The sequence below is a fragment of the Scyliorhinus torazame genome, chromosome 4 (genome assembly GCF_047496885.1).
Source record: "Scyliorhinus torazame isolate Kashiwa2021f chromosome 4, sScyTor2.1, whole genome shotgun sequence".
NCBI classification, from domain to species: domain Eukaryota; kingdom Metazoa; phylum Chordata; class Chondrichthyes; order Carcharhiniformes; family Scyliorhinidae; genus Scyliorhinus; species Scyliorhinus torazame.
Window position 1 is genome coordinate 50,916,447 of NC_092710.1, and position 71,895 is coordinate 50,988,341.

The 71,895-nt window shown below is 44.8% G+C and overlaps 10 non-coding genes across 10 annotated transcripts; 6 read left to right on the forward strand and 4 right to left on the reverse strand.

Moving 5' to 3' along the window:
- Positions 1 to 22,968: 22,968 nt before the first annotated feature.
- trnat-agu (transfer RNA threonine (anticodon AGU)) lies at positions 22,969 to 23,042 on the reverse strand. Its single transcript has one exon. It is a non-coding gene; the product is annotated as a tRNA-Thr (tRNA).
- A 3,250-nt stretch (positions 23,043 to 26,292) lies between these two features.
- trnat-agu (transfer RNA threonine (anticodon AGU)) lies at positions 26,293 to 26,366 on the reverse strand. Its single transcript has one exon. It is a non-coding gene; the product is annotated as a tRNA-Thr (tRNA).
- A 3,254-nt stretch (positions 26,367 to 29,620) lies between these two features.
- On the reverse strand, positions 29,621 to 29,694 carry trnat-agu (transfer RNA threonine (anticodon AGU)). Its single transcript has one exon. It is a non-coding gene; the product is annotated as a tRNA-Thr (tRNA).
- A 1,593-nt stretch (positions 29,695 to 31,287) lies between these two features.
- Positions 31,288 to 31,361, reverse strand: trnat-agu (transfer RNA threonine (anticodon AGU)). The gene has a single exon. It is a non-coding gene; the product is annotated as a tRNA-Thr (tRNA).
- A 5,101-nt stretch (positions 31,362 to 36,462) lies between these two features.
- Positions 36,463 to 36,535, forward strand: trnak-uuu (transfer RNA lysine (anticodon UUU)). The gene has a single exon. It is a non-coding gene; the product is annotated as a tRNA-Lys (tRNA).
- A 4,964-nt stretch (positions 36,536 to 41,499) lies between these two features.
- trnak-uuu (transfer RNA lysine (anticodon UUU)) lies at positions 41,500 to 41,572 on the forward strand. The gene has a single exon. It is a non-coding gene; the product is annotated as a tRNA-Lys (tRNA).
- A 451-nt stretch (positions 41,573 to 42,023) lies between these two features.
- Positions 42,024 to 42,097, forward strand: trnat-cgu (transfer RNA threonine (anticodon CGU)). The gene has a single exon. It is a non-coding gene; the product is annotated as a tRNA-Thr (tRNA).
- Positions 42,098 to 51,457: 9,360 nt separating this feature from the next.
- On the forward strand, positions 51,458 to 51,529 carry trnak-uuu (transfer RNA lysine (anticodon UUU)). The gene has a single exon. It is a non-coding gene; the product is annotated as a tRNA-Lys (tRNA).
- A 1,599-nt stretch (positions 51,530 to 53,128) lies between these two features.
- Positions 53,129 to 53,201, forward strand: trnak-uuu (transfer RNA lysine (anticodon UUU)). The gene has a single exon. It is a non-coding gene; the product is annotated as a tRNA-Lys (tRNA).
- A 451-nt stretch (positions 53,202 to 53,652) lies between these two features.
- trnat-ugu (transfer RNA threonine (anticodon UGU)) lies at positions 53,653 to 53,726 on the forward strand. Its single transcript has one exon. It is a non-coding gene; the product is annotated as a tRNA-Thr (tRNA).
- Positions 53,727 to 71,895: the final 18,169 nt, after the last annotated feature.

The following is a 71,895-nucleotide window of genomic DNA, read 5'->3' on the forward strand; positions in this document are numbered from 1 at the left end:
TGACTACGCACAAGGCCACCATTCAAGGTTGAATCCCAATGCCCATTGTCTGCAGGGGTGAAGGTCAGACATGTAGCATGGTGCATACCTCTGTGCTCAACCAGATCCAAAGGGATACACGGTGGTTCCGGCCTGCATTGAAGACCCTGCCCCCGCATGTCCCCCTCTCCCATCCTGCCGCTCGCAGTCCCACACCGTTAATGATGTGGAAACATCGTTTACTGTACATGCGGAGGAGAACGCATTGATGCTGCTGTCGAGGTGCCGGACATTACAAATTGGTGCACGCCCGGCACCCACCATGATTTTGGCTTCACGACCAATTCTCCCCCCAATCTCCTTTCCCGATTTCCCAGTCGGCCTGGGGAGAATCCCGCCAATGATGAGGATAAAGGGAAGTGAGATTAGCTGAACTGATCTTCCAGAGAGTGTGAAAGAGAAACATGTGCCAAATGGCCAACAGCAGCTGTGTGTTACCCATCGATAATCTGCCTTGGACTCGAAGATTTCTCCAATTGAATTTCAACTGGTGAAAGAGAGCAGCCATCTGCGAGAGTGTAAAGGAACTGCCCAAACTGGGCACGCTGACGTTAGCATTACTGAATGGTAAATAAAGACAAAGGCCACGCAACAATCACAGATTTGTCCAGAGCAAGATAGACGGAGGGTTTCAAAGCTGGCATAGGGCAGGCATTAAAAGGATGGGGGACCTGTTCATAGACGGGACCTTTCCCAGCCTGAAAGCGCTGGAGGAGAAATTCAGTTTGCCCCCTGGAAATGCTTTCAGATACCTTCAGGTACGCGCATTTCTAAAAAAACAGGTGGTGTCATTTCCGCTGCTACCCCCACACAGGATACAGGTTAGGGCGGTCTCCGGCACCTGGGTAGGGGAGGGGAAGTTGTCGGACATCAACCAGGAATTTCAGGAGGCGGAGGAAGCCCCAGTGGAGGAACTTAACGGTAAATAGGAGAAGAAGCTAGGTGGGGAGCTAGATGCGGGCCTGTGGACAGATGCCCTAAACAGGGTTAATTCTTCATTATCATGTGCCAGGCTTAGCTTAATCCAGTTTAAGGTGGTCCACCGGGCACACATGACGGCAACCAGGATGAGCAAGCTCTTTGGGGTTGAGGATGTGAGGTGTGCGGGAAGCCCTGCAGATCATGTCCATATCTTCTGGGCATGGCCGGCTCTTGAGGGTTTCTGGCAGGGTTTTGCTCTGGCAATGTCCAAGATCTTAAACACGCGGGTGGTGCCGAGTCCAGTGATAGCGATCTTTGGTGTGTCAGACGTTCCGGGAGTTCAGGAAGCGAAACAGGCCGTCGTATTGGCCCTTGCCTCCCTGGTAGCCCAGAGACGGATCCTTTTAATGTGGGAGGACTCGAAGCCCCCGAGTGTAGAGACCTGGGTTAGTGACATGGCTGGCTGTCTCAGTCTCGAGAAAATAAAGTTTGCCTTGAGAGGGTTCTCTCGGAGGAGGCAGCCATTCCTCGACTTTCTAGGAGAGCAGTAATGTTCAGCAGCAGCGGCATCGCGGGGGGGGGGGGAGGAGAATTGTTATGTTGTATTGTTCTTTTCTTTGTATATATGATTAACTTTTACTTCATTTTGTTATGTTAATGGTTGCGCACGGTTATGCAAAAATTATGTATTTGACAAAAATTTTGAATAAAAATAATGTAAAAAATAATAAAGACAAAGGCCATTGGGTGAAATGATATGAAATCTAAATATGGGAATCATGCTGTTTACAGGAACGATTCTAATACTGGTTAATACAGCTTCCAATTGTTTTTTATTACATGTGATGGGACTTGTACACTCTTGTGGTAAGGAGGTGGATGGAGTACAATTGCATCACAGAGTTTCGACAAGGGAATTCATTCAGCTGTCGAAACTTGTTTGTGGGAAATTACAAAAAAACAACTTGAACCTTTTTCTAACCTCAGCTTCCCTGGAGAGATCCTGGAGAGTATAAAATGAATGCAGTTTAATTGAGAGACATTGGTTGCTTATCAACGGAAGAGATTCACTCCACACAGAAAATGCATCGACCAATTCAGATGGTCAGGAAAATATACTACTTGATACTTGCCATAATTGGTGTTCCAGGTAAGGGTTTATAACAAATGAAGTTCTGAAATTATGCACATGCGCTGGTTTCCGGAATTCACCTTCTCATGGCTGCTTTAGTCACAGAAAATCTTTCATCACGAAGGATTAAGAACATTATTGTTTAATTCAAGGACACTGGTTGTTGCTGTTCCTGGAAATCACAGCATTTTAAAAAGTGCCTGGAAAACGGCTTACAAGCTGTTTCTTGGTTTTGGTCTGCGTGCTGAATGCAGAAATTGTTACATAATATATTTTATGTTCGTGGCAGTAATGTGGCTAACTAATCTATGTTAAGGTGTCCAGTCTCTGTATCAGCTAAAGCTGTGCTTCTGTGTTGTAAAAGGCGTGGCCATTATTGATGACAACCACTTGATTATTTAAAATTCAAGCAACCAATGGAAATGTGTTTTGATTGCTGGAGATTCACTGGAGTACAGATAATTTTACAAGGAGTGGTGGTCAGTCCTAGCTAAACAGGTCATGGAACCTAGTGGGCTACAGATTATATAATCAATGGGAGAAGCCAGATCTGTGTGCAGTTTTTCAGTCTGCCAGAAGGTTTGAGTGGAATAGCAGGCTTGCCAAATGCAGTCTGGCTGGGCACAAGAGTCTGATAAGACAGAAGGATTTTCAGACTTCCTGAAAGGGAACTCTCTCCAATGGTCTGCACAAATAAGCAGGGAAAGCGTTGTGTTAACTTTACTTCTAAGTGGCATTTGAACCACCTTGGGTTGCTTAGTTGGAATATATATGGCGATGGTGTAAGGCATCAGTTTGAGATTTCCCTTATGTTTAAGAGCTCTTTAACTGATAATTGTAAAACTATCTTCTTTGCTCTAAATGTGGGTAATTCTGTTCTTAAATTAAAGTTTGTTTGAAATAAAGGATACTTATTAATCAGAGTGATCACTCAGTTTAAGGGGGAATTTACTGGTAAGATTACTCTTTCAGTGAGGACGGGTTTCCTGGGTGTGGAAGAGGTTACTCTAGTTGTTTTGCAAAGAGTGGTTAAAACAAAACTTTTGGCTTTGGCGGTCAAACTGCAATTGACTTTACCTGAAGGGGTGCAGACGTTGGAGATAATTAAAGCGATAGCTCAGCATTTAAATTCACCAAAGGCATCATTCGGAATCACTAGAACTAGCTAAAATTTAATTACGAGTGAAACATTTTGAAATGGAGGAAAAGCTTGAGCTCCTCAAAAGAAAATTGAAATGAGGAAACTTGTTGTGGAAATGGAAAGATGAGCAAGGGATGAAAAGGAAAGAGGCAAACGAAGAAGAAAAGGTAAAGGAAAGAGCAGCAACGGTAGAGGGAAAAGACAAGCAGAGAGATTTTGAACTTCGGAAAATGAATCTGCAAATAGATTACAAACTGAAAAGTTTGCAGTTAAATGCGGACATTGAGGCTGTTGTATTATATTACTTCACCTGGTAGCATGTTATATTACTTGAAGTAATGTGTGTTACACATTTGTTTATGCCGAGAAGTTCTTAACTTTGATGATGATGAATACTCAAAGTCATCTCGTGATAGCGAATAATTTATTGAGCAACTAATCAATTAACTTGTGAGTTTGATTCTTCAATACGTTTATCAATACTTTTACTAGCAGTTAAATTAAACAAGATAGGATTGGATTAACTATGAATATTATACTTGTTCTCTGAGCTACCTCTACGCTTCTGTTCTCTAGTCACAACACACCCAAAGAGAACGGGGAAACAGATTGAGCCTGTATTTATACCCCCTATTAGTGTTGCCCTCTAGTGATCAGTTGACTGTACTGACTAACCATTAACCCTTTATGTATATACATATACAGAGATCACTACAGAGGCAAGTTCAGAGGAAGGCAGGACCCCTCTTTGTCAAAAGCCTCAAGTGAAAATGTTTGAATATATTCATGAACTTCCTACGGTTGACGAGAAAGATGTCGAAAAACGTCTTTTGTCTCGTTGTGAAATTAGCCAAATACCATGTGGGTATTGTTGGTTCAAACAAAATTGTTAGATGGAGCGAGTGAAGTGTTTGCATTGTTAGCAGAGGAGTTATCTAGGGATTATGATGAGGTGATAAAAGCCAATTAAATGCATATGGACTAGTGCCAGATTCCTATGGATGAAAGTTTCGAAATCTATGGAAGGAATCATGTCAGACGTATATGGAATTTGAAAGAATTAAACAAAATAATTTTGATATGTGGTTAAGAGAATTAAAAATTGACCGAACGCATGAAACCCATGGGGACATAGTTATTTGTTGACCAATGTGAAGATTCACTTCCTATAGTAGTGAGAACTGCTGTGAAAGAGCAAAGGGTTAAAATTACTCGACTGGCAGCAGAGCACTGTCAATTAGTTCATAAATCAAGGTTTGTAGTTCAACATCAATTTTAAACTGTGAAGGATATGAGCTGGGGAAATGAGAAGACTGCAGGTAGTGAAGGCAAAGCAAGTCTCGGAGATATTGATGACTTTTCAGCTCAGGTCAGAAAGGAATCGTCTGGGTGTGGAAGAGATTGAAGAAAAGTTCAATGTTTTCATTGTAATAAGTTTGGATCCACCAAGTCACGGTGTTGATGTCTTAAGATAAAAACTAGGTAGATAAACAGGATAAACTAACAGGGTTTATTAAAATGGGAAAAAAATGTGGTTACCTCTCAAGAGGTGCACAATACTGCACACTGGCTCAGAGGGTGCATGTGGAAGGTGTCTGGTTTGTTTAAATATTTTAGATGTGGGGTAGGGTTTACACATGTCGACAAGGCGGGTATGTAAAGAGATTAAGACCTTCAGGCATACAGGAGGAAGCCAATCTTTAATGGGTGAGAGACAGAGGTATGTAGTTCAGATTAAAATTGCCCGATAAAGTGGTAAAATGTGGGATCACAAGGAAGTGTGTCGTATTCCATTATGTAAAACTGGTGAAGTGGCTGCAGGGTAATTATCTTTTACAGGCAGGTCCAGTCCTTTGTGGGTAATTATATAGCGAGTGATGCCTACTGTGGTTGAAAGGCAGTGGAAAGTGAAGCGACTGAGGTGTTTCAAGAATCATATCCGAGTGGTGTTACGAGATTGTGTGGGAATAAAATCACAAAGTCACAGGTTGAGACATGAGGCGGAGAAAACAAGGAGTACGGATAGCGAAATTGAGGTTCATTTATCAGGTCCAGCCCTTAACCAGATGACTGATAAAGAACAAGAGCAAGTGGAGGGTGGAGTTCAGCTGTGGAATTCTCTGTCAGCGGATCCTCCGGCCCGCCGGTAGCACACCCACACCCGCACGTTTGCTGACGGCGAGGGTCGGCCCACAATCGGGTACTCCATTGGCCAGCTACGGGAATGGGGAATCCTGCTGCCGACGGGGGTGCGACGTGCAGGACTGGTGGACCGCAAAATTCCGCATATCTTTAGTTCCAGAAAATTAGGAGAATTACAACAGAGGAATTCAGAGATAAAGTTGATCAGAAAGCATACACAGAGATAGAATCTGAGTAGCCAGGAGTGTTATTACACAATAAATAATGTATTAATAAGGAAGTGAAGCCCTTTAAATGCTCAGGTTGTTGATAAAAGGTCAGAGCTTGATCACATGGTATTAACAGTGCATTATAGAAATGAAGTTCTGTGGGTAGCACATGAGATTCCTGTAGGGGGTCATTTAAGAGTAAGGACAACTCCAGCAAATATACAAAAACATTTTCATTGGCCTGTCCTGCAGCGGGATGTAGTTGAACTTTGCCATACATGTCATACTTGATTGGTATTGGAAAATCTTAAACAACAATCAAGCCAGCTACCTTAATACCCATTCTTGCATTTGAGGAAACATTTGTTGAGGCCTCAATTGTTAAGACGTTAAAAATAAATCAATGTTTGTTGACAATAATGGGTGTGTTTGCTAGATTTCCGGAAGCAATTCTGTTGCAAAATATTACAGCAAAAAAGATTGTAGAGGACTTAACTTTGTTTTTGCCACAAACGGGCTACCAAAAGATATCTCGTCGGATCAGGGATCCAATTTTATGGCAACATTATTCAGGGAAGTTATTAATAGCTGAGGAATAAAGTGCATCATCCAGCATCAGAAGGAGCTTTAGAAAGGTGGCATTTGAAAAGTGGAATCAGACTTTAAAGACAACATCCATATTGACTGTGTTGACATCTTTATTTCTCTGTGAACCACAAGCTGTTTCCTGTATTGACTGAATGACCGCACAACTGGAGTATTAGTTCAAAGACAGTTTTCTGAATAACACAAGACTTACATCTATATGCAATGATACACGCGACTACGCACTAAATTAGACCTAATCCCAAAGATGACCTTTACTTCACTTCGGGGTGACTGGCTCTGTGCGAGAGATCAGGCCTTTATCTGTGTCCACGTGGGTCGGTTGGAAGTCTTCAGGTTCATCTCGGCTGGACTCGTCCTTCTGGTAGCGATCACGGGTCCTTGAAGTTGGCTAGTTGATATGTTGCAATTGGTCACACACAGGCTGGTTCAAAAGAGGCCGATCTTTCGGTTTGCAGTTCTTCTTATCCCCCTGGGCTTTTGCCCCCTTTGGGCGGTCCTAACTGCAGATCCAGTAGATCGATAGGGTTTCGATCACACTCTTTGACCCTAGTCATTTAGGGGCGGATACCTCGGTGGCTGGGCAGGTCCTAGCTACCATTGTCATAGGCACATCGGCCTTTCCAAATAACAGGAAGTGGCGCCGGTTAGTCTGCTACCGTTGTAACACCTTGATTCAAACTTGAGTGTGCTGGGGGACATGGTGATTGACTCTTAGTGGATATAAGTTTCAGTCAGGCCTGGCTTCTTTGCACAATACACAGAGGCTGTGTACCTGTCTGTGTCCAAGCTGACCACAATTCCCATGATCCTTTGCAGGTGGCCATTTTAGATAGCTACCGATACAAAGATTGTTCAGATACAAAAGGAGATTGCAAGCACCCTTAAGAATATCATTGAAGTCAATTACAACGATTGGAGATCAACTATTGTGATGGTACCAAAACCAGATGGAACAAAATGATTGTGTGTTGCACAAGCAAAGAGTAATATCAAAGTTTATTTACTAAACGTATACTGACAAGTACCTTTAACAGACAGGGTGATAGAGATTCTGGCTTTTGTATCACCAAATGGCCTGCATCAGTTTAAAGTGGTGCCATTTGGAATGAATAATGCGTGAGCAACATTGTGAAGACTAACTGGACTACACAATTGTGCAGTGTACACTGCAGGTTTGGTGGTGTTCAGGTCTCTGCGAAAGGAGCTTTTGGAACATCTGAAGGATTTGCTCGATTGTCCACAGTGGAATGATTTGGTGGCAAACCTGATTCAACGTCTGTTTACCAAAATGAAACCACATTATTTAGCCACATTGTTGCTCATGGTCAGATTAACGCATGGAATGAGAAACTTAAAACCAATTGGGCACTTCACAATGCCATCGATGAGAAGAGAACTTCTGAGATTTCTGGGCACGTGTTCCTTTTGGCAGAAACCCCACGCCACATTTCACCACGATGGTTGTTCCACTGTGTTCCGCCACCCTGGGCTAGTGCGCGGTCAATTCCAGCCTCACTTTACCCTGAGTCGCAGCACAATTTAAATTGACAATTAATTCTTCGAAAATATCCGCGGGCTCTGGACTGTCGCTGACAAAAGACGACAGTCATCAGGTTTGTAAATGTAAACACATTTTGAAAAATTAATAACAGTAACTATAATTAACTATGCAGTAGATGAACGTGGTTAACTATTATCTAATTACTAATCCACCTCTTTATCTCACCCCCACTCTCTGTACACACAAACGCAAGACTGACAAACAAACACAGAGGGGAAAAAGGTGTAAATACAATGATGGAAGTAAAAGGATAAGGGTCTTTGTTTCAAATGGTTGTATTATAGTTCAGCTTTTTCATACGTTAGCCTTCTCGTACACCTTTCTCCAGTCTAGGCCTTCAGATTGCGGTTTGTGTTTTCAGTCCATAATGGTTTTCACTACAGATTCATCCAAGTCTAAAGAACCTCTCCACAGGTACAGACATCTTCATTAGGCAGCATTAATGGAGGAAGAGAGAGAGAGAGAGAGCGTGAAAGAGAAAGATACACATTCACAGCTGCTCAACTCAGCATCCAAGCTCCGAATGTCCTGATTATCTGAAACAATTCCACTCAGGTAGGACCCATCATTGCCTGTCACCGGGCAGAATATGGCCCTTTGCCAATTCATTGGCTACCAGCCAACCAATTGAACCGCCTACCTCCGATCTCTCGGGTGCCACAAAGTCTGAGTTCTGCTGTTCAAAAACTCCACAGTTCATTATTTTACAACGTTTGAGTTCCTTGCTTGCTCTTTCGCCTTAAAGGTATATGTTCAGAAAATATCCATGATCAAAATGATAACCACCAAGTAAAAGGAATGGGAAATAAAGGAATCACCACAAAAGACACCTTACAACTGACTGACCTTGGCAGACAGAACTAGAAATTCCTTTGGATGGCTGACCGTTTGGAGGTACTGACAAACTGAAAACTATGCCAGCTGTCGCATCAGTTTGAATCACACCGAATTACCACAAGCAATTTCAGGTGGCCATTGATGCCAGTGATGTGGGCCTTGGTGCTGTTATGTTACAAGAAAATGAAGAAGCTATGGAAAGACTTGTTTGCTCCCCCACCCCCCAAAAGCCAAATACTCGTCAAAGGATGTATTCGACCATTGAGAAGGAGGCGTTGGGTTTGGCATTGGCTTTGCAACCTTTTGGCATTGATGTTGCTACAAATTCATCAGCGATAATTGTTTGCACAAACCATAATCCATTGAAGTATTTGCTGAAATTTAAAAATTGAAACAAAATACTAATTCGATGGAATTTATTGCTGCAACAATTTAACTTGAAAGGTATACATGTGGCAGGAAGAGAGAATGTGAATGCCGATATTTTATCATCATTTGAGATGAAAGAAGAATGGAACGTCAAAATTGGGAAAGACAGACTTAAATGTACTATACTGCTGTTTAAATGTTCATGCATAAATATGAGGGGATATGTATCATATAGAGCAATGTGAGTGCATAGTAATGAGTAGTGTTTAAAGTTGAAAATGTTATGCAAAATGAAGCCATATTTTCATATTGCTAGTTCATTCTGTTAAGGGGTTAAGTGTGAGGAATGTACAGAATTGGTATATTTCTATTGCATTTCATATCTGTTGCAGGAATGCTCTTCAAAGCCTGGTTAAGGTAATATCTGTTGCAGTCATATTATTAAAGAACCTTGATTATGATATCCAGACTGTGTTTCTGTTAAAACTTATTTTAAGATGAGTAAAACATTAGGTAAACACTGTTTCTATCTATTTATGTCTTTTCATACAGAAAGCTAATGAAACATTGTTATTGTTTCTGGAAATCCCCTGGGTAATAGATCATTTATGAGAGATTGTATTTTGTGCTAGCTGATTAAGTGACGGGACATTATAGTGGGATACAAATGATGAAATTAGTGGGAGGAGCCTTGTATTGCTGTCGTTTTGCAGTGTGTAATCAGCTTTTATGTTGAACAGCAGTTATGCAAATTCTGCCAGGGCCTATTAAGACACAGTGTATTGAATCTGCTGTTGAAAAAGTCTCTCTTTCTCCAAAAGGTCTACACCGAGATAAGCAAGTAACCTATTTTGTCAACTTTACGTAGAAATGATATTTGAACTGTATTGGGTTGCTTCATTGGAATGAGTGGGTTAGGTGCAGACAGTAAGTACACGTTTTTTATTTTATTTAAGACCTGTTAACAAAGTTATTTATTTGATGCTAATCTTGTTAATTCTGTGTTTAAATTAACATGTGTTTTAACATAGAATATACTTATTGGTCAGAGTTATCATTCCTGGGGTGAAGTACCCTTCATTACTGTTTTACAAATAGAAAAAGAGCTCTGGGTTCCCGTCTGGTATTCAAAGAAAATTTGGGGCCTGTCCGTTTCCCCAATAGTATTAGTTTTAAAAGACATTTTGTAAGAGCTGACTGAAAGTTCAGAAATCTGCTGATAAAAGGTGTCTTTTTGGACAGACGCAGCATTTGTGTGAAATTGTTGGGAAGCGGCATATTCATTCGCATAGAGTCCTGTTGATCAGTTGAATGCAATGATTTCAACATAGGCTAGGATGATTTTTTAAACCGGCAGTTGCAAGTTTGGCTTTAAAAAATAAACAATCTCTTCATATTGCTAGTTAGGGGGAAGGTCTGATGTATGTAGAACTTGTTATATATTACATATAATAATTATATTTGTGGCAGTAATGTTTTAATAGCCTGGATAAGGTATATATTTGTTGCAGTAATATTATTAAATAATCTATGTTGTGATAGCCAGACTGTATGTCTGATAAAGCTGTAATTAAGAGTGGCAAATGGTGGGGAAATGCTTGATCCCGACCATTCTCTTCTTTTTACAGATAAATGAGCTTTTAACTTGTGTTCCGATTGCTGGAGATTCCCCGGAGTGTCGGTAATTCATGGGGCAGTGGTGCTAAGTCCAAGCTAAGCAGGCCATGGAACTTAGTGGGATACAAGGATATAATGAATGCAGGCTAGGTATATCTGTAGTTTTGCTGTCTGCGAGAAATTTTAAGTTGAACAGCACTTTTGCCAAATGTGGTCAGCTTGGGAGGAGAATTCTGACAAGACCGATGAATTTTCAGTTTGTTCCTGAAAGGGAATCTCTCTCCAAAGGTCTGAACAAATAAGCAAGTAAACATGTTCTGCTAACTTTATTTATCAGTAGAATTTTAACCTTATTGTGTTACTTTGTTGGAATGGAGAAATCGTGGAGGTATGAGGCGTGAGTTGAAGTTTTTCCTTGTGTTCAAACACTGTTTACCCAATAATTGCTGTTATTTTCCTTGATGTTAATGCGGTTACTTCTTTGTTTAAATTTGCCATTCTCATCCCGTACCAATGCAATGTTGTGTTCTGGACCGGGATCTTGACATCTGGAAGAAAGGAGAAGGATCAACTGGGTGCTTGAAGATATCAACTCTTTGCATTTCAGAGCGTGCCCACAGCGGCACATAATTAGAAGCTGAGTGTCTGAAGATTATTCTCATGTCCGCCTGAAAACCAGTGCAAGAGTCATGGTTGGATTTATTGAGCTATGACCCAATTGTAAGCCACACATATTATCTGGCTAATGCTTCCTGCCTGGTCTCAGGAATAGGCAATATTTTCTGTAATTCCACTCTCTTTTCCTTTTTATGTTTTACAGTGAATTTGGTGTCAATTTTGATTATTTCCCGTGGAAAGTGCGGCCTCTCCACCTGCACCACACGCTACTTGGTGGCTATGGCAACAGCGGATCTTCTGGTCATTATCACTGAGGTCATACTAAACCGAATTTGAATATTTCCCATTGATTTTCCGAAGTATCACCCCTGTGTGTAGTGTTCGCTACGTCCTGCTCTGTATAGCCACAGACTGTTCTGTCTGGTTCACCGTCACTTTCACTTTTGATCGATTTGTCGCATTTGTTGTCAGAAGCTGAAATCTAAATATTGCACCAAGAGAACTGCAGCTGTGGTCCAAGCAATTATCGGCATTCTGTTCACATTCAAAAACATCCTCATCTACTTTCGATTTAAACCTAGAAGGATTATCGACAATGTACCATGGCAATGTTCAAATAAGCGGAGCTATTTTACTGACCCTGTTTGGATTGGATTCAGAAAATTTGCAACGGTTTTAACGCCACTGATACCATTCGGTTTAATTTTGCTACTGAACGTACTGACAGACACATTTTGGTGACCAGTCGGGTCCGTAAGCAACTGAGAGGTCAGAGCGTGGGGGATAATCACAGTGACCCGGAGATGGAGAGCAGAAGGAAGTCGATGATTTTACTCTTCTCCATATCCGGCAGCTTCATCCTCCTGTGGTTTGTTTATGTTTTGTATTTCTTTGATGTAAATGACCTCTTAGATGCAGATTCATTTTACATCTTTGAAAATGTTGCCTATATGCTGCGGAACTTAAGTCACTGCACAAACACCCTGATTTATGTCCTGACTCAGTCTAACTTCAGAGAACAATTGAAGAGCATGCTGAAATACCCAGTTATATCAATTATTAAATTAATTAATAAACAACACATCTGAGACCAATCAGATGGTGAGGCAGTGCTGAAATGCAAGAGGATGAAGCAGGATGCTCGGAAAGGAAAGGCCAGGAGGAGTGGGGAAAACAAAATAACTGTTAGGGATGGGCAAGGGTGAATATGAATGTTCACATATTAGGAATATTACTGTGACAATGCATTATTATTATTTATTTATCAATATATTCATTTAGTCAATAAACGCTTTATTAAATCTGAGTCCCGAGCTTTCTTAACGCCTAGCTGGGTAATTGGGAAGGTGGGGAATGGGAAGATGGGGAATGTGGTATATGGGAGTTTGTGGAAGGTGGGTGATGGGGAAGAGCGGGTTTGGGAAAGGTGGTGTGTGGAGTGGGAAGGTTGACTAGGTGATGTGGAAGATGGGCTTAATGAACATGCGGGATGGGGCAGGTGGGACTGGAATTTGTGGGAAATGGGAAGGTGAGAGGGTGGAGAATGTGGAGGATGGGAAATGTAGTGGATGCGGATTGTGGAGGATTGAAAATGTGGGTTGGGGCAAGTTGAGGAATGGTTAAGTTGGGGGATGGGAAAATGGGCAATGGGAAAGTTGGGTGACGAGGAAGGGGGTGGGGTTGGGAATGTGTTGTTGGTGCAGGTGGGTGTGAAATTGGTGCCATGGGGTGGAGTGGGGTATTGGCATGGTGAGGGTGGGAAAGTTAGGGGATGGGGAGGTGTAGCCATCTGGGATGGCCACTTCCAGAACACAAAATGGACACACACAAAGAATGTAGGGGAATGTGGACATTGCTGGACAGCAAGCATGCACAGTGCCTGAATGTATATTTGGGAAGCAGTTACCAGACGGAATTGAAACTTTGGGTCGATTAGCATATTGATGGCCCGTCTCCGAGAAACAAAGGACTAACACTCAGGTAGTTGATATAGTTCCACAGTTACAGTACACAGATACAGTGCACAGATATGTACACAGATACATAGTTACAGGGGCTGGTTTAGCAGACTGGGCTAAATCATTGTCTTTTAAAGCAGACCAAGGCAGACAAGCAGCACGGTTCAATTCCCGTACCAGTCTCCCTGAAAAGGCGCCGGAATGTGGCGACTAGGGGCTTTTCACAGTAACTTCATTTGAAGCCTACTTGTGACAATAAGCGATTTTCATTTTCATTTTTCAGACATCCCGGCACCAGAAAGACACAAACAAAGCCAGGCCAACGGCCACCTAGGACAGGCCCAGCCATCAGGGCACCCACCCCTTTCACGCCCAGCCATCAGGGCACCCACCCCTTTCACGCCCAGCCATCAGGGCACCCACCCCTTTCTTGGACAAGATCGATAACAATGATCGAGAAGCGGCCCAACTAATTGGGGCCAAGTTTAAGGCCAGCCTAAATGCGCAAAGCCCCTCCAAGTATAAGAAGGAACCCCCACGAGAGAATTGCTCCCTTGGATTCGGCTCTCAAAGCGGAGACACCCATCCACCAGCATCACCAGAAGCAAGTAAGTTCAAGGTCAGCGCTCGCTACCAGACGGACGACCTTAGCTGTTCTCCTGTATCTGTTCGAACCCAACAGCCTCAGATCCGAACAACGGCCATTGTTCCTCTGGCTGAGTGGGCGCCCGAAGTTAAGTATAGGCGTTAGCGTTAGAGATAGTTTAGTTTGTAGTACTGTTGTGCATGAGTAGATCTTACTGTGTGTGTAAATAAATAGTATTGACATTGAACTAACTAACTGGTGTACTGGCTCTTTGATCAGTATTCGGGTTTGAACCTTGTGGCGGTATCGAGAGATACCTGACGACTCTAAATGTAAACATAATAATGATTAAGGAAGGCGGCCATATTGACCGCCATATTTATAACCAGATCAACAGAGGTTGGGATGGCGAAGGTGTCCAATGTGGAACATTCATGATTGGGAAGGTGGCGACAGGAGAAGGTATGGAATGTGGTACATCAGGGATGGGGAATGTTGGGAATGAGGAATGTGGAATACACAGAAGGTGGGGGGTGGGGAAGATGGGGATGGTGAATTTGCCGGATGTGAAAGGTGGGGTGTGGTCAAGCCTAGACTCTGGCAGAGCGGTGTGGAGGTTGGTCGTCACCACCAGGACCCATTTTCCTTGTGGGGTGGCTGTGGGAGGACGGGGTGGGGAGGTCTTAGGGAGGGGAGCCGAGATCCTTGGCCATGTCAGTCGGGAATGCATTCTCATTGCTCACTTCGAAGTCTCATATTGTATCGTTTGAATTTCCTTCATTGGTAATTCAGCCTCTCCAGCTGGTGTTTGTTGTGGCAGAGAGTGAACGCAAGTAAGCTCATCCAGTAAAGTAGCAAATTATGCAGATCGCAACGTTTCAGGGTGTAAATAGATCTGTCAACGCCACATCTTCATGGAAAACGCCCCATCCTTTATACCGCCCAAATCGTTCTTGCTGACATGCAGCAACATATATCGTCCAATAAAAAGGCAAATTACTGCAGATGTGAAATCTGAAAAAAAACAGGAAATGATGGAAAATCTCAGTGGGTCTGGCAGCATCTGTGAAGAGAGAACCGAGCTAACGTTTCGAGTTTGGGTCACTCTTCATCAGAGTAAATCATTTAATCATTCAATCTTTGCTCACAGGCATCGCTGACAAACATTCAAAATGTTCCTACTGGATTTCCTGAGGTCAATCCTGTCGTGCATTCAAAGGAAAATACTGCACATGTTGTGAATCTGCATGAGAAACTAATAATGATTGGATTAAAGCTCAGAAAATTAGAGGATGTCAGTGGAGCCAGACACAGGGTTAATGTTTCAAATCCGTGTGATCCTTATTCAGAGCTGAAGCGAGGAGTACATACAATGGAGTAAATGAGGACTGATGTGACCATCAATTCACACGAGACGATTAGTAGAAGTGAACAGCGGTTTTAATAAGCTAGATCGGTGCCTGCCTGCGACTGCTCTGTACTGAGGGCCGCCACAGGCTGCAGATTTATATACCACCCCCGAGGGGGCAGAACCACAGGCGGAGCCCACAAGGCCATCAACATAATACAATACAGAACAGTGGTGAATTGGAGTAGCAATACGTTCACCACATTCACCCGCTGTTTGAAGTCCAACGGGGGTGAAGTGGGCTCACAATCGAGTCTGTCCGGCGCCTTGATTGTTCTCTGTGATCGGCTCAGCTCCGGCTTTGCTGCGGGCACGGGTGTTGAACTCGTCGCTGCAGACACGGGTGTTGGGCTCTTTGACTCAGGGAGTGTGTCGCCTGGAGCTTCATCACGGTGGGTCGGCGATGGGGGTAGGGGGTGTGTAGGCCGTGTAGGGGCGGGGGCGGTGTTCGGCGTAGGGGGAGCGTAGGTGATGGTCGCTGGGGAACCGGCGGGTGCCAGATCCCGGAGGGAGACTGTATCTTGTCGGCCGTTGCGGTGCGCCATGTAGGCGTACTGAGGGTTGGCATGTAGATGGTGGACCTTCTCGACCAGTGAGTCGGACTTATGGCTCCTCACGTGCTTCCGGAGGAGGACAGGCCCCGGTGTTGTCAGCCAGGACGGAAGCGAGACCCCGGAGGTGGATTTCCTGGGGAAGACAAACAGACGGTCATGAGGGGTCTCGTTCGTGGCTGTGCAGAGGAGCGACTGAATGGAGCGGAGCGTGTCGGGGTGGATCTCCTGCCAGCGGGAAACTTGGAGACTCCTAGACCGTAGGGCCAGAAGGACAGCCTTCCATACCGTCACGTTCTCCCTCTCCACCTGTCCGTTTCCCCGGGGGTTGTAGCTGGTAGTCCTGCTCGAGGCAATGCCCTTACCGAGCAGGTACTGACGCAGCTCATCGCTCATAAACGAGGAGCACCGGTCTCTGTGGACGTAAGTGGGGAAACCGAACAGGGTGAAGATGCTGTGCCTTAATGACAGTGGCCGAGGTCATGTCGGGACATGCGATGGCAAAGGGGAAACAGGAGTACTCGTCAACGACGTTGAGAAAATAAACGTTGCGGTCAGTGGAGGGGAGGGGCCCTTTGAAATCGACGCTGAGGCGCTCAAAGGGGCGGGATGCCTTCACCAGGTGGACCTTATCTGGCCGACAGAAGTGCGGCTTGCACTCAGCGCAGACTTGGCAGTCCCTGGTCATGGCCCTGACCTCCTCGGTGGAGTAGGGCAGGTTGCGGGCCTTGATGAAGTGGAGAAGCCGGGTGACAGAGGTCATTGTGGATGGCCCGAAGTCGGTCATCTTGTGCACTGTGCATGTGCTGTGGGACAGGGCATCTGGGGGCTCGTTGAGCTTCCCCAGACGATACACAATATCGTAATTCTAGGTGGAGAATACGATTCCCCACCACAAGATTTTATCATTCTTGATCTTGCCCCGCTGTGTGTTGTTGAACATAAAGGCTACCGACCGTTGGTCGGTGACGAGGGTGAACCTCCAATGCCGCACAGCTTCCACAATGGCTTGAGCTTCCTTTTCGACAGAGGAGTGTCGAATCTCGGAGGCATTGAGGGTACGGGAAAAGAAGGCCCCGGGCCTGCCTGCCTGGTTAAGGTTAGCGGCCAGGACAACATCTGACGCATCGCTCTCCACCTGCAAGGGGGTGGACTCGTCCACTGCATGCATCGCGGCCTTGAAGCGGCTGAAGGCCAGGCGGGCCTCAGTCGTCAGGGGAAAGATGGTGGCTTTGATAAGTGGAAGGGCTTTGTCCGCATAGTTGGGGACCCACGTGGCATAATATGAAAAGAACCCCAGGCATCTTTTCAGGGCCTTGGGGCAGTGGGGAAGGGGGAGTTGCAGGAGGGGGCGCATGCGGTCGGGGTCGGGCCCTCGGACTCCGTTTTCCATGACATAGCCGAGGATGGCTGGAGGATGGGTGCGGAAAACGCATTTCTCCTTGTTGTAGGTGAGAGTGAGGGCTTGGGCAGTTTGAAGGAACTTCTGAAGGTTAGCGTCGTGGTCCTGCTGATCATGGCTGCAGATGGTGATGTTATCCAAGTACGGGAACGTGGCCCGCAGCCAGTACTGGTCAACCATTTGGTCCAACATTCTTTGGAAGACCGAGACCCCATTAGGTGATGCCGAAGGGGACCCTGAGGAAGTGGAAGAAGCGGCCGTCTACCTCAAAGGCAGTGTAGTGGGGGTCTTCCGGGCGGATCGGAAGCTGGTGGTATGCGGACTTCAGATCTACCGTGGAGAAAACCCAATAGTGTGCAATCTGATTAACCATGACCGCTATGCGGGGAAGGCGATACGCATCGAGTTGCGTGTACCGATTTATGGTCTGGCTGTAGTCTACAACCATCCGGTTCTTTTCCCCGGTCCTGACGACCACCAGGGGACTATAACTGGCCTCGATGATATCCTCCCTCAAGAGCCGCTGGATCTCTGACTTGATAAAAGTCCTGTCCTGGGCACTGTACACTGTCCTGGTGGCGACGGGTTTACAGTCGGGTCGCAAAGAGCGAGGGAGGGGCGAGCTTAAGGGTCGCGAGGCTACATACGGTGGGAGGGGGTAGGGGTCCGCCAAACTTCAGGGTCAGGCTTCTGAGGTAGCACTGGAAATCCAGTCCTAACAGGAGAGGAGCGCAGAGATGGGGGAGGACATATAGTTTAAAATTAGCGTACTCGCCGCCCTGTATCGTGAGGTTCGTGACACAGTACCCCTGGATCTGCACTGAATGTGATCCGGAAGCAAGGGAGATTGTTTGGGATGCGGGGGAAATCTGGAGGGAACAGCGCCTTACCGTGTCCGGATGGATAAAGCTCTCCATGCTCCCAGAGTCAAACAGAAAGGGCGTTTCGTGCCCATTGACCCAAACGGTCATCATGGAGTTCTTGAGGTGCTTGGGCCGTGACTGGTCGAGAGTGACAGCGCCAAGCTGCGGGTAGCTGGCGTGGTCGGTGGTAGCGGGGTGGTCCCAAGATGGCAGCTAAAATGGCGGCCCCCGTCGGTCGCACGTGTCGGGCGGCGTTGAAGATGGCGGTCAAATGGCGGCCCCCGTCGGTCGTACGTGTCGGGTGGCGTTGAAGATATCGGCCAAGATGGCGGCCCCATGAGTCGCACGTGTCGGGTAGTGTTAAAAATGGCGGCCCCCACGGATAGCACGAGGCGGATGACACATCAGAAGGGGGCGGTACCGGCAGGAACACAGCCACGCTGCGGGGTCTGCGGACCTGTGAGTCGGGCCTGCGATTTTGAAACTTTGGGTCGGGCCAAACAGACTTTGGCAAAATGTCCTTTCTTGCCGCAGTCGCTGCAGGTCGTGTTCCGAGCTGGGCAACGCTGCCTGGGATGCTGGTTCTGGCCGCAGAAATAGGAAGGCGCCACCCCCCAGGTTGGGCGGGCAGCCGCGCGGCACAGGCCTGGGCCACCCTCGGGACTAATCGAAGACGCAACCAAGGAACCTGGGACACCCTCGGGCCGGGTGATGGTCACGCCTCCGCTGCCCATGAGGAAATCGCGTGGTCGGAGGGGAAAGCATTTAGGCTATGGAAGGCTTCCTCTAATTAGGTGGATAGTTTTACCGTCTCGTCTAGGCCGAGGGCGCCCTTTTCGAGCAGGCGCTGTCTGACATAGTTGGAGCAGACTCCAGCCACATAGGTGTCCCGGATGGCGAGTTCCATGTGCTGCGAGGCCGTGACGTCCTTGCAGTTAAAATTTCGAGTGAGTACCCTCAGGTCGCGTAGATATTCCTCCAGCGTTTCCCCAGGGCGTTGACAACGTACGGTGAGGAGATGCCGCGCGAACGCTTCATTCACCGGCCTCACGTAATGTCTTTTCAGGATCGCGACCGTGTCTGCGTATGTGGTCGCGTCTTCGATTTGTACCGAGATTCTGTGGCTCACCCGGGCGTGGAGGAGACTCAGCTAATGTGCCTCAGTGACGGCGGGCGAGGAGGAGGCGGCGAGGTAGGCCTCAAAGCAGCGGAGACAGTGTGAAAAGATTCCTTTGGCTTCAGTTGCCTGTGGGTCGAGTTCCAGTCGATCAGGTGTGAGGGTGGCTTCCATTGCGATATCTTAGCTTATTAAATTGATGCGATCATCAATTCACACGAGACGATTAGTAGTGCCTGCCTGCGACTGCTCTGTACTGAGTGCCGCCTACAAGCTGCAGATTTATATACCACCCCTGAGGGGGCGGAGCCCACAAGGGCATCAACATAATACAATACAATGCAGTGGTGAATTGTAGTAGCAATACGTTCACCACAAGGACAAAGTAAGTTGCGTGAAAAATGGGAGCTAAGGAAGGTTTGAATAAAGTTTGACATAAAGCAAACTTCAAGGTCGGTGCCACAGAGATTTTGCCAACAATTTCTGCATTCATCATTAAATTGGGAGCATTGCTTCACAGGCTACTTGCTTGGACCTAAAGGCATGAAAGCACTGCTTAAATTTGAAGTCAGGATCTCCTGTTTACAAGACAGGCGCTTTAACCATCTAAGCCACAGCACCAATCTGCAAGACAACTTTGCAAGTGTAGAACAGATTTCAATTGTTTTGATTAAACATCGGTATTGTTGATTTCTCCTGCTGACTTTGAGAGTGCAAACTAAAATATTCATCGTCACTGGGCTTTTGAAACTGTAAAGATTGCTGTTATTTCTGAAAGTTATTAGATTATAGCATTCTGCAGGGACTAGTAAACAAACAGGAAATATTTTGTGAATTGGAAGTAATTAAACATGACCACAAAACTATAGTGGTATAATGCAGGACAAGACCAGGAGAGAGTTTTGACATTAACTGAAAATCTAGCAAAAATTCTTGAAAGTTGTCGGCGGCAATTGCAATTTGGCAAACACGATGTTGTCACGGTTCATCCACTTTCCCAAAATCACCCTGCATTTTTTACTTTTTTTTCCTGTCGTTCATTGGGAACAAAAACACCTTGAGACAAAGTTGAAGCCCAGGCAGGGACTTAAACCCATCGATCTTCAGATTAAAAGTCAGATGCTCTACCGACTGCTCTTCCAGGGCCCATTCCAAACGCAGTCTTATAGCTCACTTCAAAGTCTCATATTGTATAATTTGAATTTCCTTCAATTGTAATTCAGCCTCACCAGCACATTTCCCTCGCAAGCAGACTGGCAGCCTCCCTTTGGCTTCCAGTCTCAAATTCTTCAGCTTGTACTCGCTTTTTACCAGTGACTTGTGATGTGACAACTGTTTACCCAGGGACCTGCACTGGGACTTCAAGACTTTGAAGATTACGTTTAGTTCGGTGAGATCTGAGTGGGAAGCTACAGAGACAAAGATTGTATTTTGAGAGAGGGAATAAAAGGTATCATCTGGTGTTTGTTGTGGCAGTGTGTGAACGTAAATAAATTCATCTAGTAATCTAGCAAATTATGCAAATCGCAAAGTTTCAGGATATAAATAGATCTGTCAGCACCACATCATCATGGAAAATAACCCCATCCTTTATCCCGCCCGAGTCGTTCTTGCAAACGTGCAGCAACATAAATCGTTCAATTTAAAAGCAAATTACTGCGGATGTAAAATCTGAAAGAAAAACAGGAAATGATGGAAAATGTCAGCGGGTCTGGCACCACCTGTGAAGAGAGAACCGAGTTAACATTTCGAGTCCGTGTCACTCTTCGTCACAGTAAATCAATTAATCATTCAATCGTTGCTCACAGATGTCGCTAAAAAACAATCAAAATGTTCCTTCAGGATTACCGGAGGTAAATCCTGTCATACATTCAAAGAAAATACTGCGGATGTTGCGAATCTGCATGAGAAGCTAAACAGGATAGGATTGAAGCTCAAAAATTCAGAGGATATATGTGGAGCCAGACACAGAGTTAACATTTCAAATCCGTGTGATCCTTAATCAGAGCTGAAGTGAGGAGTAAATGCAATGGAGTAGATGAGATGGAGTAGATGAGAAAATGGAAGTTGCGTGAAAAATGGAGCTATGAAAGGTTTGACATAAGAGTAGGGAGGGCATCTTCAAGGTTAGTGCCATGGAGATTTGGCCAATAGACTCTGCATTCAACATTAAATTGGGAGCTTTTCATAACAGGTCACTTGTTTTGACGTAAAGGTATAAATGCACGGCGGAGATTTGAACTCAGGATCTCCTGTTTACTAGACAGGCGCTTTAACCATCTAAGCCACAGCGCCTACTTGCCCATCAGCTCTGCAAGTTTGGAGCAGATTTCCATTATTTTGATTACCGCTCAGTATTGTTGATTTCTCATGCTGACTTTGAGAGTGCTAATTTCATTGGCACTGGACTTTTGAAACTGCAAAAATTGCAGTTATTTCTGAAAGTTATTAGATTATAGCATTCTGCAGGGAAAAGTAAACAAACAGGAAATATGTTGTGAATTTGAAGTAATTAAACATGACCACAAAACTATTGTGATACAATGCAGGACAAGACCAGGAGAGAGTTTATACATTAACTGAAAATCTAGCAGAAATTCTTGAAAGTTGTCGACGCCAATTGCAATTTGGCAAACATGACATTGTCACAGTTCATCCACTTTCCCAAAATCACCCTGCATTCTTTATTCTTTTTTCCTGTCGTTCATTGGGAACAAAAACGGCTTGAGACAAAGTTGAAGCCCAGGCAGGGACTTAAACCCATCGATCTTCAGATTAAAAGTCAGATGCTCTACCGACTGCGCTTCCAGGGCCCATTCCAAACGCAGTCTTATAGCTCACTTCAAAGTCTCATATTGTATATTTTGAATTTCCTTCAATGGTAATTCAGCCTCACCAGCACATTTCCCTCGCAAGCAGACCGGCAGCCTCCCTTTGGCTTCCTTTCTCAAATTCTTCAGCTTGTTCTCGCTTTTTACAAGTGACTTGTGATGTGACAACTGTTTACCCAGAGACTTGCACTGGGACTTCAAGACTTTGAAGATTACGTTTAGTTCGGTGAGATCTGAGTGGGAAGCTACAGAGACAAAGATTGTATTTTGAGAGAGGGAATAAAAGGTATCATCTGGTGTTTGTTGTCGCAGTGTGTGAACGTAAATAAATTCATCTAGTAAACTAGCAAATTATGCAAATCGCAAAGTTTCAGGATATATATAGATCTGTCAGCACCACATCATCATGGAAAATAACCCCATCCTTTATCCCGCCCGAGTCGTTCTTGCAAACGTGCAGCAACATAAATCGTTCAATATAAAAGCAAATTACTGCGGATGTAAAATCTGAAAGAAAAACAGGAAATGATGGAAAATCTCAGCGGGTCTGGCACCACCTGTGAAGAGAGAACCGAGTTAACATTTCGAGTCCGGGTCACTCTTCGTCACAGTAAATCAATTAATCATTCAATCGTTGCTCACAGATGTCGCTAAAAAACATTCAAAATGTTCCTTCAGGATTACCGGAGGTAAATCCTGTCATGCATTCAAAGAAAATACTGCAGATGGTGCGAATCTGCATGAGAAGCTAAACATGATAGGATTGAAGCTCAAAAATTCAGAGGATATATGTGGAGCCAGACACAGCGTTAACATTTCAAATCCGTGTGATCCTTCATCAGAGCTGAAGTGAGGAGTAAATGCAATGGAGTAGATGAGATGGAGTAGATGAGGAAATGGAAGTTGCGTGAAAAATGGAGCTATGAAAGGTTTGACATTCGAGGAGGGAGGGCATCTTCAAGGTAAGTGCCATGGAGATTTTGTCAATAAACTCTGCATTCACCATTAAATTGGGAGCTTTTCATAACGCATTCCTGGCTTTGACAGAAAGGTATAAAGGCACTGCTGAGATTTGAACTCAGGATCTCCTGTTTACTAGACAGGCGCTTTAACCATCTAAGCCACAGCGCCTACTTGCACACCAGCTCTGCAAGTTTGGAGCAGATTTCCATTATTTTGATTACGCTCAGTATTGTTGATTTCTCATACTGACTTTGAGAGTGCAAATTTCATTGGCACTGGACTTTTGAAACCGCAAAAATTGCAGTTATTTCTGAAAGTTATTAGATTATAGCATTCTGCAGGGAGAAGTAAACAAACAGGAAATATTTTGTGAATTGGAAGTAATTAAACATGACCACAAAACTATTGTGATACAATGCAGGACAAGACCAGGAGAGAGTTTATACATTAACTGAAAATCTAGCAGAAATTCTTGAAAGTTGTCGACGCCAATTGCAATTTGGCAAACACGACGTTGTCACAGTTCATCCACTTTCCCAAAATCACCCTGCATTCTTTATTCTTTTTTCCTGTCATTCATTGGGAACAAAGACGCCTTGAGACAAAGTTGAAGCCCAGGCAGGGACTGAAACCCATCGATCTTCAGATTAAAAGTCAGATGCTCTACCGACTGCGCTTCCAGGGCCCATTCCAAACGCAGTCTTATAGCTCACTTCAAAGTCTCATATTGTATATTTTGAATTTCCTTCAATGGTAATTCAGCCTCACCAGCACATTTCCCTCGCAAGCAGACCGGCAGCCTCCCTTTGGCTTCCTTTCTCAAATTCTTCAGCTTGTTCTCGCTTTTTACCAGTGACTTGTGATGTGACAATGTTTACCCAGGGACCTGCACTGGGACTTCAAGACTTTGAAGATTACGTTTAGTTCGGTGAGATCTGAGTGGGAGGCTACAGAGACAAAGATTGTATTTTGAGAGAGGGAATAAAAGGTATCATCTGGTGTTTGTTATGGCAGAGTCTGAACGTAAATAAATTCATCTAGTAAACTAGCAAATTATGCAAATCGCAAAGTTTCAGGATAAAAATAGATCTGTCAGCACCACATCATCATGGAAAATAACTCCATCCTTTATCCCGCCCGAGTCGTTCTTGCAAACGTGCAGCAACATAAATCGTTCAATATAAAAGCAAATTACTGCGGATGTAAAATCTGAAAGAAAAACAGGAAATGATGGAAAATCTCAGCGGGTCTGGCACCACCTGTGAAGAGAGAACCGAGTTAACATTTCGAGTCCGGGTCACTCTTCGTCACAGTAAATCAATTAATCATTCAATCGTTGCTCACAGATGTCGCTAAAAAACAATCAAAATGTTCCTTCAGGATTACCGGAGCTAAATCCTGTCATACATTCAAAGAAAATACTGCGGATGTTGCGAATCTGCATGAGAAGCTAAACATGATAGGATTGAAGCTCAGAAATTCAGAGGATATATGTGGAGCCAGACACAGAGTTAACATTTCAAATCCGTGTGATCCTTAATCAGAGCTGAAGTGAGGAGTAAATGCAATGGAGTAGATGAGATGGAGTAGATGAGAAAATGGAAGTTGCGTGAAAAATGGAGCTATGAAAGGTTTGACATAAGAGTAGGGAGGGCATCTTCAAAGTTAGTGCCTATGAGATTTTGCCAATAAACTCTGCATTCACCATTAAATGGGAGCTTTTCATAACAGGTTACTTGTTTTGACGTAAAGGAATAAATGCACTGCTGAGATTTGAAGTCAGCATCTCCTGTTTACTAGACAGGCGCTTTTACCATCTAAGCCACAGCGCCTACTTGCACACCAGCTCTGCAAGTTTGGAGCAGATTTCCATTATTTTGATTACCGCTCAGTATTGTTGATTTCTCATGCTGACTTTGAGAGTGCAAATTTCATTGGCACTGGACTTTTGAAACTGCAAAAATTGCAGTTATTTCTGAAAGTTATTAGATTATAGCAGGGACTAGTAAACAAACAGGAAATATTTTGTGAATTGGAAGTAATTAAACATGACCACAAAACTACAGTGGTATAATGCAGGACAAGACCAGGAGAGAGTTTTTACATTAACTGAAAATCTAGCAGAAATTCTTGAAAGTTGTCGACGGCAATTGCAATTCGGCAAACACGACGTTGTCACGGTTCATCCACTTTCCCAAAATCACCCTGCATTCTTTATTTTTTTTTCCTGTCGTTCATTTCGAACAAAAACGCCTTGAGACAAACTTGAAGCCCAGGCAGGGACTTAAACCCATCGACCTTCAGATTAAAAGTCAGATGCTCTACCGACTGCGCTTCCAGGGCCCATTCCAAACACAGTCTTATAGCTCACTTCAATGTCTCATATTGTATATATTGAATTTCCTTCAATGGTAATTCAGCCTCACCAGCACATTTCCCTCGCAAGCAGACCGGCAGCCTCCCTTTGGCTTCCTTTCTCAAATTCTTCAGCTTGTACTCGCTTTTTACCAGTGACTTGTGATGTGACAACTGTTTACCCAGGGACCTGCACTGGGACTTCAAGACTTTGAAGATTACGTTTAGTTCGGTGAGATCTGAGTGGGAGGCTACAGAGACAAAGATTGTATTTTGAGAGAGGGAATAAAAGGTATCATCTGGTGTTTGTTATGGCAGAGTCTGAACGTAAATAAATTCATCTAGTAAACTAGCAAATTATGCAAATCGCAAAGTTTCAGGATAAAAATAGATCTGTCAGCACCACATCATGATGGAAAATAACCCCATCCTTTATACCGCCCGAGTCGTTCTTGCAAACGTGCAGCAACATAAATCGTTCAATATAAAAGCAAATTACTGCGGATGTAAAATCTGAAAGAAAATCAGGAAATGATGGAAAATCTCAGCGGGTCTGGCACCATGTGTGAAGAGAGAACCGAGTTAACATTTCGAGTCCGGGTCACTCTTCGTCACAGTAAATCAATTAATCATTCAATCGTTGCTCACAGATGTCGCTAAAAAACATTCAAAATGTTCCTTCAGGATTAGCGGAGGTAAATCCTGTCATGCATTCAAAGAAAATACTGCGGATGTTGCGAATTTGCATGAGAAGCTAAACATGATCGAATTGAAGCTCAAAAATTGAGAGGATATATGTGGAGCCAGACACAGCGTTAACATTTCAAATCCGTGTGATCCTTAATCAGAGCTGAAGTGAGGAGTAAATGCAATGGAGTAGATGAGATGGAGTAGATGAGAAAATGGAAGTTGCGTGAAAAATGGAGCTGTGAAAGGTTTGACATTAGAGTAGGGTGGGCATTTTCAAGGTTAGTGCCATGGAGATTTTGCCAATAAACTCTGCATTCACCATTAAATTGGGAGCTTTTCATAACAGGTTACTTGTTTAGACGTAAAGGTATAAAGGCACTGCTGAGATTTGAACTCAGGATCTCCTGTTTACTAGACAGGCGCTTTTACCATTTAAGCCACAGCACCTACTTGCAGACTCGCTCTGCAAGTTTGGAGCAGATTTCCATTATTTTGATTACCGCTCAGTATTGTTGATTTCTCATGCTGACTTTGAGAGTGCAAATTTCATCGGCACTGGACTTTTGAAACTGCAAAAATTGCAGTTAATTCTGAAAGTTATTAGATTATAGCATTCTGCAGGGACTAGTAAACAAACAGGAAATATTTTGTGAATTGGAAGTAATTAAACATGACCACAAAACTATAGTGGTATAATGCAGGACAAGACCAGGAGAGAGTTTTTACATTAACTGAAAATCTAGCAGAAATTGTTGAAAGTTGTCGACGGCAATTGCAATTTGGCAAACACGACGTTGTCACAGTTCATCCACTTTCCCCAAATCACCCTGCATTCTTTATTCTTTTTTCCTGTCGTTCATTGGGAACAAAAACGGCTTGAGACAAAGTTGAAGCCCAGGCAGGGACTCAAAAACCCATCGATCTTCAGATTAAAAGTCAGATGCTCTCCCGACTGCGCTTCCAGGGCCAATTCCAAACGCAGTCTTATAGCTCACTTCAAAGTCTCATATTGTATATTTTGAATTTCCTTCAATGATAATTCAGCCTCACCAGCACATTTCCCTCGCAAGCAGACCGGCAGCCTCCCTTTGGCTTCCTTTCTCAAATTCTTCAGCTTGTACTCGCTTTTTACCAGTGACTTGTGATGTGACAACTGTTTACCCAGGGACCTGCACTGGGACTTCAAGACTTTGAAGATTACGTTTAGTTCGGTGAGATCTGAGTGGGAAGCTCCAGAGACAAAGATTGTATTTTGAGAGAGGGAATAAAAGATATCATCTGGTGTTTGTTGTGGCAGTGTGTGAACGTAAATAAATTCATCTAGTAAACTAGCAAATTATGCAAATCGCAAAGTTTCAGGATATAAATAGATCTGTCAGCACCACATTATCATGGAAAATAACCCCATCCTTTATACCGCCCGAGTCGTTCTTGCAAATGTGCAGCAACATAAATCGTTCAATATAAAAGCAAATTACTGCGGATGTAAAATCTGAAAGAAAAACAGGAAATGATGGAAAATCTCAGCGGGTCTGGCACCACCTGTGAAGAGAGAACCGAGTTAACATTTCGAGTCCGGGTCACTCTTCGTCACAGTAAATCAATTAATCATTCAATCGTTGCTCACAGATGTCGCTAAAAAACAATCAAAATGTTCCTTCAGGATTACCGGAGGTAAATCCTGTCATACATTCAAAGAAAATACTGCGGATGTTGCGAATCTGCATGAGAAGCTAAACATGATAGGATTGAAGCTCAGAAAATCAGAGGATATATGTGGAGCCAGACACAGAGTTAACATTTCAAATCCGTGTGATCCTTAATCAGAGCTGAAGTGAGGAGTAAATGCAATGGAGTAGATGAGATGGAGTAGATGAGAAAATGGAAGTTGCGTGAAAAATGGAGCTATGAAAGGTTTGACATAAGAGGAGGGAGGGCATCTTCAAAGTTAGTGCCTATGAGATTTTGCCAATAAACTCTGCATTCACCATTAAATGGGAGCTTTTCATAACAGGTTACTTGTTTTGACGTAAAGGAATAAATGCACTGCTGAGATTTGAAGTCAGCATCTCCTGTTTACTAGACAGGCGCTTTTACCATCTAAGCCACAGCACCTACTTGCACACCAGCTCTGCAAGTTTGGAGCAGATTTCCATTATTTTGATTACCGCTCAGTATTGTTGATTTCTCATGCTGACTTTGAGAGTGCAAATTTCATTGGCACTGGACTTTTGAAACTGCAAAAATTGCAGTTATTTCTGAAAGTTATTAGATTATAGCAGGGACTAGTAAACAAACAGGAAATATTTTGTGAATTGGAAGTAATTAAACATGACCACAAAACTACAGTGGTATAATGCAGGACAAGACCAGGAGAGAGTTTTTACATTAACTGAAAATCTAGCAGAAATTCTTGAAAGTTGTCGACGGCAATTGCAATTCGGCAAACACGACGTTGTCACGGTTCATCCACTTTCCCAAAATCACCCTGCATTCTTTATTTTTTTTTCCTGTCGTTCATTTCGAACAAAAACGCCTTGAGACAAACTTGAAGCCCAGGCAGGGACTTAAACCCATCGACCTTCAGATTAAAAGTCAGATGCTCTACCGACTGCGCTTCCAGGGCCCATTCCAAACACAGTCTTATAGCTCACTTCAATGTCTCATATTGTATATATTGAATTTCCTTCAATGGTAATTCAGCCTCACCAGCACATTTCCCTCGCAAGCAGACCGGCAGCCTCCCTTTGGCTTCCTTTCTCAAATTCTTCAGCTTGTACTCGCTTTTTACCAGTGACTTGTGATGTGACAACTGTTTACCCAGGGACCTGCACTGGGACTTCAAGACTTTGAAGATTACGTTTAGTTCGGTGAGATCTGAGTGGGAAGCTACAGAGACAAAGATTGTATTTTGAGAGAGGGAATAAAAGGTATCATCTGGTGTTTGTTGTGGCAGTGTGTGAACGTAACAAAATTCATCGAGTAAACTAGCAAATTATGCAAATCGCAAAGTTTCAGGATATAAATAGACCTGTCAGCACCACATCATCATGGAAAATAACCCCATCCTTTATCCCGCCCGAGTCGTTCTTGCAAACGTGCAGCAACATAAATCGTTCAATATAAAAGCAAATTACTGCAGATGTAAAATCTGAAAGAAAAACAGGAAATGATGGAAAATCTCAGCGGGTCTGGCACCACCTGTGAAGAGAGAACCGAGTTAACATTTCGAGTCCGGGTCACTCTTCGTCACAGTAAATCAATTAATCATTCAATCGTTGCTCACAGATGTCGCTAAAAAACATTCAAAATGTTCCTTCAGGATTACCGGAGGTAAATCCTGTCATGCATTCAAAGAAAATACTGCGGATGTTGCAAATCTGCATGAGAAGCTAAACATGATAGGATTGAAGCTCAAAAATTCAGAGGATATATGTGGAGCCAGACACAGAGTTAACATTTCAAATCCGTGTGATCCTTAAACAGAGCTGAAGTGAGGAGTAAATGCAATGGAGTAGATGAGATGGAGTAGATGAGAAAATGGAAGTAGCGTGAAAAATGGAGCTATGAAAGGTTTGACATAAGAGTAGGGAGAGCATCTTCAAGGTTAGTGCCATGGAGATGTTGCCAATAAACTCTGCATTCACCATTAAATTGGGAGCTTTTCATAACAGGTTACTTGTTTTGACAGAAAGGTATAAAGGCGCTGCTGAGATTTGAACTCAGGATCTCCTGTTTACTAAACAGGCGCTTTAACCATCTAAGCCACAGCACCTACTGGCACACCAGCTCTGCAAGTTTGGAGCAGATTTCCATTATTTTGATTACCGCTCAGTATTGTTGATTTCTCATACTGACTTTGAGAGTGCAAATTTCATTGGCACTGGACTTTTGAAACTGCAAAAATTGCAGTTATTTCTGAAAGTTATTAGATTATAGCATTCTGCAGGGAGAAGTAAACAAACAGGAAATATTTTGTGAATTGGAAGTAATTAAACATGACCACAAAACTACAGGGGTATAATGCAGGACAAGACCAGGAGAGAGTTTTTACATTAACTGAAAATCTAGCAGAAATTCTTGAAAGTTGTCGACGGCAATTGCAATTTGGCAAACACGACGTTGTCACGGTTCATCCACTTTCCCAAAATCACCCTGCATTCTTTATTTTTTTTTCCTGTTGTTCATTGGGAACAAAAACGCCTTGAGACAAAGTTGAAGCCCAGGCAGGGACTTAAACCCATCGACCTTCAGATTAAAAGTCAGATGCCCTACCGACTGCGCTTCCAGGGCCCATTCCAAACACAGTCTTATAGCTCACTTCAATGTCTCATATTGTATATTTTGAATTTCCTTCAATGGTAATTCAGCCTCACCAGCACATTTCCCTCGCAAGCAGACCGGCAGCCTCCTTTTGGCTTCCTTTCTCAAATTCTTCAGCTTGTACTCGCTTTTGACCAGTGACTTGTGATGTGACAACTGTTTACCCAGGGACCTGCACTGGGACTTCAAGACTTTGAAGATTACGTTTAGTTCGGTGAGATCTGAGTGGGAAGCTACAGAGACAAAGATTGTATTTTGAGAGAGGGAATGAAAGGTATTATCTGGTGTTTGTTGTGGCAGTGTGTGAACGTAAATAAATTCATCGAGTAAACTAGCGAATTATGCAAATCGCAAAGTTTCAGGATATAAATAGATCTGTCAGCACCACATTATCATGGAAAATAACCCCATCCTTTATACCGCCCGAGTCGTTCTTGCAAACGTGCAGCAACATAAATCGTTCAATATAAAAGCAAATTACTGCGGATGTAAAATCTGAAAGAAAAACAGGAAATGATGGAAAATCTCAGCGGGTCTGGCACCACCTGTGAAGAGAGAACCGAGTTAACATTTCGAGTCCGGGTCACTCTTCGTCACAGTAAATCAATTAATCATTCAATCGTTGCTCACAGATGTCGCTAAAAAACATTCAAAATGTTCCTTCAGGATTACCGGAGGTAAATCCTGTCATGCATTCAAAGAAAATGCTGCGGATGTTGCAAATCTGCATGAGAAGCTAAACATGATAGGATTGAAGCTCAAAAATTCAGAGGATATATGTGGAGCCAGACACAGAGTTAACATTTCAAATCCGTGTGATCCTTAATCAGAGCTGAAGTGAGGAGTAAATGCAATGGTGTAGATGAGATGGAGAAGATGAGAAAATGGAAGTTGCGTGAAAAATGGAGCTATGAAAGGTTCGACATAAGAGTAGGGAGAGCATCTTCAAGGGTAGTGCCATGGAGATGTTGCAAATAATCTCTGCATTCACCATTAAATTGGGAGCTTTTCACAACAGGTGACTTGTTTTGACGTAAAGGTATAAAGGCACTGCTGAGATTTGAACTCAGGATCTCCTGTTTACTAGACAGGCACTTTAACCATCTAAGCCACAGCGCCTACTTGCACACCAGCTCGGCAAGTTTGGAGCAGATTTCCATTATTTTGATTACCGCTCAGTATTGTTGATTTCTCATGCTGACTTTGAGAGTGCAAATTTCATTGGCACTGGACTTTTGAAACTGCAAAAATTGCAGTTATTTCTGAAAGTTATTAGATTATCGCATTCTGCAGGGAGAAGTAAACAAACAGGAAATATTTTGTGAATTGGAAGTAATTAAACATGACCACAAAACTACAGTGGTATAATGCAGGACAAGACCAGGAGAGGGTTTTTACATTAACTGAAAATCTGAAAATTTCCCAATTCGCAAAATATTTCCTGTTTGTATACTTCTTTCCTGCAGAACTGCTTTTAAATTAATAACTTTCAGAAATAACTGCAATTTTTCAGTTTCAAAAGCCCAGTGCCGATGAATATTTTAATTTGCACTCTTAAAATCAGCAGGAGAAATCAACAATACTGATGTTTAATCAAAACAATTGAAATCTGTTCCACACTTGCAAGCATGTCTTGCAGCTTGGTGCTGTGGCTTAGCTGGTTAAAGCGCGTGTTTTGTAAACAGGAGATCCTGAGATCAAATCTCAATAGTGCCTTTATACATTCAGGTCAAAGCATGTTTCCTGTGAAGAATGGTGAACATATTAAATGTTGACAACATTTCTGAGGTCCTGACCTTCAAGATTGTTTTCGCTTGTTTTATGTCAAACTTGATTCAAACTTCCATATCTCCCATTTTTCACGCAACTTCCATTTTCCTCATCTACTCCATTGCATGTAACCTCGCATCAGCTCTGAATAAGGATCACACGGATTTGAAACATTAACTTTGTGTCTGGCTCCACAGGCATCCTCAAATTTTATGAACTTTAATCCAAGCATTTTTAGTTTCTCATGCAGATTCACAATATGTGCAGTATTTTCCTTTGAATGCACGACAGGATTGACCTCAGGAAATCCAGTAGGAATATTTTGAATGTTTGTCAGCGATGTCTATGAGCAAAGATTGAATGATTAAATGATTTACTCTGATGAAGAGTGACCCAACTTCGAAACGTTAGCTCGGTTCTCCCTTCACAGATGCTGCCAGACCCACTGAGATTTTCCATCATTTCCTGTTTTAATTCAGATTTCACATCCGCAGTAATTTGCTTTTTTATTGGACGATATATGTTGCTGCATTTTAGCAAGAACGATTCGGGCGGGATAAATTGTTGGGCATTTTCCATGAAGATGTGGTGTTGACAGATCTATTTACACCCTGAAATTTGCGATTTGCAGAATTTGCTACTTTACTAGATGAGCTTACTTGCGTTCACACTCTGCCACAACAAACAACAGATGACACGCTTTATTCCCTCTCTCAAAATACAACCTGTATCTCTGCAGCTTCTCACTCACATCTCAGCGAACTAAACATAATCTTCAATGTTGTGAAGTCCCAGTGCATGTCCCTGGGTAACAACAGTTGTCACATCACAGGTCATTGGTAAAATGCGAGTCCAAGTTGAAGAATTTGAGAAAGAAGGCCGAAGGGAGGCTGCCAGTCTACTTGCGAGGGAAATGAGCTGGAGAGGTTGAATGACCAGTGAAGGAAATTCAAAAGATACAATATGAGACTTTGAAGTCAGCTATGAGCATATTTTTATAATGGGCCCTGGTAGCTCAGTAGGTAGAGCATCAGGCTTTTAATCTGAGGGTCCAGGGTTCAAGTTGCTGTCAGGGCTATGAATTTGGCTCAAGGCGTTTGCTTCCCAATGAACGGTCGGAAATAAAAATAAAGAATGCAGGATGCTTTATGGAAAGTGGAAAAACCGTGACAACGTTGTGTTTGCCAAATTGCAACAGCTGTCCAGAATTTTCAAGAATTTTTGCTAGATTTTCAGTTAACGTAAAAACTCTCTCCTGTTCTTATCCAGCATTATACCACTATAGTTTTCTGGCCATTTTTCTCCCCTGTGATTGTCCCCCTCTCGAACAGATATACCCCTTTGGATACTGTCGGGGGGGATAGCCTATCAGGGGAAAACAGCAGCAGCCAGAGCAGTGGCACCACGGCTGGCTCTGATGTTCAGAAGGGAGGGTCAAAGCGCAGAAGAGTAATAGTAATCGGGGACTCTATAGTCAGGGGCACAGATAGGTGCTTCTGTGGACGTCAAAGAGACTCCAGGATGGTATGTTGCCTCCCTGGTGCCAGGGTCCAGGATGTCTCCGAACGGGTAGAGGGAATCCTCAAGGGGGAGGGCAAACAGGCAGAGGTCGTTGTACATATTGGTACTAACGACATAGGCAGGAAGGGGCATGAGGTCCTGCAGCAGGAGTTCAGGGAGCTAGGCAGAAAGTTAAAAGACAGGACCTCGAGGGTTGTAATCTCGGGATACTCCCTGTGCCACGTGCCAGTGAGGCTAGAAATAGGAAGATAGAGCAGATAAACACGTGGCTAAACAGCTGGTGTAGGAGGGAGGGTTTCCATTATCTGGACCACTGGGAGCTCTTCCGGGGCAGGTGTGACCTGTATAAGAAGGACGGGTTGCATCTAAACCGGAGAGGCATAAATATCCTGGCCGCGAGGTTTGCTAGTGTCACACGGGAGGGTTTCAACTAGTATGGCAGGGGGGTGGGCACGGGAGCAATAGGTCAGAAGGTGAGAGCATTGAGGGAGAACTAGGGAATAGGGACAGTGTGGCTCTGAGGCAGAGCAGACGGGGAGAAGTTGCTGAACACAGCGGGTCTGGTGGCCTGAAGTGCATATGTTTTAATGCAAGGAGCATTACGGGTAAGGCAGATGAACTTAGAGCTTGGATTACTACTTGGAACTATGATGTTGTTGCCATTACAGAGACCTGGTTGAGGGAAGGGCAGGCTTGGCAGCTAAACGTTCCAGGATTTAGATGTTTGAGGAAGGATAGAGGGGGATGTAAAAGGGGAGGTGGAGTTGCGCTACTTGTTCGGGAGAATATCACAGCTATACTGCGAGAGGACACCTCAGAGGGCAGTGAGGCTATATGGGTAGAGATCAGGAATAAGAAGGGTGCAGTCACAATGTTGGGGGTATACTACAGGCCTCCCAACAGCCAGCGGGAGATAGAGGAGCAGATAGGTAGACAGATTTTGGAAAAGAGTAAAAACAACAGGGTTGTGGTGATGGGAGACTTCAACTTCCCCAATATTGACTGGGACTCACTTAGTGCCAGGGGCTTAGATGGGGCGGAGTTTGTATGGAGCATCCAGGAGGGCTTCTTAAAACAATATTGCCACCCAGGTTGATAGGGTTGTGAAGAAGGCCTATGGAGTGTTGGCCTTTATTGGTAGAGGGATTGAGTTCCGGAGTCGGGAGGTCATGTTGCAGCTGTACAGAACTCTGGTGCGGCCGCATTTGGAGTATTGCGTACAGTTCTGGTCACCGCATTATAGGAAGGACGTGGAGGCTTTGGAGCGGGTGCAGAGGAGATTTACCAGGATGTTGCCTGGTATGGAGGGAAAATCTTATGCGGAAAGGCTGACGGACTTGAGGTTGTTTTCGTTGGAGAGAAGAAGGTTAAGAGGAGACTTAATAGAGGCATACAAAATGATCAGGGGGTTGGATAGGGTGGATAGTGAGAGCCTTCTCCCGCGGATGGATATGGCTGGCACGAGGGGACATAACTTTAAACTGAGGGGTAATAGATATAGGACAGAGGTCAGAGGTAGGTTCTTTACGCAAAGAGTAGTGAGGCCGTGGAATGCCCTACCTGCTACAGTAGTGAACTCGCCAACATTGAGGGCATTTAAAAGTTTATTGGATAAACATATGGATGATAATGGCATAGTGTAGGTTAGATGGCTTTTGTTTCGGTGCAACATCGTGGGCCGAAGGGCCTGTACTGCGCTGTATTGTTCTATGTTCTATGTTCTATGTTCTAATATGTAAACAGTCCAACTAGGGAAGGGGCGGTACTGGACCTGGTATTGGGGAATGAGCCCGGCCAGGTGGTAGATGTTTCAGTAGGGGAGCATTTCGGTAACAGTGACCACAATTCAGTAAGTTTTAAAGTACTGGTGGACAAGGATAAGAGTGGTCCGAGGATGAATGTGCTAAATTGGGGGAAGGCTAATTATAACAATATTAGGCGGGAACTGAAGAACATAGATTGGGGGCGGATGTTTGAGGGCAAATCAACATCTGACATGTGGGAGGCTTTCAAGTGTCAGTTGAAAGGAATACAGGACTGGCATGTTCCTGTGAGGAAGAAAGATAAATACGGCAATTTTCGGGAACCTTGGATGACGAGTGATATTGTAGGCCTCGTCAAAAAGAAAAAGGAGGCATTTGTCAGGGCTAAAAGGCTGGGAACAGACGAAGCCTGTGTGTCATATAAGGAAAGTAGGAAGGAACTTAAGCAACGAGTCAGGAGGGCTAGAAGGGGTCACGAAAAGTCATTAGCAAATAGGGTTAAGGAAAATCCCAAGGCTTTTTACACGTACATAAAAAGCAAGAGGGTAGCCAGGGAAAGGGTTGGCCCACTGAAGGATAGGCAAGGGAATCTATGTGTGGAGCCAGAGGAAATGGGTGGGGTACTAAATGAATACTTTGCATCAGTATTCACCAAAGAGAAGGAATTGGTAGATGTTGAGTCTGGAGAAGGGGGTGTAGATAGCCTGGGTCACATTGTGATCCAAAAAGACGAGGTGTTGGGTGTCTTAAAAAATATTAAGGTAGATAAGTCCCCAGGGCCTGATGGGATCTACCCCAGAATACTGAAGGAGGCTGGAGAGGAAATTGCTGAGGCCTTGACAGAAATCTTTGGATCCTCACTGTCTTCAGGGGATGTCCCGGTGGACTGGAGAATAGCCAATGTTGTTCCTCTGTTTAAGAAGGGTAGCAAGGATAATCCCGGGAACTACAGGCCGGTGAGCCTTACGTCAGTGGTAGGGAAATTACTGGAGAGAATTCTTCGAGACAGGATCTACTCCCATTTGGAAGCAAATGGACGTATTAGTGAGAGGCTGCCGGTCTGCTTGCGAGGGAAATGAGCTGGAGAGGCTGAATGACCAGTGAAGGAAATTCAAAAGATACAATATGAGACTTTGACGGGAGCTATGAGAGGATTATTGAAATGGGCCCTGATAGCTCAGTCGGTAGAGCATCAGACTTTTAATCTGAGGGTCCAGGGTTCAAGTCCCTGTCAGGGCTTTGATTTTGGCTCAAGGCGTTTGCTTCCCAATTAACGGCCGGAAATAAAAATAAAGAATGCAGGATGCTTTATGGAAAGTGGAAGAACCGTGACAACGTCGTGTTTGCCAAATTGCAACAGCCGTCCAGAATTTTCAAGAATTGTTGCTCGATTTTCAGTTGATGTTTAAACTCTCTCCTTGTCTTGTCCTGCATTATATCACTATAGTTTTCTGGCCATGTTTAATCACTTACCAATTCGCAAAATATTTCCTGTTTGTATACTTCTTTCCTGCAGAACTGCTTTTAAATTAATAACTTTCAGAAATAACTGCAATCTTTACAGTTTCAAAAGGCCAGTGACGATGAATATTTTAATTTGCACTCTCAAAGTCAGCAGGAGAAATCAACAATACTGATGTTTAATCAAAATAATTGAAATCTGTTCTACACTTGCAAAACTGTCTTGCGCATTGGTGCTGTGGCTTCGATGGTTAAAGTGCTCTGTCTTGTAAACAGGAGATCCTGAGTTCAAATCTCAGCAGTACCTTTATACATTCAGGTCAAAGCATGTAGCCTGAGATGAATGTTTCTCAGTTAATGGTTACTACATTTCTGTGGTACTGACCTTCAAGATTGCTTTCCCCTGTTTTACGTCAAACTTCCATATCTCCCATTTTTCACGCAACTTCCATTATCCTCATCTACTCCATTGCATGTAACCTCGCTTCAGCTCTGACTAAGGATCACACGGATTTGAAACATTAACTTTGTGTTTGGCTCCACAGACATCCTCAAATTTTATGAGCTTTCATCCAAGCATTTTTAGTTTCTCATGCAGATTCACAATATGTACAGTATTTTCCTTTGAATGCACAACAGGATTGACCTCAGGAAATCCAGTAGGAACATTTTGAATGTTTGTCAGCGATGTCTGTGAGCAAAGATTGAATGATTAAATGATTTACTCTGATGAAGAGTGACCCAACTTCGAAACGTTAGCTCGGTTCTCTCTTCACAGATGCTGCCAGACCCACTGAGATTTTCCATCATTTCCTGTTTTAATTCAGATTTCACATCCGCAGTAATTTGCTTTTTTATTGGACGATATATGTTGCTGCATGTCCGCAAGAACGATTTGGGCGGGATAAATTGTTGGGCATTTTCCATGAAGATGTGGTGTTGACAGATCTATTTACACCCTGAAATTTGCAATTTGCATAATTTGTTAGTTTTCTATATGAGTTTACTTGCGTTCACTCTCTGCCACAACAAACACCAGATGACACCCTTTATTCCCTCTCTTAAAATACAATCTGTATCTCTGTAGCTTCCCACTCATATCTCAGCGAACTAACCGTAATCTTCAATGTCCTGAAGTCCCAGTGCATGTCCGTGGGCAACAACAGTTGCCACATCTCAAGTCATTGGTAAAATGCGAGTCCAAGTGAAGAATTTGAGAAAGGAATCCAAAGGGAGGCTGCCGGTCTGCTTGCGAGGGAAATGAGCTGGAGAGGCTGAATGACCAGTGAAGGAAATTCAAAATATATAATATGAGACTTTGAAGTGAGCTATGAGAACGTTTTGACGTTGGGCCCTGGTAGCTCAGTCGGTAGAGCATCAGGCTTTTAATCTGAGGGTCCAGGATTCAAGTCCCTATCAGGGGTTTGATTTTGGCTCAAGGCGTTTGCTACCCAATGAACGGTAAGAAATAAAAATAAAGAATGCAGGATGCTTTTTGGAAAGTGGAAGAACCGTGACAACATCGTGTTTTCCAAATTGCAACAGCCGTCCAGAATTTTCAAGAATTTTTGCTAGATTTTCAGTTGATGTTTAAACTCTCTCCTGGTCTTATCCAGCATTATACCACTATAGTTTTCTGGCCATGTTTAATAACTTGCCAATTCGCAAAATATTTCCTGTTTGTATACTTCTTTCCTGCAGAACTGCTTTTAAATTAATAACTTTGAGAAATAACTGCAATCTTTACAGTTTCAAAAGCCCAGTGATGATGAATATTTTAATTTGCACTCTCAAAGTCAGCAGGAGAAATCAACAAGACGGATGTTTAATCAAAACAATTGAAATCTGTTCTAAACTTGCAAACCTGGCTTGCAGATTGGTGCTGTGGCTCAGATGGTTCAAACTCCTGTCTTGTAAACAGGAGATCCTGAGTTCAATACTCAGCAGTACCTTTATGCATTCAGGTCAAAGTATGAAACCTGTGAAGAATGGTCTTCATTTAATGGTGAACATAGAAAATGTTGACAACATTTCTGTTGTTCTGACCTTCAAGATTGTTTTTGCTTGTTTTATGTCAAACTTGATTCAAACTTCCATATCTCCCATTTTTCACGCAACTTCCATTTTCCTCATCTACTCCATTGCATGTACTCCATGCTTCAGCTCTGAATAAGGATCACACGGATTTGAAACATTAACATTGTGTCTGGCTCCACAGACATCCTCAAATTTTATGAGCTTTCATCCAAGCATTTTTAGTTTCTCATGCACATTCACAACATGTGCAGTATTTTCCTTTGAATGCACGACAGGATTGACCTCAGGAAATCCAGTAGGAACATTTTGAATGTTTGTCAGCGATGTCTGTGAGCAAAGATTGAATGATTAAATGATTTACTCCGATGAAGAGTGACCCAACTTCGAAACGTTAGCTCGGTTCTCTCTTCACAGATGCTGCAGACCCTCTGAGAATTTCCATCATTTCCTGTTTTTTTTCAGATTTCACATCTGCAGTAATTTGCCTTTTTATTGGACGAGATATGTTGCTGCATGTCAGCAAGAACGATTTGGGCGGGATAAAGGATTTCCAGTAAGATGTGGCGTTGACAGATCTATTTACACCCTGAAGCTTTGCGATTTGCATAATTTGCTACTTTACTAGATGAGCTTACTTGCGTTCACACTCTGCCACAACAAACAACAGATGACACCCTTTATTCCCTCTCTTAAAATACAATCTGTATCTCTGTAGCTTCCCACTGATATCTCAGCGAACTAAACGTAATCTTCAATGTCTTGAAGTCCCAGTGCATGTCCCTGGGTAACAACAGTTGTCACATCACAGGTCATTGGTAAAATGCGAGTCCAAGTTGAAGAATTTGAGAAAGAAAGCCGAAGGGAGGCTGCCGGTCTGCTTGCGAGGGAAATGAGCTGGAGAGGCTGAATGACCAGTGAAGGAAATTCAAAAGATACAATATGAGACTTTGAACTGAACTATGAGAACATTTTTGTAATGTGCCCTGGTAGCTCAGTCGGTAGAACATGAGACTTTGAAATGAGCTGTGAGAAAGTTTTTGGAATGGGCATTGATAGCTCAGTCGGTAGAGCATCAGACTTTTAATCTGAGGGTCCAGGGTTCAAGTCCCTATCAGGGTTTTGATTTTGGCTCAAGGCGTTTGCTTCCCAATGAACGGTAGGAAATGATAAATAAAGAATGCAGGATGCTTTATGGAAAGTGGAAGAACCGTGACAACGTCGTGTTTGCCAAATTGCAACAGCTGTCCAGAATTTTCTAAAATTGTGCTAGATTTTCAATTGATGTAAAAACTCTCTCGTGGTCTTATCCAGCATTATACCACTATAGTTTTCTGGCCATGTTTAATAATTTCCCAATACGCAAAATATTTCCTGTTTGTATTCTCCTTTCCTGCAGAACTGCTTTTAAATTAATAACTATCAGAAATAACTGCAATTTTTACAGTTTCAAAAGCCCAGTGCCGATTAATATTTTAATTTGCACTCTCAAAGTCAGCAGGAGAAATCAACAATACTGATGTTCAATCAAAATAATTGAAATCTGTTCTACACTTGCAAAGTTGTCTTGCAGATTGGTGCTGTGGCTTAGATGGTTAAAGCGCTTGTCTTGTAATCAAGAAATCCTGAGTTTAAATCTCAGTAATACCTTTATACATTCAGGTCAAAGCATGTAGCCTGTGAAGAATGCTTCTCATTTAATGGTGAACACAGAAAATGTTGACAACATTTCTTTGGTACTGACCTTCAAGATTGCTTTCCCTTGATTCAAACTTCCATATCTTCCACTTTTCACGCAACTTCCATTTTCCTCATCTACTCCATTGCATGTAACCTCGCTTCAGCTCTGAATAAGGATGACACGGATTTGAAAAATTAACTTTGTGTCTGGCTTCCACAGACATCCTCAAATTTTATGAGCTTTAATCCAATCATTTTTAGTTTCTCATGCAGAGTCACAACATGTGCAGTATTTTCCTTTGAATGCACGACAGGATTGACCTCAGGAAATCCAGTAGGAACATTTTGAATGTCTGTCAGCGATGTCTGTGAGCAAAGATTGAATGATTAAATGATTTACTCTGATGAAGAGTGACCCAACCTCGAAACGTTAGCTCGGTTCTCTCTTCACAGATGCTGCCAGACCCACTGAGATTTTCCATCATTTCCTGTTTTAATTCAGAATTCACATCTGCAGTAATTTGCCTTTTTATTGGACGATATATGTTGCTGCATGTCAGCAAGAACGATTTGGGCGGGATAAAGGATGGGGCGTTTTCCATGAAGATGTGGCATTGACAGATCTATTTACACCCTGAAACTTAGCGATTTGCAGAATTTGCTACTTTACTAGATGCGCTTCCTTGCGTTCACACTCTGCCACAACAAACAACAGGTGACATGCTTTATTCCCTCTCTCAAAATACAATCTGTATCTCTGCAGCTTCCCACTGATATCTCAGCGAACTAAACGTAATCTTCAATGACTTGAAGTCCCAGTGCATGTCCCTGGGTAACAACAGTTGTCACATCTCAGGTCATTGGTAAAATGCGAGTACAAGCTGAAGAATTTGAGAAAGAAAGCCGAAGGGAGGCTGCCGGTCTGCTTGCGAGGGAAATGAGCTGGAGAGGCTGAATGACCAGTGAAGGAAATTCAAAAGATACAATATGAGACTTTGACGTGAGCTATGAAAGTATTTTTGAAGTCGGCCCTGATAGCTCAGTCGGTTGAGCATTAGACTTTTAATCTGAGGGTCCAGGGTTCAAGTCCCTGTCAGGGTTTTGATTTTGGCTCAAGGCGTTTGCTTCCCAATGAACGGTAGGAAGTAAAAATAAAGAATGCAGGATGCTTTACGGAAAGTGGAAGAACCGTGACAACGTCGTGTTTGCCAAATTGCAACAGCCGTCCAGAATTTTCAAGAATTTTTGCTAGATTTTCAGTGAATGTAAAACTCTCTCCTTGTCTTGTCCTGCATTATACCACTGGAGTTTTCTGGCCATGTTTAATCACTTCCCAATTCGCAAAATATTTCCTGTTTGTATACTTCTTTCCTGCAGAACTTCTTTTAAATTAATAACTTTCAGAAATAACTGCAATTTTTCAGTTTCAAAAGCCCAGTGCCGATGAATATTTTAGTTTGCACTCTCAAAGTCAGCAGGAGAAATCAACAATACAAAATTTAATCAAAACAATTGAAATCTGTTCTACACTTGCAAAGCTGTCTTGCAGTTTGGTGCTGTGGCTTAGATGGTTAAAGTGACTGTCTCGTAAATAGGAGATCCTGAGTTCAAATCTCAGCAGTACCTTTATATGTTCAGATCAAAGCATGTAGCCTGTGACGAATGCTCCTCATTTAATGGTGAACACAAAAAATGTTGACAGCAGTTCTGAGATACTGACCCTCAAGATTGCTTTCCCTTGATTTGTGTCAAACTTGATTCAAACTTCCATTTTTCACGCAACTTCCATTTTCCTCATCTAATCCTTTGCATGTAACCTCGCTTCAGCTCTGAATTAGGATCACACGGATTTGAAACATTAACTCTGTGTCTGGCTCCACAGACATCCTCTAATTTTCTGAGCTTTAATCCAATCATATTTAGCTTCTCATGCAGATTCACAACATCTGCAGTATTTTCCTTTGAATGCACGACAGGATTGACATCAGGAAATCCAGTAGGAACATTTTTTTTTTTCATTTTAAAAAAATTCTCCTCCTTTTTCACATTTTCTCCCACATTTACATCCATCAACAATAAACAATAATCAGCAAGGTATGTCAATCCCCATAATAACAACAACGATCCCATCTACCCACCAACCCCCAATCCTCAACCCGCATGTTTACATAAACAAATGACAGAAATAAATCAGGGATTACCCATAGTCACCCTTAATGTTACACAGCAGCCCCCCCCCGCCCCCACAGCACCCCACCCCCCGCCCCCGCGCCCCCCCTACCGACGCCCCCGGTCTCCAGCTCCTCCCGTCCACTGCCTCTTGTAAAACTCCTCCCCCTACCCTCGGTTCCTTCCCCCCAACTTTCCACCCCGGCTCGACCACTCGGACCCTGTTCTGCCAGGCTCCGATGGCCGCAGCCCCTCCCCCCACCTCACTCCCGTTCACTGGCCGGCTTAAACCGGCCAGCGTGGAGGCCCCTGCCCGGGTCCCTTTCCCAATTGCCCGGCCCCAGGAAAGCCCGAAGATCCCCTTTTAGCACACAAACCCCACATATCCACCTACACCCCAAAGAACTCTCATTTCGAGTGAAAGTCCCGTCCCTTCCCTCGTCCAAATGTATACCACCTTGGCTCCTTTAATCTCTACACTCGCGCGCAGTGATACAAAAAAGAAGAAAATACAGTCATGAGGTTACATCGGCACATGGCCATTCCTCAGTTTGTCAGTTCTGCCACAGTCCTTCTGCTTTCGCAAACTCCTCCGCTGCTTCCGCCGTTCCAAAATAAAAGTCCCTGAGCTTATAAGTCACCCTCAGTTTCGCTGGATATACAATGCCGCACCGCACCTTGCTAACGTACAGTGCCCTCTTCACCCGGTTGAAGGCAGCCCGCTTCCTTGCCAGCTCCACCGTAAAGTCCTGGTATACACGCATACCAGCTCCAGCCCACTGCACCACCCGCTTCTGCTTGGCCCAGCTCCGGACCTTCTCTTTCACACTGTACTTACGGAAGCACAGAGTCACTGCCCTTGGCGGCTCACTCGCCTTTGGTACAGGCCTCCACGACCGATGAGCCCGATCCAGTTCATATCGGGAGGGGTCCTCTCCCTCCCCCAGTAGTTTTGCCAGCATCGCGGCAAAATACTCAGTCGGCTTCGGTCCTTCAACTCCTTCGGGCAGCTCCAGAATCCTCAAGTTCTGTCACCTGGATCTATTTTCCAGGTCTTCCATTTTTCCTCGCAGATCCTTGTTAGTATCCGTCACCTTCCGCATCTCTTTCCCCACCGAGGCAAGTTGATCACCGTGCTGCAATAACGTCTCCTCCACTTCCTTCAGCGCCTCTCCTTGCTCTCGCACCTCCGCCACTGCGCTCGCCACCTCCGTCCTCACTGGGGAAACCGCCTCCTCCACCAGCACACTCAAAACCTCCCTCATCTCCTTCCTCACCATCTCCATGCATTTCGCAATCTGCGCCAACTGCTTTTCAAATTCCGCAGCCATCACCTTGGTTATTTCTTCAGCCGTAAGCAGTGCGGCCTTCCCTGGTGCTCCAGCCTCCATTTCTCCTGGTGACCCCGTGGTGACCTTTCCACTCCCCGACGGACCTCCAACTGGTTTTTTTTCGGCCGTTTTTCTGCTCACCCTCGACATTTTTCTTTGTTCTTTTTTTCCTCCTGTGTCTTCTCAGTGCCTCCTCCGTGCCTTCTCCCTTCTTCTGCCGCCTCCGCGGACCTTGGGACTGGGCTTAAAGCCCTGAAATTGCCGTTCCCGAGCGGGGGCTCTCCATTGTGCGGCCGCCTCCCGCCCGCCATCACCGGAAGTCCCCAGTAGGAACATTTTGAATGTTTGTCAGCGATGTCTGTGAGCAAAGATTGAATGATTAAATGATTTACTCTGCTGAAGAGTGACCCAGCCTCGAAACGTTAGCTCGGTTCTCTCTTCACAGATGCTGCCAGACCCACTGAGATTTTCCATCATTTCCTGTTTTAATTCAGATTTCACATCTGCAGTAATTTGCCTTTTTATTGGACGATATATGTTGCTGCATGTCAGCAAGAACGATTTGGGCGGGATAAAGGATGGGGCGTTTTCCATGAAGTTGTGGCGTTGACAGATCTATTTACACCCTGAAACTTTGCGATTTGCATAATTTGTTACTTTACTAGATGAGCTTACTTGCGTTCACTCTCTACCACAACAAACAACAGATGACACCCTTTATTCCCTCTCTTAAAATACAATCTGTATCTCTGTAGCTTCCCACTGATATCTCAGCGAACTAAACGTAAGCTTCAATGTCTTGAAGTCCCAGTGCATGTCCCTGGGTAACAACAGTTGTCACATCACAGGTCATTAGTAAAATGCGAGTCCAAGTTGAAGAATTTGAGAAAGAAAGCCGAAGGGAGGCTGCCGGTCTGCTTGCGAGGGAAATGAGCTGGAGAGGCCGAATTACCAGTGAAGGAAATTCAAAAGATACAATATGAGACTTTGATGTGAGCTATGGGAATATTTTGATAATGGGCCCTGGTAGCTCAGTCGGTAGAGCATCAGACTTTTAATTTGTGGGTCCAGGGTTCAAGTTCCTGTCAGGGCTTTGATTTTGGCTCAAGGCGTTTGCTTCCCAATGAACGGTCGGAAATAAAAATAAAGAATGCAGGATGCTTTATGGAAAGTGGAAGAACCGTGACAACGTCGTGTTTGCCAAATTGCAACAGCCGTCCAGAATTTTCAAGAATTTTTGCTAGATTTTCAGTGAACGTAAAAACTCTCTCCTGTTCTTATCCAGCATTATACCACTATAGTTTTCTGGCCATGTTTAATAATTTCCCAATTCGCAAAATATTTCCTGTTTGTATACTTCTTTCCTGCAGAACTGCTTTTTAAATTAATAACTTTCAGAAATAACTGCAATTTTTCCGTTTCAAAAGCCCAGTGCCGATGAATATTTTTATTTGCACTCTCAAAATCAGCAGGAGGAATCAACAATACTGATGTTTAATCAAAACAATTGAAATCTGTTCCACGCTTGCAAGCCTGTCTTACAGATTGGTGTTGTGGCTTTGATGGTTAAAGCGCCTGTCTTGTAAACAGGAGATCCTGAGTTCAAATCTCAATAGTACTTTTATACATTCAGGTCAAAGCATGTAGTCTGTGAAGAATGGAGAACAAAGAAAATGTTGACAACATTTCTGTGGTACTGACCTTCAAGATTGTTTTCGCTTGTTTTATGTCAAACTTGATTCAAACTTCCATATCTCCCATTTTTCACGCAACTTCCATTTTCCTCATCTACTCCATTGCATGTAACCTCGCTTCAGCTCTGAATAAGGATCACACGGATTTGAAACATGAACTTTGTGTCTGGCTCCACAGACATCCTCAAATTTTATGAACTTTCATCCAAGCATTTTTAGTTTCTCATGCAGATTCACAATATGTGCATTATTTTCCTTTGAATGCACGACAGGATTCACCTCAGGAAATCCAGTAGGAATATTTTGAATGTTTGTCTGCGATGTCTGTGAGCAAAGATTGAATGATTAAATGAGTTACTCTGATGAAGAGAGACCCAACTTCGAAAAGTTAGCTCGGTTCTCTCTTCATAGATGCTGCCAGACCCACTGAGATTTTCCATCATTTCCTGTTTTAATTCAGATTTCACATCCGCAGTAATTTGCTTTTTTATTGGACGATATATGTTGCTGCATGTCAGCAAGAACGATTTGGGCGGGATAAAGGATGGGGCGTTTTCCATGAAGATGTGGCGTTGACAGATCTATTTACACCCTGAAATTTGCGATTTGCATAATCTGTTAGTTTTCTCGATGTGCTTACTTGCGTTCACACTCTGCCACAACAAACAACAGATGACACGCTTTATTCCCTCTGTCAAAATACAACCTGTATCTCTGCAGCTTCCCACTCACATCTCAGCGAACTAAACATAATCTTCAATGTCTTGAAGTCCCAGTGCATGTCCCTGGGTAACAACAGTTGTCACATCACAAGTCACTGATAAAATGCGAGTCCAAGTTGAAGAATTTGAGAAAGAAGGCCGAAGGGAGGCTGCCAGTCTACCTGCGAGGGAAATGAGCTGGAGAGGCCGAATTACCAGTGAAGGAAATTCAAAAGATACAATATGAGACTTTGAAGTGAGCTATGAGCACGTTTTTATATTGGGCCCTGGTAGCTCAGTCGGTAAAGCATCTGACTTTTAATCTAATGGTTCAGGGTTCAAGTCCCTGTCAGGGGTTTGATTTTGGCTCAAGGCGTTTGCTTCCCAATGAACGGTCGGAAATAAAAATGAAGAATGCAGGATGCTTTATGGAAAGTGGAAGAACCGTGACAACGTCGTGTTTGCCAAATTGCAACAGCCGTCCAGAATTTTCAATAATTTTTGCTAGATTTTCAGTTGATGTTTAAACTCTCTCCTGGTCTTGTCCTGCATTATACCACTGTTGTTTTCTGGCCATGTTTAATCACTTACCAATTCGCAAAATATTTCCTGTTTGTATACTTCTTTCTTGCAGAAATGCTTTTAAATTATTAACTTTCAGAATAACTGCAATTTTTACAGTGTCAAAAGCCCAGTGCCGATGAATATTTTAATTTGCACTCTCAAAGCCAGCAGGAGAAATCAACAATACTGATGTTTCATCAAAACAATTGAAATCTGTTCCACACTTGCAAGCTTATCTCGCAGATTGGTGCTGTGGCTTAGATGGTTAAAGTGCTTGTCTTATAAACAGGAAATCCTGAGTTCAAATCTCAACAGTACTTTTATACATTCAGGTCAAAGCATGTAGCCTGTGAAGAATGCTCCTCATTTAATGGTGAACACAGAAAATGTTGACAACATTTCTGTGGTACTGACCTTCAAGATTGCATTCCCCTGTTTTATGTCAAATTTGATTCAAACTTCCATATCTCCCATTTTTCACGCAACTTCCATTTTCCTCATTTACTCCATTGCATGTAACCTCGCTTCAGCTCTGAATAAGGATCACACGGATTTGAAACATTAACTTTGTGTTTGACATCCTCAAATTTTATGACCTTTAATCCAATCATTTTTAGTTTCTCATGCAGATTCACAACATGTGCAGTATTTTCCTTTGAATGCATGACAGGATTGTCCTCAGGAAATCCAGTAAGAACATTTTGAATGTCTGTCAGCGATGTCTGTGAGCAAAGATTGAATGATTAAATGATTTACTCTGCTGAAGAGTGACCCAGCCTCGAAACGTTAGCTCGGTTCTCTCTTCACAGATGCTGCCAGACCCACTGAGATTTTCCATCATTTCCTGTTTTAATTCAGATTTCACATCTGCAGTAATTTGCCTTTTTATTGGACGATATATGTTGCTGCATGTCAGCAAGAACGATTTGCGCGGGATAAAGGATGGGGCGTTTTCCATGAAGATGTGGCGTTGACAGATCTATTTACACCCTGAAACTTTGCTATTTGCATAATTTGCTACTTTACTCGATGAGCTTACTTGCGTTCACTCTCTGCCACAACAAACAACAGATGACACCCTTTCTTCCCGCTCTTAAAATACAATCTGTATCTCTGCAGCTTCCCACTCACATCTCAGCGAACTAAACATAATCTTCAATGTCTTGAAGTCCCAGTGCATGTCCCTGGGTAACAACAGTTGTCACATCTCAGGTCATTGGTAAAATGCGAGTCCAAGTTGAAGAATTTGAGAAAGAAAGCCGAAGGGAGGCTGCCGGTCTGCTTGCGAGGGAAATGAGCTGGAGAGGCTGAATTACCAGTGAAGGAAATTCAAAAGATTGGACAAATTAACAAGGGGTTTTGCTCACAGTTGGGCATACGCCAGCAGTTACACTGTGCTTATAGACCGCAGGCGGCCGGGTTGGTTGAGAGACACAATCAGACCCTCAAAACTAAATTGGCTAAATTAAGAGCAGACACGGGACTGACATGGCTTAAGTTGCTCCCCGTTGCCATCTTCCAGCTGCGGGTTACACCTGCGGGACCGGCCCGGCTCTCTCCCGCCGAGATTCTTTATGGCAGGCCTCTAAGAACTCCCTGGAGCCTGCAGGTTCCCAGACTGGTTCAGTTTCATCAGATGACTGAAGAGATGACCACCTATGTTCTAGCCCTCACGCAAGTGCTCAAGGAACTCCATGGCCAGGTCCACGCGGCTCACCAGCCATCGCCCCCAGTACCTAGCTCACTTTCAGTCCAGCCCGGTAGTTATGTCATGGTCAAAAATTGGACTAGGAAGGGGTCGGAGCCGCGATGGGACAGGCCCTTCCAAGTTCTCCTTACCACCCCCACAGCAGTTAAAGTGGAGGGGCGAAGTGCTTGGGTCCACCTACATCACTGTAAATTGAGTCCATCTCCACTACTGTAAAAGGTCGGATACTAAACTGCCTCCCTTCTCCAGTGCTATTTTACAGGTGTGGAGCATGATGGAGTGGCTACGCATCGTCTGTATGATATTTGGCCTCACTTCGCTTGGCGTGTTATTGGCGATGGACATGGAAAAGGGGAATATTATGTATCTGTGTAGCCCCAACCAATCTACAAGGTTACATCACCTCTGCAAAGGTGATGTTCTTCGCTGCCCCCATATACGAGGACATGGTATCGACTCATGGAAGGTCATCAAAGTTAAGGAGAATGCAGGAGTCATGAAGCAGTTGCACCGGTCCCGGCGATGGGAAGGGAACATTATATGGACATTGCCTTGTTTTTGGAATACATGTAAATTCGATTTTGGATGTGTTAAGAGTGGTGCAATAAAGGTAAAATCAGGCCGTCAGGAGAGCGTAGGAAGAGGCTATGAGAAAGTGAAAGGGACTAGAGAGAGGACGGGGCGTATGAGAAGGGAAGTACAGCTAGAACGTAGGTTACCGGGAGATACACTTAAGTTAATTAAAGGCCAAACTGAGGAAAACCCGGGTAGTATGAATCTCTTCTACCAGATTTACCACCGCTTGTATGGCCAGGGACGGGTTGTCTGCTACCCAAACCCCGCAGCGGTGTCTAGGTTATTTTCTGTTTCACCGCTTTGGGGCACTCCCCAAACGGTGGTTCATTGTCAGCATTCCGAGCCACTGCCCGATCAGGTCACTCTTCCTTTCGATCCGGATTCAGCACCACCGGCTATTTGCCTTCCCCTTCCTCGGGATAATTCCCATTCACAGTACGATAGGCTGCGACGGTGGAGGGCGTACATACCTAGCCACTTCACTCCCAATAGGGATTCCCGGTCGTACGAGAATTGCTTCAGCAGTGAAGGATACGGCTGTTTGCTGGTAGAGGTGGACACAAATATAACATGTCTGTTTCCCACCTGTACGGACAGGAGGTGCCATATCACCCAGGCGTCTGGCCAATGCGTTTGTTACAACAACACTTGCGTTCCATTGAACGCCGGCCTCCAGCTCCTTTGTGGCTGGGCGAATGTCTCTCATATCACTGTTGGGACTAGGGCTTTCCGCATTGCTAGGCGGCCCGAATGGGCGTTTCAAAGTTGGATAAACTGGGCTACTGGAGGGTCCTTACGCACCCGATATGCTGATTGTGATGCTAGCCTGCACACGGAGCAAGGATACTACTTTTTATTTAATGGTACAGCGACCAATGTTTTGTCACCCCCATTTCCCCGCCGAATTGCTATAGGGACTCTAGTCCCTACCACAGTCCCCTGCCCTTCGGCGTGGAACCTGCATAATCAGTTAGCACGCTGGGCAGTCTCTGCTGAATTTTGCGAGAACTGGAAAAAACCTCAGGATCTTGCACCCAACCGGGGCCACTCAGCCGGGTGGGGCATTCTGGGCGTATTGACACTGGGAGGTGTGGGGGGTTCCTTGGCTGTCAGTGATCGGAATTATTTTATTTGCGGCCTTACCATCTTGGGAAATGAAACCTTGGGAGCCCTCGGGGCAATAACCAAGGAGTTGTCTCAGCTACGGTTGTTTGCAATGCAGAACCGGTATGCTCTTGACTATCTTCTGGCCCGTGAGGGTGGGGTATGCGCCATAGTGCAGGGCAAGTGTATCGTGGGAGTTCAAGACTTGACTGCTAACATCACTAAATTTATGGATCGCATACGGGATCACTTGGACGGTATGCAGGATCCTGGCTCTTGGGGTAACTGGGGATTTGGAGGTTGGAAGGACTGGTTGATAAATATGGCCATGTATCGAGTGGTAGCTATCGGCTGCATCTTTGTGGGCCTGGCCATCCTTAAATGTGTGATGGGTAGAATGCGGGGTGCACTGGATCAGATCACCGCCCCAAAAATTTTAACTGTTAAAATCCATGAGGGTGAAGCAGATGAAGGGGGGCTAAGACAGGAATTGGAAATGCAGCGACAGGTCTTTTTAGATGAGGAACCGTAGCTATGGATTGGATAGTTCGGTTATCATGGAATGATAAAAGGAGGGAATGACGAATGTGATATAAAATAGTTACTTTAGAGATATTAGTTAATGTAATGTAGAAATAAGCCACTTTGATTCTGGCAAGTAGAGACAAAGGATTTTAGACCGCATGGAAAAAAGCAGGAAGAGGTGTGTCTATGAGAGTGATGTTGAATTGATAGGGGCCGGAGAAAGGGATTGGAAGTGAGCCAATCAGAATAGATCAAACAAGTCAGGAGGGACATAGGATGACCTATGGGTGTCGAGTATGTGAAACTTGATGCCATTTGAATGTATCAGTACTGATCTCTTTGTCTGGGACATTCACTTAGTTCCCGGGGCTGCAGAGAGCAACATGTTATCTGTATCACTGTGGACTAGGTAGCTTGCAAGCTGAATAAAATAACTAATGTTATAACTGCAAATTCATCTCGACTTTTATTGAGGCCAGACTGACGGTTAAAGAAATTTGGGATTCAACATTTGCGAGGGAAATGAGCTGGAGAGGCTGAATTGCCAGTGAAGGAAATTCAAAAGATACAATATGAGACTTTGACGTGAGCTATGAGAGAATTGTTGAAATGGGGCCTGATAGCTCAGTCGGTTGAGCATCAGACTTTTCATCTGAAGGTTCAGGGTTCAAGTCCCTGTCAGAGCATTGATTTTGGTTCAAGGCGTTTGCTTCCCAATGAACGGTTGGAAATAAAAATAACGAATGCAGGATGTTTTATGGAAAGTGGAAGAACCGTGACAACGTCGTGTTGGCCAAATTGCAACAGCCGTCCAGAATTTTGAAGAATTTTTGCTAGATTTTCAGTGAATGTAAAAACTCTCTCCTGGTCTTATCCAGCATTATACCACTGTAGTTTTCTGGCCATGTTTAATCACTTCCCAATTCACAAAATATTTCCTGTTTGTATACTTCTTTCCTGCAGAACTGCTTTTAAATTAATAACTTTCAGAAATAACTGCAATTTTTACAGTTTCAAAAGCCCAGTGCCGATGAATATTTTAGTTTGCACTCTCAAAGTCAGCAGGAGAAATCAACAATACTGATGTTTAATCAAAACAATTGAAATCTGTTCTACACTTGCAAACATGTTATGCAGGTTGGTGCTGTGGCTTAGATGGTTAAAGTGCCTGTCTTGTAAACAGGAGATCCTGAGATCAAATCTCAGCAATACACTTACACTTTCAGGTCAAAGCATGTAGCCTGTGAAAAATGCTTGTCATTTAATGGTGAACACAGAAAATGTTGACAACATTTCTGTGGTGCTGACCTTCAAGATTGTTTTTCCTTGATTTATGTCAAACTTGATTCAAACTTCCATATCTCCCACTTTTCACGGAACTTCCATTTTCCTCATCTACTCCATTGCATGTAACCTCGCTTCAGCTCTGAATAAGGATCACACGGATTTGAAACATTAACTTTGTGTCTGGCTCCACAGACATCCTCAAATTTTATGAGCTTTAATCTAATCATTTTTAGTTTCTCATGTAGATTCACAACATGTGCAGTATTTTCCTTTGAATGCACGACAGGATTGACCTCAGGAAATCCAGAAGGAACATTTTGAATGTCTGTCAGCGATTTCTGTGAGCAAAGATTGAATGATTAAATGATTTACTCTGATGAAGGGTGACCCAGCCTCGAAACGTTAGCTCGGTTCTCTCTTCACAGATGCTGCCAGACACACTGAGATTTTCCATCATTTCCTGTTTTTTTTCAGATTTCACATCTGCAGTAATTTGCCTTTTTATTGGACGATATATGTTGCTGCATGTCAGCAAGAACGATTTGGGCGGCATAAAGGATGGGGCGTTTTCTCTGAAGATGTGCCGTTGACAGATCTATTTGCACCCTGAAACTTTGCGATTTGCATAATTTGCTACTTTACTAGATGAGCTTACTTGCGTTCACTCTCTGCCACAACAAACAACAGATGACACGCTTTATTCCCTCTCTTAAAATACAATCCGTATCTCTGCAGCTTCCCACTGATATCTCAGCGAACTAACCGTAATCTTCAATGTCTTGAAGTCCCAGTGCATGTCCCTGGGTAACAACAGTTGTCACATCACAGGTCATTGGTAAAATGCGAGTCCAAGTTGAAGAATTTGAGAAAGAAAGCCGAAGGGAGGCTGCCGGTCTGCTTGCGAGGGAAATGAGCTGGAGAGGCTGAATGACCAGTGAAGGAAATTCAAAAGATACAATATGAGACTTTGATGTGAGCTGTGAGAAAGTTTGAAATGGGCCTTGGTAGCTCAGTCGGTAGAGCATCAGACTTTTAATCTGAGGGTCCAGGGTTCATGTCCCTGTCAGGGCTTTGATTTTGGCTCAAGGCGTTTGCTTCCCAATGAACGGTCAGAAATAAAAATAAAGAATGCAGGATGCTTTATGGAAAGTGGAAGAACCGTGACAACGTCGTGTTTGCCAAATTGCAACAGCCGTCCAGAATTTTCAAGAATTTTTGCTAGATTTTCAGTTGATGTTTAAACTCTCTCCTGGTCTTGTCCTGCATTATACCACTATAGTTTTCTGGCCATGTTTAATCACTTACCAATTCGCAAAATATTTCCTGTTTGTATGCTCCTTTCCTGCAGAACTGCTTTTAAATTAATAACTTTCAGAAATAACTGCAATCTTTACAGTTTCAAAAGCCCAGTGACAATGAATATTTTAATTTGCACTCTCAAAGTCAGGAGAAATCAACAATACTGATGTTTAATCAAAACAATTGAAATCTGTTCTACACTTGCAAAAAAGTCTGGCAGATTGGTGCTGTGGCTTAGATGGTAAAAGCGCTTGTCTTGTAAACAGGAGATCCTGAGTTCAAATCTCAGCAGTACCTTTGTACATTCAGGTCAAAGCATGTAGCCTGTGAAGAATGCTTCTCATTTAATGGTACTGACCTTCAAGGTTGCTTTCCCCTGTTTTACGTCAAACTTCCATATCTCCCATTTTTCACGCAACTTCCATTTTCCTCATCCACTCCATTGCATGTAACCTTGCTTCAGCTCTGAATAAGGATCACACGGATTTGAAACATTAACTTTGTGTTTGGCTCCACAGACATCCTCAAATTTTATGAGCTTTCACCCAAGCATTTTTAGTTTCTCATGCAGATTCACAATATGTGCAGTATTTTCCTTTGAATGCACGACAGGATTGACCTCAGGAAATCCAGTAGGAACATTTTGAATGTTTGTCAGCGATGTCTGTGAGCAAAGATTGAATGATTAAATGATTTACTCTGATGAAGAGTGACCCAACTTCGAAACGTTAGCTCGGTTCTCTCTTCACAGATGCTGCCAGACCCACTGAGATTTTCCATCATTTCCTGTTTTAATTCAGATTTCACATCCGCAGTAATTTGCTTTTTTATTGGACGATATATGTTGCTGCATGTTAGCAAGAACGATTCGGGCGGGATAAATTGTTGGGCATTTTCCATGAAGATGTGGTGTTGACAGATCTATTGCCACCCTGAAATTTGCGATTTGCATAATTTGTTCGTTTTCTAGATGAGCTTACTTGCGTTCACACTCTGCCACAACAAACAACAGATGACACCCTTTATTCCCCCTCTTAAAATACAATCTGTAGCTCTGTAGCTTCCCACTCATATCTCAGCGAACTAACCGTAATCTTCAATGTCTTGAAGTCCCAGTGCATGTCCCTGGGTAACAACAGTTGTCACATCACAGGTCATTGGTGAAATGCGAGTCCAAGTTGAAGAATTTGAGAAAGGAAACCAAAGGGAGGCTGCCAGTCTGCTTGCGAGGGAAATGAGCTGGAGAGGCTGAATGACCAGTGAAGGAAATTCAAAAGATACAATATGAGACTTTGAAGTGAGCTATGAGAACATTTTTACATTGGGCCCTGGTAGCTCAGTTGGTAGAGCATCAGTATCAATCTGATGGTCCAGGGTTCAAGTCCTTGTCAGGGCTTTGATTTTGGCTCAAGGCGTTTGCTTCCCAATGAACGGTCGGAAATAAAAATAAAGAATGCAGGATGCTTTATGGAAAGTGGAAGAACCGTGACAACGTCGTGTTTGCCAAATTGCAACAGCCGTCCAGAATTTTCAAGAATTTTTGCTAGATTTTCAGTTGATGTAAAAACATTATCTTTGTGTCTGGCTCCGCAGACATCCTCAAATTTTATGAGCTTGAATCGAATCATTTTTAGTTTCTCATGCAGATTCACAACATGTGCAGTATTTTCCTTTGAATGCACGACAGGTTTGACCTCAGGAAATCCAGTAGGAACATTTTGCATGTTTGTCAGCGATGTCTGTGAGCAAAGATTGAATGATTACATAGAACATAGAACATAGAACGATACAGCGCAGTACAGGCCCTTCGGCCCACGATGTTGCACCGAAACAAAAGCCATCTAACCTACACTATGCCATTATCATCCATATGTTTATCCAATAAACTTTTAAATGCCCTCAATGTTGGCGAGTTCACTACTGTAGCAGGTAGGGCATTCCACGGCCTCACTACTCTTTGCGTAAAGAACCTACCTCTGACCTCTGTCCTATATCTATTACCCCTCAGTTTAAAGCTATGTCCCCTCGTGCCAGCCATTTCCATCCGCGGGAGAAGGCTCTCACTGTCCACCCTATCTAACCCCCTGATCATTTTGTATGCCTCTATTAAGTCTCCTCTTAACCTTCTTCTCTCCAACGAAAACAACCTCAAGTCCATCAGCCTTTCCTCATAAGATTTTCCCTCCATACCAGGCAACATCCTGGTAAATCTCCTCTGCACCCGCTCCAAAGCCTCCACGTCCTTCCTATAATGCGGTGACCAGAACTGTACGCAATACTCCAAATGCGGCCGTACCAGAGTTCTGTACAGCTGCAACATGACCTCCTGACTCCGGAACTCAATCCCTCTACCAATAAAGGCCAACACTCCATAGGCCTTCTTCACAACCCTATCAACCTGGGTGGCAACTTTCAGGGATCTATGTACATGGACACCTAGATCCCTCTGCTCATCCACACTTCCAAGAACTTTACCATTAGCCAAATATTCCGCATTCCTGTTATTCCTTCCAAAGTGAATCACCTCATACTTCTCTACATTAAACTCCATTTGCCACCTCTCAGCCCAGCTCTGCAGCTTATTTAAATCCCTCTGTAACCTGCTACATCCTTCCACACTATCGACAACACCACCAACTTTAGTATCGTCTGCAAATTTACTCACCCACCCTTCTGCGCCTTCCTCTAGGTCATTGATAAAAATGACAAACAGCAACGGCCCCAGAACAGATCCTTGTGGTACTCCACTTGTAACTGAACTCCATTCTGAACATTTCCCATCATCCACCACCCTCTGTCTTCTTTCAGCTAGCCAATTTCTGATCCACATCTCTAAATCACCCTCAATCCCCAGCCTCTGTATTTTCTGCAATAGCCTACCATGGGGAACATTATCAAACGCTTTGCTGAAATCCATATACACCACATCAACTGCTCTACCCTCGTTTACCTGTTCAGTCACCTTCTCAAAGAACTCGATAAGGTTTGTGAGGCATGACCTACCCTTCACAAAGCCATGCTGACTATCCCTGATCATATTATTCCTATCTAGATGATTATAAATCTTGTCTCTTATAGTCCCCTCCAAGACTTTACCCACTACAGACGTGAGGCTCACTGGTCTATAGTTGCCGGGGTTGTCTCTGCTCCCCTTTTTGAACAAAGGGACCACATTTGCTATCCTCCAGTCCTCTGGCACTATTCCTGTAGCCAATGATGACATAAAAATCAAAGCCAAAGGTCCAGCAATCTCTTCCCTGGCCTCCCAGAGAATCCTAGGATAAATCCCATCAGGACCCGGGGACTTATCTATTTTCAGCCTGTCCAGAATTGCCAACACCTCTTCCCTACGTACCTCAATGCCATCTATTCTATTAGCCTGGGTCTCAGCATTCTCCTCCACAACATTATCTTTTTCCTGAGTGAATACTGACGAAAAATATTCATTTAGTATCTCACCTAGCTCTTCAGACTCCACACACAACTTCCCATCCCTGTCCTTGACTGGTCCTACTCTTTCCCTAGTCTAAGAGTAGGGAGGGCACCTTCAAGGTTAGTGCCATGGAGATTTTGCCAATAAACTCTGCATTCACCATTAAATTGGGATCTTTTCATAACAGGTTACTTGTTTTGACGTAAAGGTATAAAGGCACTGCTGAGATTTGAACTTAGAATCTCCTGTTTACTTAGACAGGCGCTTTAACAATCTAAGCCACAGCACCAACTTAAACCAGTACTGAGCCGACTTCCAGTTGCGGCAGGGATGAGCTAGCCGCACGTTTCGGCGGCTCAAGCTCCGACGGAACTTCGGGCTCTTTTAAGAGCCCCAACGGGGACTTTGGCGGCCGAAAAACCCGGTGCGAGGCGCGAGGGAAGGGAGTCCCCCCCGAACGACGGAGGGAAAAACCGGCGGCGGCGTCTACAGCCCGAAGAATCTGCAGCCAGAAGGTCAGAGGGAGTGGAACAAAATGGCGGCGGAGAAACCACAGGTGACATGGGGGCCTGAGCAGGACGAGGTGGTGAGACAGTGCGTGGACCTGCTGAAGAAGGACGTAATGACCCCGTTGTTACAGGCAATTGAGGGGCTTAAGGAGACTTTAAAGACCCAGGAGACTGAACTTCGCGTGGTGGAGCAGAAGGTGTCAGGTATTGAGGACGAGGTCCTGGGCCTGGCGGTCAAGACTCAGACGCACGAGGCACTTCATAAAAAGTGTGCTGACAGGATTGAGGCCCTTGAAAATGGAGCACGAAGGAAGAACCTCAGGATACTAGGTCTCCCGGAGGGTGTGGAAGGAGTGGACTGTGGAGCGTACGCAAGTGAGATGCTGAGCTCACTGATGGGTGCTGAGGCCCCTGCGGGCCCCATGGAGGTGGAGTGGGCAAATCGGATCCCGGCGAGAAGACCAAAAGCGGGAGAGCCACTGAGGGCGATAATCGTGCGATTCTACCGCCTTAAGGACAGAGAAGAGGTCCTGAGATGGGCTAAAAAGGTGCGGAGTAGCAGATGGGAGAATGCGGTGGTAAGGGTCTACCAGGATTGGAGTGCGGAGGTGGCGAGAAGGAGGGCGAGCTTCAACCGAGCCAAAGAGGTTTTGCACAAAAGGAAGGTGAAGTTTGGGATGCTGCAGCCGGCAAGACTATGGGTCATGCATCAGGAGAGACACTATTATTTCGAGACGGCGGAGGAAGCATGGTCCTTCATCAATGAAGAGCAACTGGACCGGAACTGAGGGGCTGATGCTGCAGGGAACTGTTATTGTTGTTATTACTGTTTTTGTTAATGGGATGGTGAAAGTTAATCGAGAAGTAAACAGGGAAGGGGGGGGGACACTGGGGAAATGTGGGCGCCGGTGAGGGGGGAGAGGCGGGACATAGTCGGAGAATGGGGAAGGAGAGGGGGAGGGGAAAGGGAGCTGCGCCATAAGAGGCGGGTCAGGTAAAGGGATGTTCCCGCGCCAGAAAGAATAAGTCGGGAAAACAGGCGCAAGGCGGTTGGGAGTTCCCTCACACCGGGGGGGGGGGGGGGGCGTCGAGGAGCGTGCAGGAGTAGCCGGGGTCAGTTGAAGTCAGCTGACTTACGGAAGTGATATGGGGGGAGCAATCAAGCTAGATAGGGATCTAGCGGGGCGGGGGTTGGGGGGGCGGGGGGGGGGAGGGGGGAAGGGGACAACTGGGTTGCTGCTGCGGAAATCCAAAAGGAAATGGCTAAAGAGAGGGTGGTCGGGGGCGGAATGCGACGCTGGGGGAGCGAGCGGGAGCGCGGAGGCGGGATATGGGACTGGCCTAGAGAAGTTAATGGCTAGTCGACACGGGAGGGGGGCAGGTAGCCCCCCAGTGAGGTTGATCACGTGGAACGTGAGAGGCCTGAATGGACCGATAAAAAGGGGCCCGAGTGCTCGCGCATTTGAAAGGACTGAGGGCAGACGTGGCTATGCTCCAAGAGACGCACCTAAAGGTGGCAGACCAAGTTAGGCTAAGGAAAGGATGGGTGGAACAGGCGTTCCACTCAGGACTGGACGCAAAGAACAGAGGGGTGGCCATTTTGGTGGGGAAACGGGTAGCATTTGAAGCAAAGAACATCGTAGCAGATAGTGGAGGTAGATATGTAATGGTGAGTGCTAGGCTGGAGGGAATGGAGGTCGTGTTGGTTAATGTGTATGCCCCAAATTGGGACGATGCGGGGTTCATGAGATGGATGCTGGGGCGTATTCCGGACCTGGAGGCAGGAAATTTGATTTTAGGAGGGGACTTTAATACGGTGCTGGACCCGGGGCTAGATAGATCCAGCTCAAGGACTGGAAGAAGGCCGGCAGCGGCCAAGGTACTTAAGGGGTTTATGGACCAAATGGGGGGAGTGGATCCATGGCGATTTCTTAGACCCAGGGCTAGGGAGTATTCCTTCTTCTCCCACGTCCATAAAGTGTACTCCCGGATAGATTTTTTTAGTTTTAGGAAGGTCGTTGATCTCTAGGGTGGAAGAAGCTGAATACTCAGCCATAGCGGTTTCGGATCATGCCCCACATTAGGTGGACCTGGAAGTAGGAGAGGACAGAGAGCAGAGAACACTCTGGCGATTAGATGTGGGACTGATGGCGGATGAGGGAGTGTGTGCAAGTGTGAGGGGGTGTATCGAGAGATACCTGGAGGTCAATGACGACGGCGAGGTCCCTGTGGGAGTGGTCTGGGAAGCACTAAAAGCGGTGGTCAGAGGAGAGCTGATTTCTATTGGGGCCCACAAAAGGAAAACAGAGGCCAAGGAAAGGGATAGATTACTGGGGGAGATTTTAAGGGTGGACAGGGAATTTGCAGAGACCCCGGAGGAGGAGCTATACAGGGAGAGGAGACGACTCCAGACCGAGTTTGACCTTCTGACCACCAGAAAGGCGGAGGTACTGTGGAGGAAGGCACAGGGGAGGAGGTATGAATATGGGGAAAAGGCTAGTCGCCTGTTGGTGCACAAACTGCGAAAGAGGGCAGCAGCGAGGGAGATAGGAGGAATTAGGGATGAAAGGGGAGACACTGTGCGAAGGGCAGGAAAGATAAATGAGGTGTTTAAGACCTTTTATGAAGAACTGTATAGGTCTCAACCCCCAGAGGGAGAGGAGGGGATGCGGCAGTTCCTGGACCAGTTGAGGTTCCCGAAAGTGGAGGAGCAGGCGGTGGCAGGCCTGGGGGCGCCGATTGAGCTGGACGAGGTTATTAAGGGACTGGGAAGCATGCAAGCAGGGAAGGCCCCGGGGCCGGACGGGTTCCCGGTGGAATTCTACAGAAAATATGTGGACTTGCTGGCCCCGTTGTTGGCGAGGACGTTCAATGAGGCCAGGGAAGGGGGGACACTACCCCCGACAATGTCGGAGGCGACGATATCGCTAATTTTGAAGAGGGACAAAGATCCGATGCAGTGTGGGTCCTATAGACCTATTTCACTATTGAACGTGGACGCCAAACTGCTAGCAAAGGTGCTGGCATCGAGGATAGAGGACTGTGTCCCAGGGGTGGTGCACGAAGACCAGACAGGGTTCGTAAAAGGGAGACAATTGAATGTTAACGTGCGACGGCTATTAGGGGTGATAATGATGCCCTCAGTGGAGGGGGAGGCAGAGATAGTGGCGGCAATGGACGCAGAGAAGGCATTTTATAGGGTGGAGTGGGAGTATTTATGGGAAGTGTTAAGGAGGTTTGGGTTTGGGAATGGATTTATTCGCTGGGTTAGACTACTTTATGGGGCACCAACGGCAAGCGTAGTTACAGGTCGACATAGATCGGAGTATTTCCGATTATATAGGGGAACAAGACAGGGATGCCCGCTGTCTCCATTGTTGTTTGCGCTGGCAATTGAACCTCTGGCCATGGCGCTGAGAGACTCCAGGAAATGGAGAGGGGTGACTTGAGGGGGAGAAGAACACCGAGTCTCGTTATACGCGGATGACCTATTGCTATATGTGTTGGACCCAGTGGGGGGGATGATAGAGGTTATGCGAATCTTGAGGAGGTTCGGGGAATTTTCGGGGTATAGGTTAAACATGGGGAAGAGTGAATTATATGTGATAAATCCAGGGGACCAGAGTAGAGAGATAGAAGGCTTGCCGCAAAGGAAAGTGGAAAGAAACTTCCGATACTTGGGGATTCAGATCGCTAGGAGCTGGGGAACCTTGCACAGACTTAATCTGACACGGCTGGTAGAACAAATGGAGGAGGACTTTAAGAGGTGGGACATGCAGCCTTTATCGCTGGCGGGCAGGGTGCAGGCAATTAAGATGATGGTCCTCCCGAGGTTCTTATTTGTATTTCAATGTCTCCCTATTTTAATCACCAGGACCTTTTTTAATAAAATAGATAGGAGCATTACGAGCTTTGTGTGGGCAGGGAAAGTTCCGAGAGTAAGGAGGGGGTTCCTGCAGCGCAGGAGGGACAGAGGAGGACTGGCACTACCGAACTTGGGAGATTATTATTGGGCCGCCAATGTGGCAATGATACGTAGATGGATGATGGAGGGTGAGGGAGCGGCATGGAAAAGGCTGGAGAGAAGGTCCTGTAAAGGGACGAGTCTCGAGGCGCTGGTGACGGCGCCGCTACCGTTCTCACCGAAAAAGTACACCACAAACCCGGTGGTGGCGGCAACACTGAACATATGGGGACAGTGGAGGCGGCAGAGAGGGGTGCGGGGAGCCCTGGTGGGGTCCCCTATCAGGAACAACCATAGGTTCGCCCCAGGAAGAATGGATGGAGGATTTCAGAGCTGGTACCAGTTGGGAATTAGGAAGGTGGGAGATTTATTCATAGATGGGACTTTTGCGAGCTTGGGAGCACTGGAGGAAAAGTATAAGTTACCCCGGGGGAATTTCTTGAGATATATGCAGGTGAGGGCGTTTACTAGACAACAGGCGAGGGAATTTCCGCGGCTCCCGACACAGGGGATACAGGACAGGGTGCTTTCAGGGGTGTGGGTCGGAGAGGGCAAGGTGTCAGAGATTTATAGAGAGATGAGGGAAGAGGGGGAGGAGTCAGTGGGCGAACTAAAAAGAAAGTGGGAAGAAGAATTAGGGGAGGAGATAGAGGAGGGTATGTGGGCTGATGCCCTAAGCAGGGTAAATTCCTCTTCCTCATGCGCCAGGCTTAGCCTGATTCAATTTAAGGTGCTACATAGAGCACACATAACGGGGGCAAGATTGAGCAGGTTCTTTGGAGTGGAGGACAAATGTGGGAGGTGTGGCGGGAGCCCGGCAAACCACGCACATATGTTTTGGGCGTGCCCAGCACTGGAAGGGTATTGGAAGGGAGTGACGGGAGTGATTTCGCAGGTGGTGAAGGCCCGGGTCAAACCAGGCTGGGGGTTAGCTCTATTTGGAGTTGCGGAAGAGCCGGGAGTGCAGGAGGCGAAAGAGGCCGATGTCGTGGCCTTTGCGTCCCTCGTAGCCTGGCGCAGGATCCTACTCATGTGGAAGGAGGCGAAACCCCCCGGACTGGAGGCCTGGATAAACGATATGGCGGGGTTTATTAAACTGGAGCAGATAAAGTTTGCCCTGAGAGGATCGGCTCAAGGGTTCACCAGGCGGTGGCAGCCATTTCTCGACTACCTAGGGGAACGTTAGAGGGAAGACAGATGGCCAGCAGCAGCAACCCAGGGGGGAGGGGGGGGGGAGGGGAGGGGGGGAGGAGGCTTAGTTCAGTATAGGTCAATAGAGTACGAGGTTTTGTTACTTGTATATTATTATTATTATTGTTAAAAAGTTAAAAAAAAATTCTGTTTTGTTATTGTTATCGTTTCGTTTGTTTTGTAAGCGGGAAAAATGTTGCTCAGGGAAAAAAAATTTCAATAAAACCAGTACTGAGCCTCTGACTGTGTGTAACTATCCCCAGTACTGAGCCTCTGACTGTGTGGCTCTATCCCCAGTACTGAGCCTCTGACTGTGTGGCACTATCCCCAGTACTGAGCCTCTGACTGTGTGGCACTATGCCCAGTACTGAGCCTCTGACTGTGTGGCACTATCCCCAGTACTGAGCCTCTGACTGTGTGGCACTATCCCCAGTACTGAGCCTCTGACCGTGTGGCACTATCCTCAGTACTGAGCCTCTGACTGTGGCACTATCCCCAGTACTGAGCCTCTGACTGTGTGGCACTATCCCCAGTACTGAGCCTCTGACCGTGTGGCACTATCCCCAGTACTGAGCCTCTGACTGTGTAGCTCTATCCCCAGTAGTGAGCTTCTGACTGTGTGGCACTATCCCCAGTACTGAGCCTCTGACTGTGTGGCACTATCCCCAGTACTGAGCCTCTGACTGTGTGGCACTATGCCCAGTACTGAGCCTCTGACTGTGTGGCACTATCCCCAGTACTGAGCCTCTGACTGTGTGGCCCTATCCCCAGTACTGAGCCTCTGACTGTGTGGCTCTATCCCCAGTACTGAGCCTCTGACTGTGTAGCACTAACCCCAGTACTGAGCCTCTGACTGTGTGGCACTATCCCCAGTACTGAACCTCTGACTGTGTGGCACTATCCCCAGTACTGAGCCTCTGACTGTGTGGCACTATCCCCAGTACTGAGCCTCTGACTGTGTGGCTCTACGCCCAGTACTGAGCCTCTGACTGTGTGACACTATCCCCAGTACTGAGCCTCTGACTGTGTGGCACTATCCCCAGCACTGAGCCTCTGTCTGTGTGGCCCTGTCCCCAGCACTGAGCCTCAGACTGTGAGTTGTTATTCACAGTACTAAACCTCTTGTTATGTGGAACTATCCCAAGTATTACGATCTGACAATGCGGCCGCTCTTCAATGCTGACTTGAACTCACACGGTTCTGATGCTAGAAACGGGCTGTGATGTGCAGATTGATTTAATAACACAATGGTTAAAATGGCTGAACTGGGAGTATGTACTCCAACCTCGAATATTATCTTGAATAAATTAAAATAAATTAAGAATAATTGGCATCATGAATATAGTAATACACAGGATCAGCAATAGGCGATTCGGCCCATCGAGCAGCGAAACCGTGGATGGCCTGATTGTGATCTTAGTTCCACTTTCCTGACAGTCCCTCTGGTCAGAGCTTCCACTGCTGGCTGGGAAAGGGAATGGAAATACCAGCGACCCTCAGGTTGAACCAATTCCCACTCCGCTCCATCTTAAATTTAACCTCGCCCCGCTTTTAATGTTCACGAAGCTCCAGATTACTGAAATGAGAGGAACATCTTCTCCTAATCTTGCCTGCCACGCCTCCTCGGAATGGGACATGTTTCACGAGGATCACCTCTCATTCTTCAAAGATTTAATGAGTATTGCCCAACATGGGCAAAGTCTCCTCCTAACCAACACCTTCATAACAGGAAAAAGCCAAGTGAAACGATTCTGAGTGTCATCTAATTGGAGCTGACAAACACTGTGTTCTCTCCAATGCCATGTACATCAAGAAATCTCATCTTTTATACTTGTAATAAAGTTGAGCATCCGATTTGCATTTTGTGAGTCATGTACACTGCAAACATACTGCTCACCCATGTCAATCTAGTTCTGCTCTTCTGCAGTCCCTGTCCAAGTGAGCAACTCTGTGACCCTGTATGTAAGATTCTGTAGGATTTGGTGTATTCTCCTCCTCATCATGACCTTCCCTGTCGCCCCTCCGCTCTGCACAGATATTTGTTGTTCCTCGTCCCACATCTAGGGGTCCACGGCGAGCTTTACTTTGCACAGGTGGTTCCCCTGAACCAGGTTCAAGTGTGGCTGAAAGTGCATGCCTCAAATATCATGTTCATGTGTTCTCCTGTTCACGTGTCACGTGCTGTCCCAGCTGAGATTGTGATGATAATAACATGCAGAAAAGTAAGCCATGACTAAATATATCACAGGTCAGAGAATGCTCCTTAGGTTTTATTGTTATTTATTGGAAGGGGAAGAATTTGGATGGAACGCTGAGTACAAATATGTCCGCAGTGTTGACATTGAATACTCACGGGATGTATTTACACTCGATTATCCACAGAATAAATCTCCTTCTGCACCGCACTTATCAAATGCCCCCAAACACAGGGTTCGATACAAAGTAAAGCTAGCTCTACAATGTCCCTCCCAGGGAACATGGAGCTAGATACATCCAAAGCTCCCTCGATATTGTCCCTGTCAAGCACTCCCATCAAATGGTTCTCTAGAGATTGCAGTCCCCGAAACTGTCCAAAAACGACGTCCTGGGCAGGTGTATCAAGATGTAATTGAAGAGTAAATGCCCCTTTAGATTGTCCCATCAACATTTCCAGGGCAATTAAAGTGCCCATTAGATGCAGAATAAGGGTCTCTACACATTTTCGTTAGACCCATTCAGGGGCCTGCATTGGAAGAAACGCAATGGGTGTGGACAGATTGCAAGGAAGGGGAGAGACAGAGGGTGAGACTGAGAGAAAGGGGAGCAAGCAGTATGGTTGATAAATAGAGAGTGGGAGAGCGAAATAAAATAAAATGTGTGGAAATGATTATAGGGAGGCGAGAGGGACTGATTATGCTGGAGAGTGAGGAAAGGTAGTGGGAGAAGAATTCAGTGTGATGTTGAGTGAGAGATAAAGTAGGAGAGTGAGTATTGAGCAGGAGGCAGAAAGCAAAAGTGGAGCCTGAGGGTTGAAGGTGGGAACAATGGACTGTGAAGAGACATATTGGTGTTGGCAGTGAGAAGGAGAGTGGTGGATATCTGGTTAGAAACTTGTCTGATGTCAGATATGAACAGTCTGCAAACAGGCAGCGCCAGCTGCAGACAGTTCCCTGGAAGAGGGATGGAGTCGTCAAGAAAGCCCCAAGCTAAGTCTAAGGGTTGTCAGTACCGTTTGCCAATCCATTCACTGCCCTCGCATCCCTTACTGTTCTCAGCTCCCCACTGAGGTCCTTATAACCCCCCCCCTCCACCCACTGTCTGTCTATCCAGGGGAGAGGAGGGATAGAAAGAGAGAGAGAGAGTTCGCAATGATCAGGCGGGCGAATGAAAGTGGCACATATAAATAAATAGAATAATAAATAAATAAAATGTATTCACACAAGGTTTCCACAATGGGCAGCCTGTTGTATTTGTGAAAGCTCTATTCTTTCTTCTGAGACGACTGAAGGTGTTGAGAATCGAGACAGAGGAGGTGGAGGAGGCACGGGCCTGCTGTTGTATTTCCTGATGCATCAAGAAGTCCAGGTTAAAGCCCAACAGGTTTGTTTCAAATCAGTAGCTTTTGGTGAATGAAGAGGTGAGTTCCACATCCACATATACAGACAAAGTCAATGATGCAAGACGATACTTTGAATGCGAGTCTTTGCAGGTAATTATGTCTTTACAGGTTCAGATGGAGCAACTGGGGAGAAGTATCATCGCAGGTTAAACAGGTGTCAATTGTCTCAAGCCAGGACAGTTGGTAGGAGTTTGCAAGCCCAGGCCAGATGGTGGGGGATGAATGTAATGCAACATGAGTCCAAGGTTTCGGTTGAGGCTGTAGTGCAGAACCTGGCTATCAGTTTCTGCTCGGCGATTCTGCATTGTCGTGCATCCTGAAGACCGCCTTGGAGAACGCTTACCCGAAGATCAAAGGTTAAATACCCTTGACTGCTGAAGTGTTCCCCGACTGGAAGGGAACATTTCTGCCTGGTGATTGTCGCACGATGTCCGATCATTATTTGTCGCAGCGTCTGCATGGTCTCGCCAATGTGCCACGCTTCGGGACATCCTTTCCTGCAGCGTACGAGGTAGACAACGTTGGCCTGTTTGAGGCTGTGTGCTTGTCTGAAGGCAAGTAGTGGGGTGTGGGGATGGCCTTGTCAAGATGTTCGTCTCCATTGATGGCATGTTAAAGGCTGCGAAGAATATGTCGTAGTTTCTCTGCCCTGGGGAAGTACTGGACGGTGAACGGTACTCTGTCGGTTGTGTCCCATGTTTGTCTTCTGTGGAGCTTGGTGCGGTTTTTTGCTGTGGCACGTTGGAACTGTTGATCGATGAGTCGTGCACCATATCCTGTTCTTACGAGTGCGTCTTTCAGTGTCTATAGATGTCTGTTACGTTCCTCCTTGACTGAACAGATCCTGTGCATATGGAGGGCTTGTCCATAGGGGATGGCTTCTTTAATGTGTTTAGGGTGGAAGCTGGAGAAGTGGAGCATCGTGAGATTGTCCTTGGGCTTGCGGGAAGTGCTGAGGTGACCGTCCTTGATGGAGAAGCATGTGTCCAAGAATGCAACTGATTCTGGAGAGTAGTCCATGATGAGTCTGATGGTGGGATGGAACTTATTAATGTCATTGTGTTGTCATTTCAGTGATTCATCGCTGTGGGTCCAAAGGAAAAAAATGTCATCAATGTGTCTGGTGTTGAAGGTCCTGTGCAGTGAGGAGGTCTTGTTCGAACTTGTGCGTGATGATGTTGGCGTATTGGGATGCAAATCTGATCCCCATGGCTGTTCCGTGAGTCTGGACGAAGAACTTGTTGTCGATGGTGAAGACGTTGTGATCCAGGATGAAGCGGATGAGTTGCAGAATTGCGTCTGGAGATTGGTAGTTGTTGGTGTTGAGGACTCAGGCTGTTGCAGCAATGCCGTCGTCATGGGGGATGCTGGTGTCGAGTGATTTTGTCAATGTATGGGTTGTGGAACCCACCTCTTCACTCACCTGCTGAAGGAGCAGTGCTCTGAAAGCTAGTGATTCGAAACAAACCTGTTGGATTTAACCTGGTGTTGTCAGACTTCTTACTGTGCCCACCCCAGTCCAACGCCAGCATCTCCACATCAGTATTTCCTGATATTCAGAGACTGTGCTGTCTGCCCTCCTGGCCCCTTTACAGCCGCTCCTCTGAATGTCAGCGCTTATCCATCGTGACCCGATCTGTCGTATTCCCTCCTCGGGGGGTTTCCTTCCAGTCCTCCTGCATTCCTCTGTTACCCTTGAGCACTGGGCCATTGAGCTCCTCTCAGTGTTTCTGTTTCTTCATTAATTTAATAATTGACACAGCCGGATATCTCACTAACTTCACAGCCTGTTCTCTAAATTTGGACTGAGTCAACACATAAATAAACGCATTGGTGCAGCAATTTAAATTCCGCAGCATGTATGAGACTTTTTCAAAGATATAAGAAGAACTATTATCTAAATATCCATCGACATCAAAAAAATATAAAATATACATAAACCACAGGAGTATGAAGCTGCCCGATAGAGTGAAGAGTAAAATCATAGATTTCCTTCTGCTCTCCATCTCTGGGTCACTGACATTCTCTCTCTTCCTCTGACCCCTTAGTGCCTTCCGGGCTCGACTGGCCACTAAAATGTGTCTGACTGTCAGAGCGTTGAGCAGCAGAATTAAACCGAATGGCAGCAAAGGAGTTAAAACCTTATCAAACATTCTGAATCCAATCCAAACCGGGTCAGTAAAGTAGCTTGGCTTATTAGAACATCTGATTTCAACATTGTTAACTATCCTGCTGGGTTCAAATCTGAAGTACAGGGGAATGTTTTTTAAACAGAGAAAAATGCCGGTTGTTGCTAGTATCACCTCCGCAGTTGTCTTGGTGCAATATTTAGATTTCAGCTTCTGACAACAAATAAGGACAAATCGATCAAAAGTGAAGGTGACGGTGAACCATACAGAACAGTCGATGCCTATACGGAGCAGGACATATCGAACCCGACACGCAGGGGTGAATTCCATTAAAACCATTGGGAAATAATAATTATTGATTCGGTTGAGTATGACCTCAGTGATAATTGACAGGAGATCTGCCATTGCCATGGCTACCAGGTAACGAACGGTACCAGCGGAGAGGCCACACTTTCCCTGCGACACGACCACAATTACCATTAAATTCGCTGTCAGAGAAAGAGGGAAGACTGAAAATTACCAATAAACATTCCTGGTTTCTGAGCCCATGTAGTAAGGACTGCTTTTGTCACGCAAACATTGGATTTGGGATTGCTTAAGAGGTAAAAAATCGCAATAATGACCTCACCTTGTCTCCGAGCTAAACCTCCAGGCTTAACAGATAAGCAGCTGGGACATGCAGCAGATCACTTGCAGGTGGCAGGGGAAGGGGACGCAGACTGTGACCAGAATAGGGACAGAGTGTATCACAGAAAAACAATCAAGTCAGAGGGAATACAGTGGAGTAAGAGAACGCTGAATGGCCTCTGCTTTATTAACGGAGTATTACAGGTAAAACGGATGAGTTAAGGGCGAGGATTGACACGTGGAATTATGATATAGTAGCCATCGCAGACACGTGGTTGAGAGAGGGGCAGGATTGGCAGCTTAACCTCCCGGGATACAGAATCTTCAGGACGGAGGGGGCAAAAGAGGGGGAGGAATTGCACTATTAGTTACGAAGACAATTACTGCAGTAAGGAGAGATGAGAGAGAACATACAGTGCAGAAGGAGGCCATTCGGCCCATCGAGTCTGCACTGACCCACGTAAGCCCTCACTTCCACCCTATCCCCGTAACCCAATAACCTCCCGAACCTTTTTTGGTCACTAAGGGCAATTTATCATGGCCAATCCATCCAAGCTGCACGTCTTCGGACTGTGGGAGGGAACCGGAGTAAACCTACACGGACACGGGAAGAAGGTGCAGACTCCGTACAGAAAGTGACCCAGTGGGGAATCGAATCTGGGACCCTGGTGCTGCGAAGCCACAGAGCTATCCACTTCTGATACCGTGCTGCCTAGGGTTGCATCTTGGGGGTTGCATTAATTGAAGCTTTGTGGGTAGAGCTTAGAATAAAAAAGGGACAGCCACATTGCTAGGTGTTTATTATAGACCCCCGAATAGCCAGAGGGAAATTGAGAAGCAAATATGGGCATAATATGCAGATGTAAAAATAACAGAGTAATTATACGGGGGTGAATTCAACTTTCCCAACATTAACTGGCGTAATCATTGTGTTACGGGCTTAGATGGAGCAGAGTTCATAAAACTTATGTGTGGAGGGTCCAACAAGTGATGTTGCAGTGCTGGACCTAATGCTGGGGAATGAAGCCAGACAGAGTGGTAGACGTGATGGCGGGGGAGCATTTTTGTGATAGCGACCTCAACATGGTGCAATGTCAATTTATTATGTACAAGGAAATAAGCAAATTGCAGAAAATCCTTTTGGATTGGGGAAGAGCAGACTTTAATAAAATAAGGCCGGATCTGGCCAAGGTAGATTGGGAAAAGTTACTGGCGGGGAGATCTACGGAAGAGCAGTGGGGGGTGGGTTCAAAGAGGAAATGGGGAGGGTACAGGCCCAACATGTTCCCTTTAGGGTAACAGGAAGGAGTAACAAGCCCAGAGAAGCATGGATGGCCAGAGATATTCAGGATACAATGAGAAGGAAGAGAGAGGCCCTTCATAAGTACAAGGGAAACAAATCAACATACACATTCGTGGAGTACAGAAAGGGCAGGATTGAGCTTAAGAAAGCAAAGAGGGGATATGAGAAATCTCTAGCTGGTAAAAGTAGGGAAAATCCCAGGATATTCTCTAAGTATATCAATGGGAAGAGGATAACTAGAGAAACAGTAGGGTCCATTCGGGATCAAGGGTGGAATCTGTGGTGGAGCCAGAGGGATTGGTAGTGTGTTAAATTAATATTTCACATTTATCTTCACCCAGGAGAATGAGGAGGCAGCTATGGAACTCTGGGAGAGAGATTGTGAGGTTATTGAGCAAGTTGTCACAGGGAGGGAAAGTTATCGGAAAGTGTGAGGCGTTACATTTTGGAAGGAGCAAGTTGACAAGGAAATATTCAATGAATGACACCACACTGGGAAGTCCTGTGGAACAAAGGGACCTTGGCGTGTTTGTAATTAGATCTCTGAAGGCAGAAGGGCAGGTTAATAGGGTGGTGAAAAAGGCATATGGTACACTTGCAATTATCAATCGAGGCATAGATAGTAAAAGCACGGAAGTCATGTTGGAGTTATGTAGAGCATTGGTGATGCCTCAGCTGGAATACTGTGTGCAGTTCTAGTAATCGTATTATAGTAAGTATGTGTTTGCACTGGAGCGCCTGAAGAGGCGTTTCAACAGATGTTGCCTGGGATGGGACATTTTAGTTATGAAGAGAGGTTGGATAGGTTTGGATTGTGTTCACTAGAGCAGAGAATACTGAGGGGTGACCTAATCAAGGTGTACAAGATTATGAGGTGCATGGACAGGGTGGATGGAGAACAGCTGTTCCCTGTAGCTGAAGGCTTGGTTACGAGGGGACACAAGTTCAAGGTGAGGAGCAGATGGTTCAGGGAGGGTTTGAGGAAAAACCTTTTTACCCAGAGGGTGATGACAGTCTGGAATGCACTGCCTGGGAGAGTAGTAGAGGCAGGTTGCCTCACATCCTTCAAAACTACCGGGATGAGCACTTGGCATCTCTTAACATTCGAGGCTATGAGCCAAGTGCGGTAAATGGGATTAGGATGGGCAGACCATGCGGCGGTGCAGACTCGATGTGCCGAAGGGCCTTTTCTACACTGTATTTTTCTGTGATTCTGTGAGGCATGTTTAATATTCTAATCATGAAACAAAGAAACTGATCGGTTGGCAAACCCTTCTCTGGACTTCGGTCACTCCCGAGGTTGTAACCCATCCAGGATTCGGATCAGTCCCCGGAATAGGAGACATTCCTCCCTGGCTCAAATCATTCAGTTAGACAGTGGACTCTCATTTGAATCACTGGCTATTATTAGGATACCGGGGTTGCAAATGCATCAATTATTGAAATGAAAGCGAGTTTATTTTGATTCTGTTAATATGCTCAAAGCACTGGGTCCATGCCTACAAGAAGATCATTAAAAGAAACAAGGTCATATTAGCTTATGTAAAACCAAGGTTATAGCACATTTAGCACAGTATATACGGTCCTAGTCTACAAATCATGTCGAGGCATTGAAGTAGGTGCACACGGTATTTTCAGTAATAATGCCACCATTGGAAATGATAAGTGTGGTGAAATATTGAACCGACTGAGGCACTATTCTAAGGATGGGA